The following is a 72,089-nucleotide window of genomic DNA, read 5'->3' as shown; positions in this document are numbered from 1 at the left end:
AAAGCACCTGCAGAATGAATAAATTTTAGCTTACGACCCTATGCTTGAGATCATATAGAGGAAAAAAGTTTAAAAGTTCCATCATGCTAGGTTAAAATTTAGTTCTCTTTGATTAAAATTCTTACACGAAAAAGAGTGGTGTTCTGGTATCCTGGTGGCAGGCAATTTTAAAAAAAAATAAGTTTTATAAATCTACTCTTTGTTTATGGAAATCAGCAGGCAGTCTTTGTGCTGCAGTAAGTAAACTGATGAGCTAAACACTTTTTGCTTGTCACTAATGGTGAATTTTATGCAAGTGGCTAATGTACTGATGAGCGTTCAGTTCACTTTAGCTGCTGTAAGTGACAGCAAATGAGGAGATTAGATAGTACTGAAAAGCCTGTGTTTTTTGGTTGCCTAAAAAAATCAAGCAGACCTTCCAAAAGACGGACAATTTCCTGTAAAATAGTACATGTCTGGCATACCAAGCTTGGCATTTCGCATTACATGAATCCATTGGTAGTGTGGACAGATAGTGTTAAAACTGTAAGTTGTCTATTCACTCTTAATGTATGTATATTAATTCCTTAGTGGGATTTTTTGAATTAGAGTGAAGTCTTAAAACTCTAAAAGCAGAGCTCTCTCCTAATCACAAAGCCTACAGGAAATTTATAATCCTTGAAATATATGATCTTTTTGTCCCCTGGCCTGTGAACTGGAGGCTGGGGTTTTGCCGTTACAAAGATCTGGCAGACTTCAAAAAAAAGAATGGCAGTTTGACACTGTACTGTCACAGTTAAAACGGGTCCTTCATGTGACCCAGGCTCGGACGCTGATGCTCTGTACCCAATAACAGCTGAAGCTGCATCTGCTATGTTTCATGGGCCCGCCACACCATGCTGTGTGACCAGCTGCCTCTGTTTATGCTAGATTCATTGAAGCCTTCTGGCCAGGCTGCACCAAGCCACAGCCTAATATTCCATCACTGGATTTCATATGGCTCTTTAAACGAGAGAGCGCACTTCAATATTTTTAATAGACTAGAAAATCATTAGAAACAGTTTATTAGTTTCATACAGGAAAAGAAAGCAAAATATCCTTTGCAACTGATAGCTTATTTCCAGCAGGAAATCTGCATTAAAAAATCCAGCGAAAATTATTTGACCCACCGAATGTTTTTCTAAAGGTAGTTTAACTTTATTACCCAACTTTTTGAAAACAAAGCAAAACAAAACAAAAGAATCCTAATGCTTTATGACTAGCAGTAGAGTGTTCAGCAAATCCAAATACACTGGGTGTCACTACCTACAAATGATAGTTACCCAGGCCAGTTTCTGGAAACCAGCTTGCTGGTAGCAGGCAGATGAATAGGGCACCTCTGAAATAAACAAATATGAAATAACAGTAGGCTTTACAAATAAAAAAAACACAGTGAGAGACCTAACAAAGAACCACCATGGCTTAACAGCCATGTTAAAAAGGCAGTGAGAGAGAAAAGGGCAGCTTTTAAAAAGTGGAAGTCAAATCCTAGTGAGGAAAATAGAGAGGAACACAAACACTCCCAAATTAAGTGTCATAATGTAGTAAGAAAAGCCAAAAAAGATTTTGAGGAACAGCCAGCCAAAAATTCAAAAAATGATAGTAAAATGTTTTGTAAATACATTAGAAGCAGGAAGCCCGCTAAAAAAGCACTGGGGCCCTTGGACGATAAAGATATAAAAGGAGCGATCAAGGAAGACAGTGCCATTGCGGAGCGATTAAATGATTTCTTTGCTTCAGTCTTCACGGCTGAGGATGTTACAGAGGTTCCTAAATCTGAGCCAGCCTTTTTAGGTGACAAATCTGAGGAACTCTCCCAGATTGAAGTGACATTAGAGGAGGTTTTGGAGTTAATTGATAAGCTGAATAGTAACAAGTCTCCAGGACCAGATGGTATTCACCAAAGGGTTCTGAAAGAACTCAAATGTGAAATTGCAGAGTTAACAACAGTGGTTTGTAAACTATCCTTTAAATCCGCTTCGGTACCCAATGACTGGAAGACGGCCAATATAACACCAATATTTAAAAAAGGCTCTAGAGGAGACCCTGGCAATTATAGACCGATAATCTAACATCAGTACCAGGCAAATTAGTGGAAACAATAGTAAAGAATAAAATTGCAAGGCACGTAGAAGAGCACAAATTGTTGGGCAAAAGTCAGCATGGTTTCTGCAGAGGGAAGTTGTGTCTAACTAATCTATTAGAATTCTTTGAAGGGGTTAATAAACATGCGGACAAGGGGCACCCAGTGGACATAATATACCTAGATTTCCAGAAAGCCTTTGACACGGTCCCACACCAAAGGCTTTTATGTAAATTAGGCGGTCATGGGATAGGAGGAAAGATCCTTTCATGGATCGGGAATTGGTTAAAAGACAGAAAACAAAGGGTTGGAATAAGTGGTAAATTTTCACAATGGAGGGGGGTAACTAGTGGTGTTCCCCATGGGTCAGTCCTGGGACCGATCCTGTTCAACTTGTTCATCAATGATCTAGAAAACGAGGTAAGCAGTGAGGTGGCAATGTTTGCAGATGACACCAAGTTGTTCAGGACAGTCAAAACCAAAAGGGATTGTGAAGAACTACAAAAAGCTCTCAGCAAACTGAGTGATTGGGCAGCAAAATGGCAAATGAAATTTTATGTGCGTAAGTGCAAGGTAATGCACATTGGAAAAAATAACCCAAATTACACGTACAACATGATGGGGTCAAATTTAGCTACGACAGATCAGGAAAGGGATCTTGGAGTTATAGTGGATAGTTCTCTGAATACATCCACGCAGTGTGCAGCGGCAGTTAGTAAAGCAAATAGGATGTTAGGAATTATTAAAAAAGGGATAGATAATAAGACAAAAGATATCATACTTCCCCTATATAAAACTATGGTACGCCCACATCTTGAGTACTGCATGCAGATGTGGTCTCCTCACCTCAAAAAAGATATATTGGCATTAGAAAAGGTTCAGAAAAGGGCGACTAAGATGATTAGGGGTTTGGAACGGGTCCCATATGGGGAGAGGCTAGAGAGACTGGGACTTTTCAGTCTGGAAAAGAGGCGATTGAGGGGCGATATGATAGAGGTATATAAAATCATGAATGGTGTGGAGAAAGTGAATATAGAAAAATTATTTACCTTTTCCCATAATACAAGAACTAGGGGACACCAAATGAAATTGATGGGTAGTAGGTTCAAAACTAATAAAAGGAAATTTTTCTTCACACAGCGCACAGTCAACCTGTGGAACTCCTTGCCAGAGGAGGCTGTGAAGGCCAGGACTCTATTAGGGTTTAAAAAAGAGCTCGATAAATTTTTGCAGGTTAGGTCCATAAATGGCTATTAGCCAGGGGTAAAGTATGGTGCCCTAGCCTTCAGTACAAGGGCAGGAGATGGATGGCAGGAGATAAATCACTTGATCATTGTCTTTTGTTCTCCTTCTCTGGGGCACCTGGTATTGGCTACTGTCGGCAGACGGGATACTGGGCTGGATGGACCTTTGGTCTGACCCAGTATGGCCATTCTTATGTTCTTATGTACAGCTTACATTCTAAACAGCCTCCACTTATTTGGGTCTAGGAAAGCCCAGTCCTGAAACCCTACCCATTGTCCCATTGAGCCATCCAGGTTTGCAGAATCAGACCCTCAGATTGTTACATAAAGAACAGCTGACCCCTGAGGTTTTTTTTTCTTCTAGGCGGTATGCCTGACAATAATCTGAAGACACTGTATCACTATAAATTTTTCCCAACCTCTTAGTTCCTCTGTCACAACTTCCATTTTCCTATCTTTTAAAAACTGCAACAACATGAAGACTCAAATTCAGAATCCCAGCACACTGTGCTTTCTTTCTGCTCACTTCTGCTAAATTGTGACAGGGTAAAGCGTTAACTGGGAAAGAAAGGTGGCTCCTGGCTGGGGCACGGTACATTAGGATGGGGAAACTGGATGCAAGCATGTATTCTCTTCTCCCTGTTTGGGAGAGGCCAGGGAAAGCTGGGGATTGTGACCAGCAGTTCGGTCATTTTACTTTGTCCTTTATTATAAACAATAAGTTGTCCAATGAGGAAAGGGTTTCAAACAAGATTAGTTTGCAGAGTTTGCTTCCCTTCCTAGACCGGTCAAACTGTTATAACAATTTTTCTGTTTTGTAACCTTGATAAGAATTTTTGGACCTCTGTGCTTTACATATTGAGTCTGTTCTGGTAAGATGGTGGTCTGAAGATGTGGGTCTGTCTCATGACAGCTCATCACCAAATAAATTATTTGGTTAGTCTTTAGACTGCTACAGGACCACTTTCTTGTTTTGATGTCCTCTAGCTTTTAACGAAGAACTGAGATACACTTTGAAGTGTCTTATTATAACTGGGCTGTGAAGCTGAAAGAGAATTACTGCAGATGGAAGGAGCACTTTCTGCTGCTGTGCTGACTGAGAAGAGGAAGGGTCTAGTACAGTGACAGACTGTAAAACAGACAGGAAGTTCTTGTGAAATCCCTGGAACACTACTGCACCTGAGGTCTGATCTCCAGAGGTGTTGAACACACCTCAATGCCATTTTTGATCCTGGGGCAGGAGGATGGCTTGGGGTTTAGCTCTGCTAGACTTGGCAGCTCCAGGCCTCTGTCCCAGGGGTGTCTTGGGGTTTCAGTCTCACAGAGCAACTTCAGGAGCTTGGGGTGCTACAGTTCAGGATGTGGTGTCTGCCAGGGCTTCAGCCTCTCAGGACTCAGGGATGTGGCTTCCTTTGGGCTCCAGCCCCACAAAGCACCTGGACTCAGGGCTCGGAGCGTGTCGGACCCCCTGAAATGACTCATGGCCGCTCAGTGGGCCACAGACCATCTCATTTGACAACTGCTGCCTGAGAATATGTACTAACAACTTCTGCTAAACAATCTGTTCCACCCTGCATTCAGCTGTGAGTCTCTTTCCCAGAAATGAAGAAGATCTCTGCGCGGCTCAAGAGCTTGTTTCTCTCACCCACAGGGGTTTGTGTAATAAAAGATACTGGCATGTGGGACAATCCATCCGTCCTTTGGAAAATTGAGGAGTGGTTTCTTCATGTGCAACCAAAAGGGAAAAATAGCAAGTAATGGGGCTTTCTAGGTAACCACCCTTAATTAACCAAGATGACCTAACATCCTAGGGCTGAGGCACATAGACAAGTCCTCGCTGGAATGAAGTTCAACCTCACCACAGCCAGCCAAACACAGAGCCAGGAGAATCCATAAACTCCTCACAGAGGAGAAGACACATCAAGTTTGTTGGGGTTGGTACTGCTTTGAGCAAAGGGTGGCCTAGATGACTTCTGGAGGTCTCTTCTAGCCCTGATTTTCTTTGGGTGGAAGCTGTTATTGGATCAGCTTCTGTTGGCAAGAGAGATAGGTTTTGCACTTATACAGAGCTCTTCTTCATGTTACAATACTGCATATTTCTATCTTGATTGTTAGCTATAACTAAAATCTTCCATATGCTCCCACATTCCCTTCCTCTGTTTTTAAGAGGGTTGAGAAATCCACATTTATAGGCTACAACTTTAGTTTGAAAATACTGCGTCTGTACAGTTTGCAGATGGACTATGGGCAACATGAAGCACAAAGCTTAGATTGTATACCTCATTCCACATATACATCTTAGACAGTACATGTGAGACTTCATCTCTGGCTATCTTTTGTTCTTCTCACGCAAATGCCATACCTGCATCACCTCAACTTGGACTGGTCCCGTCCACTACCTTTGTGTCTTGTGACATATGACTGAGCAGCAGCACATGGAATCTTCATGGGCAGTGGGAGACGGTTGCTCTTGGAACAGTATTTGGCTAATCAAGAATTGGGAACATGTATAGTAATAAAGGAGCTGAAGGTCATGCAAATAATCTATGACTTGGAATAAGATAGTCCAATTTGTGCAATCACTGCTTAGTTAGGTTGCACGAGGAATGGATAAGGTAGCATCAAAATTTCTGATTGTTCTCAATGAGCCTCGCGGAGGGCATTGTTAAAGTTGTTTTGGTATCTGACTGAATATTTTCATTCTTTCTTTAAAAAATCTAAACCAACCAAACATCAGAAAGTGTAACCTTAGTTTTCAAGCTAACAGTTGTTTTTGTTAAGAACAGTTTAACAAGCTCTTAAAGGCTTCTTTGGCTGAAGCAAGAGAGAGTCATTCACCCCAAAATGAAAGTTAATGAGGGGTTTTTGCCTAGCAAATTCCTTCTTTCTTTCCCCCAAGTCTATGAAGTTATCCAAAATAGCCTTCCTGTCTATTACACTCAGTTGACTACAGGTTCTCCTCCTCTGTTACATGTAAGCATCCATCAGAGCTATGGAAGGACACCCTGCATGGGAACATGTATCAAGTCATACGTGGAATGGATAGATCAATTTTCATTTATTTTAATTTGAATGAGTTCAAAATAAATTAGGAAAATGTTCAAGAAGTGAAACTATCTCCCTTCTAGGACATCTTTTATCTCACAAGCACCTTATGTCATTTGCCTTACATTTTCTAGAGCAATTTCTGACACTAGATCATGATTCTGATATGTTAGGTAGTTGTATTTCAAACTGGCAACATTAGAGTAGAGTCAAAATTGGGTGAAAGTAAAGCTTTATCTCAACCTTAAACATGAAGAAACTAGCATTGCTGCAACACAGCAAAGAGAGAATTTCAGTCCTTCGGCTTATCTTCCTCAGTATCTGTATAAAGGCAACATGAAACTCATGATCATTAATGATGCATTATACGTAACCCTCTCCTTCCATCTTTTGTTGTAATTGTCACAGTGTAATTCTTTATCTACCTATTTGCTGTGCATTATTGGCCAATGCATTTGGTAGAATCTTTAAAAGGACTGTTTACTCAGAGTCAATAATGCATTCAGCCTGGAGGCATTAATGCTCTTACACATACTAAGGGGGACAATTTCAGAGTGCTGCACAAATCTCCCAGTATTGTTCATGGGATTTGTGCACAAAATTGTGTTTACACCTCCTTGGCAATATACTCTTAATTCTATTGTGTATGGTAATGAGAATGCAGTACGCTAACACTGCCATGGTTAGTTGGCCAATAACTTTTAAGGGAATATGCATTTTTGTACTGATTAAGTTGCCAGTTGGCTCAAGCCTTGGATACAGGGAAAAGCCTATCTGCAGCTGAAGAATTTCCTTAGCAGCTGAAATGATGGAGGAGACATAATCCAGCTGGAACAACACAACGAAAACTACACTAGGACATGAGACAGCACAGTAGGGACAAAGGAACTTCCACCCTTATAGTCATGAAATGCCTCCATTCTTCCAGTTTGTACATTTCTTGTGCCATGAATTCAAAACATGTGTCCGAGTATCCAGAAAAAGAGCTCTCATGTTACAGCTGACAACCCAAAAAAACCCGTGAAGCTATTTCAACAGTTATTCCTTTCAGAATCACAGAAAAGTTAGGCTACTAGAATTTTGCACACACACGGAAGCTACAGGGGCATTTTTTGAAGTATTATTCTATAAATATTCAAAATGAAAGGCTTGAAACATAACTTTCATTTGAAAGGGGGCTGTGCTCAGGCCCAGATCTGAACTTCTCCAAAATTCAAAGGGATCTGGGATTTTGGTTGTGGCTTGTTCCTTCTGTCAATATTATAAGTCAAGCATGTAATGCAGAGACAGTTTTTGCAAAATCCTAACTATCTAAATAGGCACATTCAACTCAGACATCACGCAGAGGGTCAGAAAAGCTTTTTCACAAATAGTCTACTCCTTTCTCTCCCCAGAATAACAGAGTGGTGCTTTTTCTTCCTAAAGCCGTAACAGTTTACAGTGACCACCACATACCAATATTGTACACTCAGGCTATACCTACACTAGCCCCAGAACTTTGAAAGGAGCATGATAAGGAACCTAATTAAAAGATGCTAATGAGGTACTGCTTTCAATCGAGCACGGCTCATCTACACGGGTTCCTTTTTGAAAGGACCCTGCACACTTCGAAATCCCCTTATTCCTATTTGATTTCAAAGCGTGCGGGGGTCCTTTCAAAAAGGACCCCATGTAGACAAGCCGCATGCACTCAAAAGCGGCACTTTTGAAGTGGGGCAGCTGCCATTATGCTAATGAGGTGCTGCAGATTCATGGCAGCACCTCATTAGCATATTTCAATTAGGTTCCTTAGCATGCCTCTTCTGAAGTTCTGGGGCTAGTGTAGACACAGCCTCAGAACGGAAGAGTGTGATGCCCTGTTTCCTGAATGCAGAACTGCTCTTGTATGACAAATGAATCCAGAAGGCTAGAATCATTAGTACATTATACCTCCCTCTGCCAGCCAGCTGATTGATTGGAGACTCAACATCAGGAAGATGATGGCACTGTTACACAATGGCCACATCACACACCGTCAGCCCTTTTGCATTTTAATGATAGAGACGAGTAAGCATGAAGAGGAGCAGTCTGGGTCCCATCAGATGATCCTTGCTGCCAGACGACGATTCAGTTGCAGAATCAAGGCCTTAGGCTGTCGCTGGCTCCAAAATTAATTGGAATATTTTGGGCAAAATATAATTTATTTGAAATACATTTTCATTTAATCAAACCAACAACTTTTTACAGACTGTTTCAATGACATTGTCGTCAGGTGGGGAAGGGGAAAAGGAGAGTCTCCCACTTTCTAGTTAGGCATGTGTATCTGTATCCCACATCCCAAGCCAGAGCCTTCACCATGGGCAGAGAGAGAGAGACACACACACATATGCCTTCCTGAATTAAAAAAGAAAAACAAAACAAAACAAAACAAAAATAAAACACCTTGGCTGTGGCCACACCAGCTGTTCATTTCGAAAGCAATTTCGAAATGAGTGAGAGAGTGACTACACAGAAATTGCTCATTTCAAAATCAACTCTGAAATTAAAAGGCGTTCATTTCAAAGTCGTTGTTCCACCCCCACGCTGGAAATAATGCCTCCTTTCGATGTTGATTTCAAAATGAAACGTGTGTAGTCACTCCCCGGCCGCCATTTCTAAATGAAAAATCCTCCACAGAGCCGGCCCCTCCCCAGAGCACAGAGACACCCTGACCAGCAGCCAGCGCTCTATGGCTGTCAGCTATGGGTACCTTAAAGCTGCAGGGACACAGAAACCCCTTGCAGGAAGCTGGGAGTGTGCTGGCCGGCGTAGGAGCACAAGGTGGCCAGACAAGACTCCCACGTGTCAGGGTAGATTTAGAAAGGCTCCCGAACTCAACTAAGCCATTTAGTTAAAGGCTTTAAGTCAGACCTCAGGCTTCAGGAAACTGTGCAACAAGCAAGGCTGCAGACAGGCAGGAAACATGATAAAACGTATGTGCAACCGCAAGCTACGGAAGCCATATTCTATCAATACTTTGCCAGTTAAGCTGATGCTTTTATCCTTGCTGATGTTACAATTTTATATTTTATATCAAATAAGTGAAGCAAGTAAGCAGAGGCTAGCCAATGGGGATAAGGGTGCCTGAGCAGGTGATCGTGCCAGCCTTCAAGCCAACTGAAAACTGCCATCACGGCAAAAATTAACACACAAAGCAAGAAAGTGGAATAATAAGTTGAGTAATTAACATGCAAGACATAAAACCAGAATAACGAGTCAAAAATTAGTACAGTAAGCGAAAAAATGACATTATGTAAGGGGAAAACCCCAGAATATAATTACGAGCCACAACTATAAAAGACCTTATCAGCCAGTCACTCATTGCGAGCTTGAGGACAAAGTACCTTAAGGGCGTTAAGACTGCCATTCGGGAATGCTCGGTAGGATGGCTGAATGCTGCTGTTGCCAGTCGAAACAACAAGAGATGGGGACCGCCCACAAAGTCTGTACACCAGATTGCCTAAGTACCTCTGTGCTCCGTGAGGACTTGGCTTAGGTAAGACCTTGCCCAGCTAGGGGATCAGGCCCCAGTTGTTAGTAACAGCTGAGTCCCTTGCTTGGGCATAGCCGTGCCACAGCTCCTTCACTTTGGAACGGACCTGGTTGGGGGTTCGGACAGGGTGGCCCCTTGCAGCGAGGTTGCTGGCGAGGCAGGTGAAGGCATCTGCATTTCTCTTCTGCCCCTCCATCCTGAGCAGGATGTCCTCATCCCCCCAGTCAGCCAGCAGGTCCTGGACTTCAGCTTCCAGCCAGAGGGCCCCCCTCCTCTTTGGGGGCTGCCCAGTAGGGGGGCCGTTGAGGGTCCTGGCTGGGGTTCCTCGCCCTGCCCCTCCAGCCTGGCTGTATCCAGGGTCTCCTCGGGTGGTGCAGCCTTCCTGGGTCCCAGCAGCTGGTGGAGCTCCCTGAAGTAGGGGCAGGTGGCCGGTGCTGCCCCTGACTTCCTCCCCAGCACCCTCCTCTTCCCTGGAACCCCTTCTGCCCCAGCCCCTCTTCCTCCCCAGTCCCCTCCTCTGTCATGGCCCCCCCTTCCCCTGCCCCCACCTGCGCCCCTTCTCCCCCACTCCCTTGCAGCTCTGCTCCCAGCTGACATGTCCCTGACTGAGCAGCAGAAGCTGGCATGCTGGCTGTGGCTGGGCAAGCCCTACCTGTCTATGGCTCCCCCCGCCGGCCCCATGGCTGTGTAGCTGCTCCATTTCAAAATGATGGGGCGTCTCTTTGATGTCACAGATCACAACATCGATCTGTGTTTTGTGTGTAGTCGCTTCCTTTCGAAGTGGCTCGCTTCGAAGTGATGAATAGGGATTGCCCCTCTCAACGTCACTTCCTAGTGTGGCCACCACCCTTAAGTTTTGGTCCAAAAAAGGACATTTCAGCACAGTGCTGTTGTCACAAGAATGTACAAAAGGTTTAGTTTTCATTCCAGTCCAAGCCGCTGAAAGGCAAGTGTTTAAAACCCAGATCTGAAGCACTGGGGCTTGATTCACAATCATATCAAAAGCTACTGATGTCTCCCATGAGATCAAAGCTGAACAAGAGCCATAAGATTTATCAATGGGAAGGTCAGGGAAGGTGTTGATCAGGGCTCCTTCAGCTCAATGGCCAACTCTAAACCTAGCACAGGGATCAAGCAGATTATGATTTTGAAGATATAGTAGAATGGGGTGGTCAATAATTTTTACAGAAGGGCCACTCCATGAATTTTTGCACTGGTTGTGAGTCGGCTAGGAGCCCGCTGGAAGGGGCAGGGCTTCAGGCAGAATGGGGGCGGGGCCTGGGGACTACACAGAGAGACAAAGAGAGTGTGTGAGTGTGAAGAGAAACACTCTGTGTGTGAGACAGACTTTGTGACACCAAATCAGTGTGTGCTGCAGTGTATATGTGACAGTGACGATGTGTGTGTGGCACAGATGGGATGTGTGTGACAATGGCACACAGTGCGTATGCTGGCTGATGCTGGGTGAGTTTCTGAGAGAAGCCAACCTCTGTCTCTTTAAGGGAAGTGTGTACTGCCCCGTTGTCTTCCGCCACCTCCCCTGCTGAGCGCTCCTGAGTGATCCACTTATCCATGCTTCAGACTGGAGCAGCTCTGCTGTGTGTCTCCCTCTTCCGGATCCCTGCCCTTCCAAGTCTGTCCTAGGTAACAGAATCCGACTAGTTCGAGTAGATTAAGCCCAGAAGGAAGCAAGGGTTGAGACTGAAAGTTACATCTTTCCTCAGAAGTTAAACAAGTGCATTTTTCTCTAAATGGAAGTTACTAAGACCAGCTTAAACCACAACTGATGAGAAAAATACTTCTTTTGTGGGCCCTGGGAATTTGCGAAATTAGCAGTTAGGCTAAAAACAAAAGGAAAATAATTTAGAAATACAGGGAGGCACAGTAAAGTAAGAGAAGTTTGATTTGAGTAAGCTGTGATAAAATGTGTGCGCATAAAAAGTTACGCGGGGGTGTTGTCACGTGGTTTGGGATGCAATCCACACCAGTCAGGGGTTGTGTCATCACTGGCCATGCAAGCCCAGGTGCTTCACAATGCCTTGCCACTGTCGCTCCCAGCCTGGCATGTTCACAACCAGCCTACAAGCGTGCAGGTTGGCACCCTGAATGTGTGCTAGACAGCCTTGAATCAGCAACTCTGACATCCAGTGGCCAATGTATTCTGCCTTCCCCCAACCTTGCTTACATAAGAAAAGTGACGTGTACCTGGCCCTGAACTTCTTCTAAACCATGATGTCCAGTCCTCTGCAATATCTAGAGAAATATGACGTTTTGTTTGTTCCTTTAAAGAGACAAAAGCACATGCCAGCGTTTTAACTGGGATAACTAAACCCATCTCTGCAAACACAGCACTGAGTTGGTTATAGTGAAAATAAATCAAATGCTGGAGATAACTGGTACCAAATAAAAGGAATAAAGTTAGAAATGGTTAAAAGACATTAAGTGCAAAAATGCATCTAAAAGTAATCTAGCAAGGTCCAGGCTCTGCGGTGTTTCTCTCACCAGTCTTTCTTTTTCTCAACCATGGCTGACTTTCCCTCAGTGAAGGTCTTCCACAGAAGTACAAGACACTTACTTCCCCGGGCTCCCTACATAAAAGATTTTTGACCAAGCATGTTTCTTACCTACATCCACTTCCCAGAGACTTCATCCCTCCTTGGTTGAAAAGCCCAGCTTTCTCAGCTTGCAAGGCCTCTGCTCTCTTGTATCTGTCTAGGGACAGATGCCAAAGATGGCTTCTGTTTGCTTATATCCTCCCAACATTCAGGGACCTTGTTTCAAGAGGCAGGTTGGCCTGATGCAGTTTTTCCCTTCTTGTAGGCTTCCCATCCCTCTGTGTGTAAAGGGGGCTCCTGTTGTTTTGATTCCACCATAGGAAACAACATAGGAGACAGCAAATTACTGCCTTCTATCTTGGAAGGAATGTGTTTCTTCCTGTTTGACCACAGGCCTTAAACATAATATCATAAAATAGCCATCATCATTATCAACAACCATAGGCTCCGTGCCTGTCGGTGTCTGATGCCTCCCTCACTATTTCCTTCCATCTTTTCCTGTCTAGTGCAGAGTTGCTTAGTTTCTGTAGACTAGCTCTGCCCCAGTCTACTATATCATTTACGCCTTCTCTGAGGGGTCTGCCTCTCCTATTCAAACCGTCCACTGTGCCAAATACCAGGGTCTTGATTTTTCATTCATCATTCATTCTGCAAATATGCCCAAATAGCTGTAACTTGCATTATATATCCTTCTGCAGTAGGTTCTCTTTTTGGCTACATCTTCCCATGTAATTCCTTGTTGGTGACCTTCTGCAGTCATATAAGCTGTGTCTACACGTGCACGCTACTTCGAGGTAGCGGCACTAACTTCGAAATAGCGCCCGTCGCGGCTACACGCGTCAGGCGCTATTTCGAAGTTAACTTCGACGTTAGGCGGCGAGACGTCGAAGTCGCTAACCTCATGAGGGGATCAGAATAGCGCCCTACTTCGACGTTCAACGTCGAAGTAGGGACCGTGTAGACGATCCGCGTCCCGCAACGTCGAAATTGTGGGGTCCTCCATGGCAGCCATCAGCTGGGGGGTTGAGAGACGCTGTCTCTCCAGCCCGTGTGGGGCTCTATGGTCACCGTGTGCAGCAGCCCTTAGCCCAGGGCTTCTGGCTGCTGCTGCTGCAGCGGGGGATTCATGCTGCATGCACAGGGTCTGCAACTCGTTGTCGGCTCTGTGTATCTTGTGCTGTTTAGTGCAAATGTGTCTGGGAGGGGCCCTTTAAGGGAGCGGCTGGCTGTTGAGTCCGCCCTGTGACCCTGTCTGCAGCTGTGCCTGGCACCCTTATTTCGATGTGTGCTACTGTGGCGTGTAGACGTTCCCTCGCTGCACCTATTTCGATGTGGTGCTGCGCAACGTCGAAGTTGAACATCGACGTTGGCAGCCCTGGAGGACGTGTAGACGTTATTCATCGCAATAGCCTATTTCGATGTCGCCACATCGAAATAGGCTACTTCGATGTAGGCTTCACGTGTAGACGTAGCCATAGTATTATGTCAGGGATGAAGGTGGTGCTTGGACCTACCATGGACACAGGGGACTAGACGATGACCTCTTGAGATCTCTTTCAGTTCTAGTGTTCTAAGATTCTATGAATGCATACGTTTCACAGTTCCGTAATGTTAATCACCAGTGTGTCATAGGCTTTCTTAAATAAAAATTACTCTATACATTTCTATAAGACGGTCATATAGTATGCAACCAGCTGATGCAATTGCTTATTGCTTGAAGTTCAGCCCTCCTGTTTTTCTAGACCTGCGAACTTTTCCAGTGCAAGCTTCCTCCTCTGGCTGGGGCACAGATCCCAGGCTGTTTCCTTCCCAGTTTGCTAGTCTGATGGCTTTGTTTCCCTTAATGTTGATGAGCATACATGTTTGCACTATATGCTTATATTTTCAACTATAAAACATATTGTAAAACACAACTAAATTCCCTGAAATAAGTTTGTTGTTTAACTGATCCTTCGAGCCTGTTGTGGAGTGAGTGCCCCACTACTGCAAGGAAGAGGTTAAGGAAGGCAAGAGGGAGCCTGCGCAGCACCTCAGCCAATGAGTGAAAAGCTCCTATAGAGAGCCAATCAGATGGCACCTTGCTGGGGCAGCTCCGCTTATAAGGAACTCTCATTCCCTCATTCAGTTTGATCCTGACTGGGGAGGAGAGCTGTGTGCAGGACCAGCTCCCAGTAAGAGCAACCAGCTCAGTAGAGCTATACTGGGCACCCTAAGGGGGAACTAGTGAGTGGCTCCAGCCTGATAGCTGCCAGGCTGCTGGCCCTGATAGAGAGGCCCAGAAGGGACAAAGGGTCAAAGAAGAAGTGGCCCAGGCAGTAAGGCAGTGAAGGGGAAAGAAGAGGAGGTCAGGACAAGACTGCTGCCAGAGGGTCCCTGGGCTGGGACTCAGAGAAGTGGGAGGCCTGAGTCCCTTCCACCAAACTTAGTCACACCAACTGTGGCCAATACAGGCTGTGGCTCGCTGCTGATGTAGGCGACGAGATCGAGGCTGCAGCTGGCCATATTGGTGGGCAGCCTGAACAAGGACTGCCAGGGTCCCAGGAAGGGGGCAAGGGATTGTAGTGGGAACTGCCAGAAGGCTGTATCCTGAAAAGGGCCTGGTGACCCTGGGAGCGATGTGGGTCCTCAGCAGAGCACAGACTGGAGTGGGGAGTGGTGGCGGACAACACGCTGCCAGAAGGAGGCACCAGATGGGGCAAAACAGCTAATTCCCTCATCTACCAGCCAGAGCACCATGGTGGTGAGTCTGCCCGGTGACGGGTCCCAAGTTTTGGCACAGAAGACACTAATGTCACATGCTGTACTGGGGACGAGTGGCTGCCCACTGGCCCAGAGGCAGAGTAACCCCTCCGGGAGCCATTTTCCACCAAAGTTAACCCCTCATGGTTACCTGACCGGAAGCCAGGAAGCAGGGCTTGAACTATAAAAGCCCAGCCTGAGAGGTCTGTCTGTCTCCAACCTCCAGGGGAAGCAGAGGCCTACCCAGTGCTCCCTACCTGGGAGACTGAGGACTGGCTGGGACTGCTGGACCTGCAAGCAGCCAAGGACTGGCCAGGAACCCCTGGACACCAGCTGGTCCTGGGTCCCCTGGAACCGCTGAGAGATCAGCCTGACCAAGAGGAGAGGCCTCAATCCCAGCCTGTACCCCAAGTCCAGCTGAAACCATGAGACCTGCAAGTGGCCGTGGACTGGCCGGGATGCCCAGGGCCCCAACTGATCCCCAATCACCTGGAACCCCTGAGATACTGACCTGACACCCAGATATGCGCTGGGCGGGGGGGAGGAATGGAAGAGGCCCAGGGAATACAGAGGACTGCTAGAGGTCCTCAGGGCAGCATGTTCTGGTGTGGATCCCCGCTAAACCATGAGGCAGACCGCTCTGCCGCTGACAAGGGCCCTGGGCTGGGACGCAGCGGAGTGGGTGGGCCTGCCCCCCCGCCCGCCACCCCCCTACTGGGTGGCAGTCTCCCACCTCTCCACCAACACAGGCTAACTGCCTGTACCAGTCCTGAACAAGGAGACAGACTGTTTGCTGGGCTACCGGGTGATACCTGGAAGTGTTTGCCTCCCAGCCTGGGCTCCCTGAACTGCTAGACTAGGTTCATTTGCACTAACAGTTTCTGTCTGCTGCTGGCCCTGACTTAGTGCGAGGACCCCAGACCTGGGTTTATTTCCCCCATCGTCCACCTGAAGCAAGGCTGGGTTTAATGAGCTATTGACTAGGGCAGTGGCTCTTACCCTGGGGTGCAGGATGCCCTTTCTGGGGCAGGGGTGGGGGCGAGGCATGCCAGATTTTTTTAGAAGGTAAATAATCAAAAGCACAAATTAAGCCCAGGCACGTAAGTACAACTACTTTGTTTCATCAAACCTATGTATTTATGAATATTACACATTTTTAACAATTATGCAAACAAAAAAATGTATTTTCAAGTTTTTAAGCTAATTGGTGTGAAATTGTCTCACTACCAAATACAGTGTGCCCCCACGTTGCGGGGTATTTCTTGGCTCGTGCACAGATGATGATGTGGCAGTGCAGCGGCTTTGTTTGAATTCAGTTAGCTGATGAAGAGAATAACATGATAATCCCCTCATAAAAATACACGTTGGGATAGACAAATATTTCTTATCTGAAAAGAGAAAAATTTCAAAAGAAAAGTGATCTTTCCCCTTTCCTTTTGTCTTGATCCCGTAATCTGATATGCCTGGGTATATCCCCATTGAAGTTAATGGAGCTCTAATTGGACACAAGAGTATGCCAGTATGGAAAAAGTTGCAGGACCTAATGAGACCGTTGACGGTAGTAAAGTTAAGCATATACGTAAGCCCTTGCAGGGTCCTGGTCTTTGTCAGGCAAGGGAAAAAGGCAACAGTTACAGGATTCACGTATTGTTTATAGGATTCAGCTTATCCCATGGAAATCCATTGCAAAAACTTCCTTTGGCTTCAGTTGGAAACAGGAGTTGATCCTACATATGCTGGAGGCAGAATGAGACATAAAATGCCTGAACTTCCTTACTGCGGACAAATAAACCTGTCATACGCCTCCAAGATTTTACACAATTAACAAATTACACAGCAGAAAAAAATCGATTAGCCTTAAGAACAGAGATTTCTGACAACTTACCTCTATGAATGGATTGGATGATTACATAAATCCATTCCCCGCTTTTATAGACAATCATTTTCTTTTCTTCCTAGGGTACTGAATTATACCTAAGTTATGTGGCATTAACGGACTGATCCAAATTTATGCTCCAAAATATCTGTTAATCTATAAGGTGCCACAAGACTTCTTGTTGTTCTGTAAGGGGAAAGGTAGACAGACTTGTCAGACTGTTCACACAACAGAAAGTCTCTCCCAATTAACAGATTAAGTAGGAAAAGAAATCCTAGCCAGCCAGTGATTTAAGAAGAGAGAAACTCAGTTTTAGGAAAGTTAAAAGGTGAAATGGAAAGAAACAGAGTCACTATTTGCTGCATGTAAAAGTTAACCAGAGTGTAGAAACTCTTCTGCTTCCCCCAGCTACAGGAAGCAGGTGTCTGCTTTTGGCAGGTGAAATACTATAGAAACTGTTGGGCCTTTACATGGTAACTATACTTGCAATGTATTTGTTAAAGGTAAAGTGTAAAGACTTTAAAGAAGATTGTCAGCTTCAAAATGATATTAAAAATAAGGAAATTTCCATATTTCTAATAATAGATTACTATTGAAATGAGTTGAAAAAAAATCCAGTTTATTCTTCACATGCTGTTACATCTAGCAATGCATCCAGCTTGGAAAGCAGGTGTTCATTGCAGGATCACGGCCTAGAAGACTTCACACTTGGTTCCTATGCATCAACCTGATGTTACAAATGATTATATTGCAAGCACTGCAGGGTTGTGTGTATTTGGTTAAAAAAAATTCTGCTTTCCTTCGGAACTTTAAAAATTAATTCAAACCGTTCCATCAGAGAGAGGTTTTATACAATTTCTTTTTGAAAATCCTAAATTTTAGGCCAGACTTGACTTGCCCACATCCCATTAAGATTTATTTACGAACACGTGATCTAAGCAGAGCTGAAGTGAAAAAATGGTGGAATTGTCTACCCAAGTCAGTCTGGGGAAGGGCTCCAAGGAGCGACATCTCTCAGGGTGATAAACTACTGAGAGGGTAACACTTCTTGGCTCAGTTATTATGATTGATCTAAGTAGCTGTTTCGAGGGTTTTTGTTTTGTTTTTTTCCAAAGTTTCTTAAAGAGGCATAGTTATCTAGCGAACATAGCACTGAGCTAGGGGTCAGGGGACCTGGAGTCTAGTCCCACATCTGTCTCTGATTTGCCATGTGACATGGTTCCTCTTGAACCCTTTGCTGTCTTGTGTAGTCAGGTTGTAAGATGTATTCGGCGAGAGCTGTGTCACACTGTGCGTATGTACAGCAACTAGGATGCTGGGGCCCCAATCTCAGGTGAGGCATCTTGGTGTAATTGTAATAGAAGATATAAGAAGTTGCACTAAGTTCTTGGCTTAAGGCTGTTGCTTTTAGATTATTTTCTGTATGACACAATTGCCAGATCCTTCCTTGACCGGAATACTGCCAGTTGCTCCATGCGAGCAGACCCTGGAGCCCACAGAAAGCCCCACTGGAATCAGTGATGCTCCGTGTCTAGGCACTTGTCTACCTAATTAGAGCATCTTGATCGGTGCAGAAAACAGTTAAAGTAAATGTGGAGTCCCTTGGCTGCAATGTTTCATTTTCATCCACTATCAACCTGCGCTAAACTCCTTGTTCAACGCCAGCTCAGGGGAGCTAGTCCCAAGTGAGAGCGGGGCAGGGAATAACAATATGTACCAGGCTACCGTGGCTTTGTGCAGGGAGGTAGGGACGCTGGATAATGGGTTCCTTTTTATAGAGATGATACAGATGGGATTCTGTACTGCACATCTAAGAGGGGCAGCAAACTACTCACAGCCCCTGAGCAGGGATGGATATGTTAGTTTAAGGCAGCTTTGTGCCCTCCTGATCCCGGGCTGCTGTTGGAAGGCACCTGGCATAACACAGACAGCTCTCGGAGGCCAGGTCTACATGAAGGTCAATTAAGATATGTAGCTCCAGCTATGTTAATGTAGCTGTCGTCAACAGCCTCAATTCGAGCTTCCACTCAACCACGGTGGGCGGTTGATGGGAATGAATACTCCCATCAACTTCCCTTACTCCTAGCGAGGGGCAGGGGTACTGATGCCATTGGTGAGTTCAATTTAGCACGTCCCTACCACATGTGCTCACTCAAACTCCAGAAGATCAGTCACAGCACAGACACCCAATGGGGGATTGTATGGAAGAGGACTCCTACAGAGGGTTTTTAGCATCTCGCTTTTTCAAGTTACTGAGCACCTGTTGCTACCACTGGGACCTGAGGTAGTTCAGCACCTCTGACTGGAAACTGCTGAGTTGTCTGCGAAAAGGAAAAGGTTTTCCATTGAATCAACATGTTTGCAGCTGCAAATATAGGTCTAATCTGGCCAATGATCTATTTGAAATAATAATTCCTAGCTCTTGTATAGCATCTTTCAGCTATAGGTCTCAAAGTGCTTTACAAAGAAGGTCCTTACCACTACACCCATTTTGCAGAAGGGGAAACTGGGGCACAGAGAAGCTATGAGACTCGCCCAAGGTCATTCAGCAAGCCAGTGGCAAAGCAGAGTGTCTCAAGTCCTGGACTGGTGCTCTAGCCACTATGTCACACTGCCAGAACGGTATTATCTTCATGTAACACAAGACAGACATGCTCTGAGAAATCCTGAGTTCCAGGCTCAAATCCAGGGCTGGTTCTAAGGATGGGTAAGTAAGGTAGTTGCCCTGGACTCCTTATTCTAGGGGATGAAGCCATCTAATTTCTGCTTTTGTTCTACTCTCCTTAGCTGGTCATTTTGGTTTAGCTGATCAACCAGACTTTTTCCTTCGCACAGGCACAGCAGGGATGGCATTTCTGCACTGTCTGAAAAAATGACTAGGTTCAGTCCTGCCCAAATCTACTACGGGATCTCTTCTGCAAATTTGGAAAAGTTTGTTAACTTCTCTGCCTCAGTATCCTGGGCTGTGAAATGAGCATCATACCTTTGCGGTTCACAAAGATGTTGTGAAGAGTGGTGGTCTAATCCTGCAACCGCAGTCCTGAAGGTGGATCCAACTGCTGGATGGCACCCTCTATTTGCAAGCGTAAATGCAGATTAGAGTAAGATTTGGTCTCACCAAGACTTAAAAGCAAGGAGATTTTGATAAGACAGCACTTAAGTAAAGTTTGGTTTGTTCTTTTCTAGCTCTGGGAGTAGTAAATCTTCAGCCCTTCAGAGAGCGCTATGCCACCATTTATGTTAATCCCCTCCAAATTTTCATTCCACTGTTTATTAATGTAAAATGGGTTCTTTATGCAAACAGTTAAAATGATAGTTTTCTGATTTTATATGCAGAATCATGATGTTCCACTACAATGACATTATTATGATAATACTTTGAACTTCTATAGTGCCTTCTATGTGGCAGAACCTCATTAGCATAATGGCGGCCTCGCGCAATTCGAATGTGCCGCTTTTGAACCTCACACCACCCATGTAGACAGGGTCTTTCGAAAGGACCCCCCCAGACTACAGAAGGCCCTTCTTCCTAAAACCAAACAGGAAGACAGGGTTTTCGAAATCTGGGGGGTCCTTTCAAAAAGCCCCTGGCTACACAGGCTGTGTGCAATTAGAAAGTGGCGCTTTTGAATCACGTGCAGCTGCCATTATGCTAATGAGGCGCTGCATATTCACAGCAGCCCCTCATTAACATCTTCCCAACTCGCTCATTACCGTGCCCCTTCTGAAAGGAAGGGGCTAGTGTAGACGTAACCTATGTGGAATTTAGTGCTTTGGTTTAATTTCTACTTTTGCTTTACAAAATTAAGCTGCGGCATCAGTTAGGAAAAATGTTTCTACAAGTATTTTCAACTGCTTTTATGTAAATATACTGTATTCCACAACTGTCAACTTAACATCAATACTTTGTACTTCCAACTATTTCAAAACCTGTTGCTTTGGAATGAATGCAGACTTATATGCAAATCAACATTTAATTGTATAGCACTCCCCTGCAGCTCCCTGCATGTTGTAAGTTTACAGATCTTCCCAGTAGCTCAGTGGATTAGATAAAGAAAGACCACAATTAAGGGTTATCTTGTTAAAGGTCTAAGTGAACCTTTAATTTCTCCGAGCTTCTTAGGTGCCTTCAGTGGAGCAGAGATTTGATCTGCATCTGCCTTTTTGAGGCTATCTATTCAAAAGACAACAGGAAACTTGTTAGTTTCTTTTCAGAATTAAGAAAAACGCTTGTTCCATTTGTCCTCCAGATAATCATTTCCTGGCTGAAGAATTGCTAGTTAGTCCTGCAGCCTGTTTACAGCTGGGAGCTGTATTGCCTGAGAGGTGTCTGTTGTGGGCTGAATAGAAATACTACTCTTACTCTGCCACCAGCCCACGTGTCTTTGCACAGTGGAATGGTGGTATTCTCTTGGCAACAGCTTTCTTACAATAGAATCACCTTGTTAACTTTGTGAATTCGTAGTTTCCATTTACTTTATGGGCGGATAACAAAGCATTTAAAGTAATGTCTTCAGTTGTATGTGTGATTATATCTCTGTGATCCTGAATCTATTCGATAATCCAGAAAAAAATGAGGTAGGACACACAAAGGGAGATTTTTCAAGTGCACAAAGGGCAGTCAGGTGGCCAACTCTCATTGACTTTAAGTGGGGAGCTGGTAGCCCAGAGCCACAAAGGTGCTTAGACCCCAAAGTCCCCAGTCAGGCTCCACTGCCATCTGGAAAGTTCCTACCAAAATCCTATTGGTCTCATTCGCAACCAAAGTTTTCAGGATAAAAGTTCTTCAGTGCCTGGGTTAGCACACTGCTGCCTCCCTTAGGTAAAAAGTTGCCTATCATCACCCTAAGCTTCAGAGCAGTTCACAAAAAGGGGAAAGATGAAGTGGAAACATTCTTAAAGATTTGTTGGAATGCTGCATATGTGCCTCATTTTCCCCATGTGTTACTCGAGTACCTGAAGGGTGGAACAAGAGGGCCGGATGGTTGCAGAAGGTCCAAGAAGGCAGTCGTGACTGGCTCTTGGGGCATGAACAGTCAACACTCTGTATCTAGGCAAATGTTGGCTGTGGCCCATCCTTTACTAGAATCAGCCAGAGGTGTTGGAGAACGAAGCAAGAGGTGGAGGCCAGGTGAGCTGTATGCCTCAAAATAGGGGTGCCTGCTGAGGGGTGACACCCATGACCCCCACCCCCAGCCCGGGGAAAGGCTGTGACAACCCCTCTCTGCTCCTTGTCCTGCCCCTCTCCACCCTTGTTTCAGCCCTCACCCTGGCTTATCACCCAACCAATGTGACCCAGGGGCCTAGCAGGGTTCGTTGCTAGCAATGGGGGTCCAGCTCCCATTTCCCCTGCAGTCACTGGAAGCAGCAGAAGAAGCAAAGCAGCATGGTCCCAGTTCGCTCTGCTCCCCTGGCCATGTTGCCCTGCCGCCCACTGGTGAGTGCAGGGAGAACCCCACTCCTTCCCCTGCATGACACGCTGGGAGAGCAGAGTTGCTCCACTTCCCCTGCCATTGCTTCTGTGTGTGGGGCGCGAGCCGGACTCCTGCTCAGGGTGACAGGTCCCCCCACTCCCAGGCTCCTGGGCTGCCCACAGATTCTGCCCCTGCCCACAGCTCCTGGCTGGCCCCATGCTCCTCCTGCCCATGGCATCTGGGGGGACGTGTTCCCTCTCATGCCCCCCCAAGTGTCGCCCCTGCCTCAGAAAGAAACAAAGGAAGAAGAATGACAGCTGGTGTGACCGGGGCTGGGCTGTAAGCAGCTGGTAGGTCTCCTGGCTGGGACTTGGGGGCCCTGGATCTTCCCTCTACCCATAAAGATGGACATTGCTGTAACTCCCTGATTCCTGTGCTAGCAGGCTCTGCTCTGTGCTGTGACCCTATTGACCGGTAAGCCTTCTGTTTTCCAGTGCTGGCTGAGAGTAACTGCTGACTGGGAATTGAGGTGCATGGCTCCTTTGGGAGGTGTGTCAGGCTTCCCAGGTACCCCTTCAGGTGGAGTCACTGGGGAGAGCTCAGGGTGTGAATATGGGTGCTGAACAAGCTGAGGGCAAACCCAGGCTTACTCTGGTGTGCCCTAAGGTGGGACACACTCCACCTGAGTCCTATCTGACTTCATTCAGAGTGGTTCCAGAGCACCAAGAAAGTGACTTCAGGACAACACCAAAGTCACACGTGGGGCCCAAGCTAGTAGGTTTGCTCAGGGCCCTCTGCTCCCATCCATTCCAGCTGGAGGTGGTGATGGTACCAGGCACATTAACCACTAGTTGAAAAGCTACAGAGCATTCACCGGGGATGTAGGAGACCCAGCTTCAGTTCCCTTCTGCCTGATGGGAGAGAGAATTTGTCCAGGGCTCTTTCACCGCCTAGGTATGTTCACTAACCACTAGATTACAGAGCCTCTCTCTTGCACCCACCTCCCTGTGGAACAGTCATTGAGCCAGAGAAGAAGGTGACCACAGTGGCACAGCTCCTTTCAGGAAGGAGAGTATCGTGTGGTACAATAGAGAGGGGGTTTTCCTTCCTTTTGGGTGTTCCTGGCATCAATGACATTAGCAGCTTGGGCTCTACGTCCCCACCCAGAGGAACATTATTTATGAATTCCGTTCCCAGACAGTCACACAGTCTTATGAATCCTCTACTCCCTCAGTTCTGAACTATTTACCAGTGTGGGCTGCACATACAGCTCCCTCTGTGTTGTGTGAGCTGCCTCCATAAAATATATATACTGTATGACTCCAAGGAGGTCATATGGGTCATAGCTTTATGGTGATTGGACTGCAAGAGGCCCACAGCCTGCAGGTTGAAAACCACTGACCTTAGGTCCTTCTGATGGGTTTATCTGAGGCCTGCTATATCTACCAGAAGTTGGAAACTGACCACTGTACCGATCTGTAGAAAAAAAAGTATATGTCCAGCTGCCCTGACTTTTGTGCAAGGTTCTGCTCTCTTCTCAAACTCTAAAATAGATTCTACAGTCCCTCAAAAGGACTTAGTATGTTTTATCTATTATTTGAGAGAGTTTGTTTGTTTGTTGAAGGACTCCTCTTAAAGTATAAGAGCTAGGACCACCAAACTGGGTACACAGCTTCCTCTTTTAAATTAAAGCAAGGTTGGGGTTTAGTTGTGCCAGGAAAATGGGATGCGCCTGGAATGGGATTGTTTCTCATAAACACCTACAGAAAAGAGACTGAATCCCAGGGAGGTGAAAGGGGCTGGCTGGGGATGCCCCCCATCCTGGACTTCCCAGCCTTGAACTTCCTACACAGTCCACTTGCCTGTTGGGGGGTGAGGCTGAAGTTATCACACCCGCTTCATACAGAGACATTGCTGGCTGCTCCCCTTCAGTGGGAAATGAAGGGAAAGTGCGCAGTTTGCTGCATTCTTCACTCTGGCTGGAGAGCACAGGGAACAGATGAACATGGACCTGCCCAGCCAGAGGCCATGCACTCCTCCCCTGGCCGTGTCCACTAGAGCTGCAGCAGCCATGGAGAGGCACTTCTCACCTGGCCCTAAGCTTCTGTGGTGAGAGGGGTGGAGTAGCCCTTTCTCCCCAGAGCATCCTGCATACTGCACCCCTCCTCTCCAGCACAATTATTTCAATGAAGCACGTACATTTTCATTTTATTTAAAAAAAATTGAGTTCAGGACCAAAGCAATGCCAAGTAAATCTTCGAGTACCAAAGAAGTATTGAAAGTTAAAATAATTACCTGCAAACCAGTGCACATCTTTCTTTCATCTAATTAGGTAATCTACCCAGGTGTTTAGCACCAAGGCATGTATGTCTTAATTGGAAAAAGTCAAGGACAGAAACTAATTAGTAGCATTAATCAAAAGCAGAAGTCTAATGCTAATTAACAGTATATTCCCACCATAATCAGGTCCCTTTATTAGAAGTGGCTATGGAATAAAATAAAAATTATAGGCGCTTTATAAGATATATTTCCAAATCCTGTTTCCCAAGTAACCTGCACATTATTTTTCAAAGGCAAAGAACACCTATAGCACAAAATGCTGCTCATCTGACACAAAGACTAAACTGGACCCATAATTTTGGCATATGTATCAGATTATGAATTAGATTTTGCAATATCTCCATGCGTTTTAGTGCTGGTCACTAGTACCAGTAGACGAAGGATTTGTCAGTGTTTTAGTTACAGATGTGTGGCCAGACATTGCTGTTACCTTACCTAGGCAGAGCTCCCATTAGCAAAAATTAATAAAGACAAAAATAAGCCATTTCACTCATGCTACAAGAGTCCATATGTCCATCTAGATAAGTATCGGAGAAACCAGGTTTTACAAAACTTTTGAGAGACATTGAGAGACAGAGAAACCTCTGCAAAGTCAAGGGTTTGGATAATCTGGGGCCAGCAGGAAGCCTCCATCCTGCAGTACCCCATTGTAAAATTCTGGCCCCATGGACACCACCAAAGAGAAGCACAACTGAAATGGAACTTAACTCCTTTTGAGAGTCAGGGCTTTGTGGGATTTTTAGCTTCTGTCCTGAAGAGTATGGCTATGTGTAGATTAGAGCAGTTGGTTGACAGAAGTCTTTGTCAGAAGATATCTTCCGACAAAACTTCTGTCGGCACATCACGACCAGACCAAAGGATGGTTCAAAAGAGCAATCCTCTCTGTCAACAGGCATTGGCCAGGCTGCCCAGTCACTCTATCAGCAAAATGACCAACTGGAAGCACAGCAGACAGGGTTGCCCAGTGTCCCAGAAGCCCTTTCCGCTGACAGAGAGCCCCCACAGAATGTCCAGATGGGCTTTTTGTCAACAGAGACGTTCTTTCTTATGGCGAGTGTGGTACAGCTGTCAATAAAAGTGCTGTGTTCTGTCAATTTACTGTCAACAGAATGCCCTTGGGAATCTGTACCCTCTGCAGATTTTGCTGACAAAAACCTTCTAGTCTAGATATAGGATGTGTCTACACTAGGAACTAACTTTGAAGTTAACTTTGAAGTTAGGCACTACATTGAAGTAGCCAGCAGAGAGTCTACACACATTTTTCCCTTACTTCGAAGTTAACTTCAAACTAGAGAGCCCAACTTCGAAGTCCTTACTCCATTCCCAGGAATGGATTAGTGCCCTACTTTGAAGCAGGGTGTGTGTACATGCTCTACTTCCAAGTTGCTTACTTCGGAGTTGTACTTCAAAGTAAGCAACTTTGAAATTATTTTTGTGGTGTAGACACAGCCATAGCCTATAAAAGTTCCACAGGGCTGAAGCTTAAGGATCCTCAGGAGTGGAACTGAAACCAGAGCAATGTCAGGAAACATAACCAAACTTCAGCTAATTGGGAATTTGGATTCACAGGTGTTTAACAAAGTGGGCTTATGCTATAAGCAGGAGTTGTGCTGGGAAGTAAATTATCCTCTTACCCTTAATTCCCTTCAGTGTCCCATCTCGTATTTTCAGTATGAATGTCTACCTGAGTTGCTATTTAAATTCCATTTCCCTTTTAGCTTCACATGACAGACCTAACTGAAATATATCAGAGAGGTAGCCGTGTTAGTCTGTAGCTTTGAGAACAACAAGAAGTCTTGTGGCACCTTATAGACTAACATATTTTGGAGCATAAGCTTTCGTGGGCAAATACCTGCTTCATCAGATGCATCTAAATGAAGCGGGTCTTTGCCCACGAAAGTTGATGCTCCAAAATATTTGTTAGTCTATAAGGTGTCACAAGACTTCTTGTAGTTATCCTAACTGAAATACTTGCTCACAGTGCGCTGAAAATTATCCTTATATGTAGAATCATGGTCTCTGATCAGCTATGACCAGCTGAGCTTCAAATTACATTATTATAATATTAGCAGTAATTTTCTAGACTCTGACATACCATTAAGTGATTATTCTCAGGAAGGAAAGCAAAGCCAAAGGGAAAGCATTAGAACAGTGAGGCCGTCTTGGAGATCATGGCAATCATGTTGTCAAGATTAAGATGCTCATACAGCCATGTTTAAACTGCCCCTTTTGTCATTAGTGCTTATATCACTCAGAAGTGTGAAAAAAACCCACACGCCTTTGAGACGTAAGTTATACAGACAGAAGTGCTGGTGCTATGACAACAAGAAAGCTTCTCCTGCCAGCATAGCCACTGGCCCTCATGGAGATGGTGTTATGATGTCAACCACGCACCTTTCTCCCTCTCACCAGTATAAGTGATCTTACTACACTGCAGCTGTATCAATACAGCTGTGCCACCAGGGCCATCCCAGGGGGTGGGGAAAGGGTTGAGGCAACCTCCCCCCACTTCCCTTACTTTAGGGCTCAGGGAAACCCCCTGCCACAGGCTCTGCCCTGCCTGCACTCCTCCCCTTCCCTTACTTTAGGGCTCAGGGAAACCCTCTGCCTGGCTCCACCTCTTCCTGTCCCTGCTCCACCCCCTCCTGATGCTCCCCTCCTGAACAGGGGATTACCTGGGGGGAGGTGGCTGGCGTAGGGTGGCAGCATAGAGTTGGGCCCACCTGCTCTCACTGTGGTGGCAGAAGCTGGAGCACCACCATGGTGAAGCAGAGCGCAGCAGGCTGAGACATGGGTGGCAGGATGCAGTAGGCTGCCAGGTGTCTCTGGCTCCTGCTGCCCCAGTGAATGTGAGGGAGTCAAAACCTGCTCCCACCCCGTGCCAGGCCCCACGGTAATCCCCCAGGCTCCCCTGGGTCCCCCTGGATCCTATCCGTATTATGGTCAAGGTGACTGCCACAGGGTCCCCCAAAGTGCAGGGCCTGTGGCAACTGCCCTAAACCATCCTCTGGATGGGAGACCACTGTGTGCCCACTCTCAGCTCGCTAGTGTAGTCATGCGCCTTCACATACCCATATCCTACCATCCAGGACCCACAAAACACTTCTCACATGGGACCCTCATAGTGTACTTCCATTCCCATTCTCTCCTCCCATCTCCATGATTTCCATTTAGTTTTGTTTTATCCCCAGTATGAGGCCAGCTAGCACTCCATTTGTTCTGAGGACTTCCCCTCAGGCCAATAATGGTCTTGTGATACTTGTGTAATGAGTAATTTGTCACAAAGCTCAGACAGGAAGAATCACAAAGGTAGAGGAAAAATAAAAAAAAGACAATTAAAAGATGCATGAATTTTGCCAGTCACTGATAAATAAAAATATATTTAAACATGGTGTCAGAACCTAAACTTTTGTTACAAATTAATTAAATGGACAAATCCATTATTGGGCAATGAAAAACTTAGCACTTAAAAATATTTAAGGCACTGATCCTGAGAGCATTTGTGCACCTGCTGAATTGTTTTTCAGCTGAGTAATTTCAAGGAATTCAGTAAGACTCTTGGAACAAGTAAAATTGAAGCCTTGATGATCTGCAAGGTTCGGAATTTATTCTCCACAAAAAAAATACCATTGCTTGCATTTCCTCTCAGATACAGACCTATTGTATATGGAGCAAAGCTCCTTATGTTCTAAACATCTTCAGCCTCCAGCTGAAGGGTAAAGCATAGAAACAGAAATGTATAAATAAAACTTGTGGCAACAGCCTTAATGTGAGGCTCGAAACAATTGAGCTTGTGAGTTTTTTAATTCTCCGCTGTGAAGACAGAAGCAATGTACTTCTATATAAATAGCGCACAGCATTCCTATCTACAGGCTAAAGTAATGGACTCATTACTGGACTAAACTTCACCTGTGGCCAACAATAATTTGATGCAAAATAGCCGTAGCAGTTATGTAACCCCACTTCACTACATACAGGATTTTTTTCAGTATTTCTGTATTTCACTTTACCCAAGAAAAAGAAGGAAAACACTTGGTTCATTTGGCCTGTGTACTAAGAATAATTGCCATCAATATTGATTGGTCCCTGGGGACATAACTGAATGTAAAAACTGCAGACAGTGAAATCCCAGCTGAGGCAAGAGGCATACACCATTTTGAGTAACACGTATTGTGAGATGTTCCTATGTTTAAACTTATCTGAGAAAAGTGTGAAATTTATGATCTCAAATTGGTCTAAAATATTGGTCTCAGACTGGTCTAAAATATGAGGCTGCACAGACTCTACAAGGCTGCTTTCCTTCCTCATTCTTGTGACCTGTCTGTCACCACATAGAAACTCCCAAATGTTAATATCACCTGCACATATTTTGGAAAACTGAGTGGTTCCCAAAAGTTCAGCTGCTGTAGCAGCAGCTTATTAGTGATCCTCATCTACACTATATATTCTACAATATGCTTTTAATTTCTGATAAGTGCAAAATATCCAGGACCAAATTCTTCACTGGCTTACACTCTGTATGACTTCATTGGGGTTCTGTTAATCCATACAAAATTTAGATCAAGGTGTCATAACTATGTTATTATTTGTGCATTGTACTCCAATAAGTGAAAACAATGGGCCAGATTTCCAGCTTATTGTCAGCACAATAGAGCTGTGCCAATTTACACCAATTGAGGATCTGACAATGTATGGTACATCACTGGGACAACTGCACCTTACTATTAACACATGGGGTGTATTTTGAGTTTTACTAGCCACATTAATCAATTTTTATCAGCATCGCTTCTGTTTAATAGGAAAAAAATCCAAGGTTGGCATTTACCAAATATAATTCATGTTTGAAGCTCTATAACAATTCTCTGTCTGTCTTGCAGTGCCTGGTAGAACCATACTGTAGATTCTTGTACTAGCCCAACTCACAAAATGTGAGGATTATTTTAACTTAAAGTTGTGACAGTTTATAAAAATGAATTCAAAGTGTCGATTTGGGTTCCATTCTTGCAAGCTACTGCACATGAGCCCAGGAATCCACCTACACAGAACAGTTTTCAGGAAGGGGACGTAATTTGTGAAACCTTGTCTTACTGAAACAAAAATTGCTTTTGCCTAATATATATTTTTATTAAAAATGTAATATTTTAAGGTCTGGACTCAATCAATATACATACAGAGAATGAGTTTTCAGACACCTCAGTATCATGTGACAGGGTTGTGGCATTAGGTAGCAGGCAAAAGTAAATACTTTTGTCTCCCTACGCCCCCCCCCAATCCTGCCAACACTTATGGATATATTTATAATAAATGTTCACTACCCACCCTGCATAATGTCAAGTAGGTGCACCCTGGTGGAATCAGAGCCATAGGCTATGTCTACGCTAGAGTGATCTGTCAACAGAAGTTACTGTTGGAAGGTACCTTCCCACAAAACTTCTGTCAACAGATTGCAGCCAGCCTGCAAAGGAGATTGAAAAAGCAATCTGTCTGTTGGCAGACTGTGACCAGACTTCCCAACTGCCCTCTTGACAAAACAGCCAACCAGAAGCACAGCAGACAGGGCAGCCTGGTGTCCCGAAAGCCCTGTCTGTTGACAGAAGGCCCCCCTGGACCGTCCAGACTGGCTTTCTGCTACAGATCTCCGTTGAGAGAGGCATTCTGCCTCAGTGGGGAACGACAGAACTCTGTCGATACAAGTGCCACATTCTGTTCATTTATGGTCAACAGAACACCTTGGGAATGTGGATGCTCCATGGGTTTTGTCAACAGAACACCAGTTCTGTCAACTAAATCCTCTAGTGTAGACATAGCCTAAGTGGGCAGTGATTCTATAATAAATTCCATTTGGAGTGTCACATTATTGTGAAATGCCAAAAGGAGCTAGATTTACTGTGTTTCTAATTTTATATTTGCTGTTATTTACAGATACATTATAAATGTTTAGCCAGATTTTCAAATGAGCGCAGGGTCAGATTTTCTAGCTTTCTGCATTTACAGCAGGAGCTGGATTTTCAAAAGAACTCACATAAGGTATGTCTTCACTGAAGGATGATTTCAAACTCTGACTAAGGCTGCGTCTACATTATGAGATAAATTTGATATATAATTAATGCAAATTCTTAATCTTGATATTATGAATTCAAATAAAGTGCCCACGGAGCTTCTTGAAATTCAACCCACCTTTTCTCCGTGTTGAATCTCCACTTCCCCATTGCCCCATGTAAGTTCGACAGCATGAGTACTGCATTGTGGGTACCTATCCCACAGTGCTTTAGCCCTGGTTGCTAGTGGGTGTTTCATGATGGAATTCCAGAATTCCAAGCACTATCCCAGAATTCAGTGCATCACTAACCACACGAAAAAAGAACTGCAGCATTCCAGTGCAAGCATGGATCCATGAACACCCAGCTCCTAGCACAGATCATTTTGGCAACCACAGTTGCTGTCACGCAATTTGTCCTTCAATTCCAAAGCTCAGTGATGCTTGTCTACCCTACTGCTGCTGCTGCTGCTGGTGGTCATGACACGGATGGTGTTTTGGAACAGCAATTGTGCCAACTGCAGTCCAAGAACACAGAGCTGGTGGCTGCCCTGAATGCACTGCTGACAGTGGAGTGGTGGTTTTGGACTTGAGAGAGCAGCACACACTGGTGGGATCACATCATTCTGGAGTCCAGGGACGACCAGCAGTGGGTGCAGAACTTTCTTGTGCACAGGTCCACCTTTATGGAGCTTTGTGATGTGCTGGCGCCTGGCCTGAAGCACACCAACCCCAAAATGAGGCCGGCTTTAACGGTTCAGAAGCAAGCGGCAGTTGTACTGTGGAAGTTTGCAACCCCCAACAGTTACCAGTCAGAGGCAAATCAGTTTGGGTTGGGCAGATCTACAGTGGGGTTCGTGGTGATGGAGGTGGCCCACGCAATCTGTCGGCATCTCCTCAGGAAGACTGTGATCCTGTGAGATGTGCAGGCCATAGTGAATGGCTTTGCTGCCCAAGGCTTTCCTAACTGCAGTGGGGCAATAGATGGCAGCACATCCCCATCATGGCCCCAGGCCGCCTGACCTCAAGTATATTAATCGAAAGGGGTACTTCTCCATGGTCATGCAGAGGTTCGTAGATCACAAAGGTTGTTTTACCAACATCAGCATTGCCTGGTCAGGGAGGGTTCATGACGCAAGCGTATTCTGAAATTCAGGACTGTACCAGAAGCTCCTGGGTGCGACTTTTTTTCCCTGATCAGAAAATCAAAATTGGCAATGTGGAGATGCCCATTGCTATATTGGGCAACCCTGCTTACCCTCTGCTTCCCTGCCTGACGGAACCCTACACAGGAGCCCTGTACCCCAGCAAGGAAAACTTTAATCACAGATTGAATAAGTGCAGAATAATTGTGGAATGCGCCTTTGGACATTTGAAAGTGAGGCTCAGATGTTTATTGACCCGTTTGGATGTTTCTGAAGCTAATGTCCCCACCATTATTACAGCATGCACTATTTTGTACAACATGTGTGAATCAAGGCGGGAGACTTTCCCGTCTAGGAATTCTGAAGCGGAGGCCACAGGCGGGCTTACTCGCAGCTGTCTACACAGTCATCCACCAGTAGCCATGCTCAGGGTGCAGCCATAAGGGACACTTTAAAAAATAGCTTTATGACTGATCTGTAACACACATGGTACCTATGTATGTCTCTGCCATAATGCCAATAAATCAACCATGCCGTAATGAATGAATGCTCTTTTTTGGTGGAAGGGGATTAAGTTAATAAACAGAATGTGCTGCGCCTTCAGCGTCCCCTCCCCTGCCTGGTTCTCTCAGCTGCGCATCTGCTGCGGACAAGGGCATTTCAGTGGCCACCTGTGCCTTCAGCAGAACTTACCCTCCCACCAATCACCTCATACCCTCAGCCATGCATCCACTATGGACCAGGGAGTATCACTCGGCAGTTGTGCCTTCTAGGGTACTCACCCTCCGCCCATGCACCCGTTTTGATTTGTGTTCCCCCTCCCTACTCCTCCAGGACAAGAAATCACGCCGAGCTCAAAGGAATGATTTTATTTTGGGGGGCAGAGAGGTTTAAGTGGCTGGGAAAAGAAGCCTTCTCAAGGATGCTTGGATAGCCTCTTGCAGTGACCGTTGGGGCTGGAGCGGCAAGGTATCCTTGTCGTCCCTCCCCGCGTGTGGCAACCGCAATGATGCGGGGGGGTGTGATCTCTCTTCAGGGGACTCCGGGACTCTCTCCAGAGGACTGATGCCCTGCTGGCTTGGGAGTCCCTCTGCAACTGAAGCAGGGAGCGCAGGATCTCTGTCTGCTTAGTAACAGCCATTATGAGCTCTTCCGCGACCTCAGTTTGCTTTGCCACGGCCTCATTCATCTTGGACAATTGCTGGTGCTACAGGTCAAGCAGTCTCCCATTAAAGTTTACTTGACTCTGACACCACTCAGCTGTACTGTGATGCCACTGAGCAGAATCCTTTGTCAAGTTCTGTTCTGCCTGAGGGTCTTGCACTTTCTGCAGGATATGATCTTGTTTGCATTTCCTGCATCTCCTGGTTTTCTCTGCAACACTGGACACTGGGTCTGGAAAATGAAGGTCAATATTAAGATACAATTGACATAATGTGCTTTGAAGTGCAATGAATGGGTCTCTGTGCGTAATATCAGTGAAAGTTTACTCTTGAAGGACACACGGGTTACTAAGGATCGGACAGTAAAGCCGCATCTACACGTGCCGGCTACTTCGAAGTAGCCGCGCCAACTTCAAAATAGCGCCCATCACGGCCACACGTGGCGGGCGCTATTTCGAAGTTGACATCAACGTAAGGCGGCAAGACGTCGAAGTCGGTATCCCCATCAGCAGATGGGAATAGCACCCTACTTCGACGTTCAATGTCGACGTAGGGAACGTGTAGCCGTTGCACGTCCCGCAACATCGAAATAGCGGGGTCCTCCATGGCGGCCATCAGCTGAGGGGTTGAGAGACGCTCTCTCCAGCCCCTGAGCTCGATGGTCGCCGCATGCAGTGGCCCCTTAAAGGTCCCCACCCCCTGCCTTCCTGTGCAGGAAGCTGAGAGAGCGTGCAGGTGGCAGCCCAGCCACGCGGCCAGCCTGCACGCTCCTCTGCAGCCACACCAACCCCCCACCGCTGCGATGGCCGCCCCCCATCCCCCTAAGCGCCCCCAGGGCACCCCCCCAAGGGGAGCCAGGGCTCCCAGACCAGCAACCAGGCTGGGAAGTGTCAGCGGGGCCCCTCCTGGACGGAGGCCGAGCTTCGGGACCTGCTGGGGCTCTGGAGTGAGGAGGAGGTGCTCCAAGTAATGGGGAGCAAGAGGCGGAATGCGGATGCGTTCACTCGGCTGGCCGAGGGCCTGGCCGCCCAGGGTCACCCTGCCCGCACTCCTGACCATGTCCGGAGTAAGGTTAAGGAGCTGCGGCAGGGTTACGCCCAGGCCCGGGATGCGGCCAGCCGATCTGGGGCCGCCCCCGTCACTTGCCCCTTTTACAGGGAGCTCAGGGTCATCCTGGGCCCCCGGCACACCTCCTCCCCTCCGGCCACTCTTGATACCTCGGCTGAGGAACCCCAGCAGGCCCCGGAGGTGGAGTTCGCCCCAGAGGTAAGCCCTGCACCCCAGGGGTCCCCCCAGGAGCCCACCCCTGGGGCACCAGAGGAGGAGGAGGAGGGGGGATCCTCCTCCAGCGATGGGGGGCTCCGGATCCACATCCCGTCCCGGAGCTCCAGCAGGGCGTCCGCCCACAGGGTGTCCCCGGACCGTGGGAGCAGACCATCAGGTATGTACCCCCCCCGGTGCACACCCCCCAGGTTGAGGGGCGGGGGTAACAGGTATGACCAGGGGCCTCCACATGCCCAGATGACCATGGCCCCGAGGACAGCAGTGGCATGTCCCTCAGAAGAGTGCATCAGCCCCTGCCCCCCCAGGCAGGACAGTGCCATGCCCCATCCCTGGGGATGGGGGGAGCGGAACCTAGGGTCCCCCGGGGGGAGAGGGTGGGACACCCAGCAGCAGCAGCAGCAGCAGCAGCATCTCCCGGGGACGGGGATGGGGAAGCAGCAGCAGAGGGGTGGGGGGACAAGGGCCATGGCTCGGGACCCACACTAACGGCTGTCTCCACTCTTCTTCCCCCCGTGTTCCGCAGCTGCACCATCGGAAGGACCGGAGAGCACCGGCGAGGTGTCAGTGGTCCCGGAGAGCCCACCAGGGCCATCACTCCAGGCCAGCCCCTCGGCGGAGCACCGACCGGCCCCAGGGCGGGGATGATGGCGGAGCCAGCACCATCTGAGGACGGTGATGGACCCCCAGCCACTCGCAACCCTCCGTCGACAGCTGGAGGTCTCTGAGCAGTGCCTGCAGGTGGAGGAGCGGCGCCTCCAACTCCAGGAGTGGGCACTGGCCTGGCGCCAGGAGGCATGGGGGGCCTTTATGCGCACATTTGAGTGCATCGCAGACTACCTGGCCCCCCATGCCATGCCGGCCGCCGCTCTGCCCTCCCTGCCTGCTCCACCCGCTGCTCCACCCGCCATTGCACCACCGTCTGCCACCAAGGGCCCTTCTGCCGGCCTTATCTCCCAGTCCGCCCAGCCCCCAGCCAGCCCCGGCAGGGGCTGTGGCCGAGGCGCGGGTCGCGGCCGCCCACCCCCAGCGCTGGACATTAGGGGGTGTGGGGCCCAGGACGTGGCCCCCCCCTACCCCTTTGTATATATCCCCTTCACCTATCTTTTGTAAATAGTTTGTATTAGACCCCTGTTCTGTTCTGTTATGATGATACCTGCCCCCCCATGTAAATAGTTCTCCCTTTCCTTGTCTTCCCCTTTTTTTTCCTTTCATCTTATAATACGTATATATATAATATTTATTTTGGCTGTACATAGTTATGATATAATAATGAGTTCAACATATATATTTTGGTTTGATGAAAAACATGTCTGTGTTTATTTACAAGAAAAGTGGCGGGGGTGCTCTTGGGTGCTCTGTGGTGTGGGCGTAGGGGCAGGGAGTGTTGTGGAGGATGGGGGAGGTGCAGTGGGGGGCCTGCCAGCATTCACCCCGTGGCCTTGTCAAACTGGGCCCTCAGGGCCTCCCAGACCCAGGTCTCTTTGGGGTCCACCTGGCGACTGGGGGCAGCGGGTGGCTGCACATCGGCCCTGCCGGCCTCCACAGCCCAGCCCTGAAAGAAGGCCTCCCCCTTGCTCTCGACGAGGTTGTGGAAGGCGCTGCATGTGCCCACAATCTGGGGGATGTTGGTGGGGCCCGCATCAAGGCGGGTGAGGAGACACCTCCAGCGCCCTTTGAGGCGGCCAAATGTGCGCTCCATCACCTGGCGCGCGTGGTTCAGGCACTGGTTGAAGCGCTCCTGGCTGGCTGACAGGTGGCCTGTGTAAGGGTGCATGAGCTAGGGCCGGAGGGGGTATGCCGCATCTGCGATGACGCAGAGGGGCATGGTGGTGTCCCCCACAGGGATTTCCCGCTGGGGGATGTAGGTCCCCGCCTCCAGCCGGCGGCACAGGCCTGAGTTCCGGAATACCCGGGTGTCGTGGGTGCTGCCAGGCCAGCCCACATATATGTCCAGGAAATGGCCCCGGCTGTCCACCAAGGCCTGGAGGACCACTGAGTGGTAGCCCTTCCTGTTTAAGTAGCGTCCTCCACTGTGCTCCGGGGCGCGGATGGGGATGTGGGTCCCATCCAGAGCCCCGAAGCAATTGGGGAAGCCCAGGGTGGCAAAGCCCGGGATGGTGGCATCTGGGTCCCCAAGCCTCACGAGCCTGCGGAGGAGCAGGGCGTTGATGGCGCAGACGACCTGCAGGGGAAGCACATGGGAGAGCACCAATGAGGGGTGAGCAGGGTGTGTGGCCCTCCCCTGCCAGGGCCCCCTCCCCTCCTCTCCCCTGCCCTCCCCTGCCAGGGCTCCCCTCCCTTCAAATCCCCTGCCAGGGCACCCCTCCCATCCCAGGGCTACCTCCCCCTCCCCCCATGGGTCCCCTTACCTCCATGAGGACAGCCGTGACGGTGGCCTTGCTGACGCCAAACTGCTGGCCCACGGATCAGTAGCTGTCTGGAGTGGCCAGCTTCCAGACAGTGATGCCAACCCATTTCTCCACACTGAGGGCACGCCGCATGGCGGTGTCCTGGTGCCTCAGTGCGGGGGTGAGCCACTGGCATAGCTCCAGAAATGTCTGCCGGCTCATCCGAAAGTTCTGGAGCCAGCGGTCGTCGTCCCACTCTCCGAGCACCAGCCGCTCCCACCAGTCGGTGCTGGTGGGGTAGCTCCACAGCCAGCAGCGTGTGAGGCGGGGGGGGGGCGGGGTGCTGCAGGGTTGAGGGTTGCTTCCGCCTCCCCTGCGGGAAGCTCCTCCTCTGTGGCTAGGATGTGCTCAGCTGCCTCCTGCATGACATGGAGCAGGGCGAGCACTGCTCCTACAGGGGCGGTTGGGTGGACCTCTGGCTGCTGCTGCGGCTGCTGCTGCTGCTGCTGCTGGGGGTCCATGACTGTGTCGCTCAAGGTGTGCGTGCCTGTGGCTCTGCAGACCGCATGCTGTGCAGGCTGTGTGTCTGGGAGGGGCCCTTTAAGGGAGCAGCTAGCTGTTGCCCCGGAAGCACTAGTCCGCCCTGTGACCCTGTCTGCAGCTGTTCCTGGCACCCTTATTTCGATGTGTGCTACTTAGGCGTGTAGATGTTCCCTCACAGCACCTACTTCAATGTGGTGCTGCCCAACGTCGACATTGAACGTCAACGGCACCAGCCCTGGAGGACGTGTAGACGTTATTCATCGAAATAGGCTATTTTGATGTTGCTACATCGAAATAGGCTATTTTGATGTAGCATTCATGTGTAGATGTAGCCTAAGTGTGCACTTCACAATAGCTCACTTGCCATCACTTCTCCAGCACATTGCTTTGTGGACATGTTAAATTGTACGGAATTGTCCTCTTTTGGTGGGAATGGAAAGGTCTGCAAAGCATCAGTACCATCGGTGTCCCATGGCAGTGACAAATGGACAGCTGCATGTGGGTGGGGCTTCAATGCCCAATAAAAATAATGTAAAGAAAAAAAATATCCAGAGAAAGGCTGGATATAAAGGGACATGGGAGAGGAATACCCTGCATGGTGCATGGGGATGGTGCTTGGTAAGAGACATGGTAGGGGAAACGCCCAGCAGAGCCCAGCAGCCGCATGGTATCCAGAAGTCCTGCAAAATCAAAAGAGATGTTGTGGGAAGGGAGATTGGGAGGGGAAACGCCCAGCAGCAGTGTGGCATGGGAGGGTGGAGGGAGGCTGGGCATGAAAAATTAGAAGAAATGCTGGTTGGAAACCACATTGTGGGTTGGGGAACAGAGTGTTCACCGGCTGCCACAGGCCAATGTAAAGGGGCAGAAAGCATGTTTTTTAAAAAAAACAAAGAGTTGTGAATTGCCGTGCTTCAGCAGGTTGCCAAAGAAGACATCACCCCCCTAAAACTAACAGATACGGAGAAAGAACAGCTACTCCTGCTGCGTGACCAAAAGTCTGGAAAATTTGCTGAAGTGCTGTGTGGTGCCATGACACCAGATCACTATCTGGTTACCTGGCGTGGCAAAGTGTGTTACCATGGAAGCCGCAACAAGTCAGGTCTGATCAAGAATCTCATGAAAAAAATACAGGAGTGCCTGGCTGAGGCCTTCAAGGAAATCTCCAAAAAGGAGAAGTGCTCCTCCCAAGAAACATTAACACGCTGTTCTGAGGAGCACAGAACCACAACTAGCAAACCCGTATCCATACACAACTCTATAGCTGTACCCATCCACAACCTGCTTCTAGCATGCAGAATAAATACTCACTGGAACCACTTGCTCCAGGGGAATCGGGAACCAGCATGGAGGTGACCGGCAGGGAGGGGACTTCCAAAGAGTGTCCCAGCATGGAGGGAAACGGTTCCAGGTTGATGGTGAAGAGCTCCAGGCTATCTAGAACAACTTCCTCTGTCCCCTGCTCATTGCTCCTTTCCTCCTCTCCATTGCCCTCTTCCTCCGGGCTTACGCCAAACTCCATACCATGGCCTCCACAAGTGTCATAATTCAATTCAGGCTCCATGGTGGGGTCACTCCCCATAAGCTTGTGGAACTGTTGATAATAGCAGCAGGTCAATGGAGCTGCCCCTGACCACTGGTTGGCTTCCTGGACTTTTTGATAGGCCTGCCAGAGTTCTTTAAACTTCACCCAACACTGCATAGAATCCCAGGAGTAACCTCAGGCTGCCATCTCACACGCCATCCGATCATAGATGAACACGTTTCTCTGGGCTGCAGGAAGTCTCTTTGCCACCAGTTGGTCTCCCCAGATGGCAATGAGATCCAGAATCTCCTGGTGAGTCCAAGCTGGGGCTCTCTTGCGAGCCTGAGAAGTGCTAGTCAGACTACTACCCTGATTGCTCATGACTGCAGTACGGGGCTACTGATAATTGCTACCTCTGCAGTGCGATGGCTACCGATGCGGTGTCATGCAATGGGCAAAGGGATTTTTTTCATAATGGATGCACTTTTTATTTGCAGGGCTGGGCTGCTAAATTCCAATTCAAATTTTAATTCAAATTCAAATTCAATCCAAACTTCACGGACTTACTTTGACTTTCTTCCTGCACACTTGACAGCAGTGCACAATGAAGTGGCCATACTTGGAGGGTCACCGTGTAGCTTTATGGGATACAGAGGGGACACTTCTGGAGGCTAATGTATTTGAATTAAGGACATGGTGCTTCCACACCAGCCTTGATTCAAGAATTGAAATTCGAGACAGACACTATATCCGTTTGGAGGAAAATTCTGAAATTTTAAGTGCATGTCGATTTGAACCAAAATGTAAATGTTACAATGAAACCTGAAAGCAGCCAAGTTTCAGATATTACAGTCACTCCTACAATCTAGCCTTTACCTGTCTTCTAGGTGCTGCCTGGTGTGGTTTTTAAACCACAAGATATCAGACAAAGACATCGACTGAGGCTTTTCACAGAAATCTCATATATATAACCCCACGTTTCTTCCATGAAAATATTTGAAAAGCATATGAATATTGTGCTCCCATGTGACCAGATCATGTAAAAATGTTGCCTGAATAAATTAAAGAGAGATTGATAATGTCTTTCCAAACAATAAGCAAGAAGCTTTAATATTTGAACCTTGATAAGAAAATTCTAAAGTCCCCCATAATGATACTTGATTAGAGATAAACTATGTCCAATAGTGTAAATCACTTTGTGTTACATTTATAGCCCAAGTAGTTTTTGTGATTTTCCAAAGCACAAATATTTCTTCTTTGATACCATTTTTCCTAGAGCAACAGCATCACCTTCAGGCTATAAAAATATTTTTATTACACTCTGATGTCCCTAATTGGGAGGGATTTAGAAATTCCATCCCAAAATATTGCATATTGTTTTTCCTCTCTGACCAAACCATGAAATAGAAAATGTTTCTAAACTGCATACATTGTTTGATTTTACATAACTGAACAAGAAATAGATCTGATCCATTGGCCCTTACGTATACTAATGATTCCCATGAGTCTGAGCTATAGAACTGTGCTCACAAGAGAATGTAAACAGAAAAACATAAATAAAAAATGAAATATACATTAATATAGGTAGACATATGTAGAGCCAACAAGCTGGTGTATACATTCATGTTGTTATAACTTTTCTTGCTGTATTTTTCACTCACAGGTGCATATCCAGAGTATTGTAGCAGAAAAACACTGGAATTACATGGATGTTTATACATACATAAATATAATAACATAGTATAGAAATGGCATACCTTCTCCCACCATACATTTTAAGTATTTCTCTGTATCATTTGGAATCGACAAAGGCAAACAAATGCTGTCTGAGAACAAGTAAATGACCAGTGAAAAGGGGAAAGTTGAAAAAAGAAGTGAAGGACTATTAGAGATCAAACAGAACAGTAGTTTTCTTATCACAAACAAAGATGCAACATCACTAGCTACGTCAAGCTGGCTTTTATGCACTGAGATTACTGTCCAACTAAGTATTTATACTATGGTTCTGAGAAATTGGACACATCAATACTCAGTGGAAGATCAACACACTGGTGGTTGATCTGGGGCTCAGTGGAATGTGAGTAGTAGGGCCAAGCTAAATCAAACGATCAGGGTATGGCCATTGAATCTCGTACTCGTTACAGTCGGAGGAGTAAGGGGAGTCGAAAGGAGAGTTTCTCTTCTTGACCTCCTGCTGTGGGGATGGTGGCATAAGCTGATTTAAGGGTTGTCAGCACAGGCTCCACAATTCTCATAGCTGGATTTGCATATCTTCAATTGATTTTTCCCCCAGTGCAGAACTGGCCTCAGACTTGATAGTGAAGTTGAGTGTCTAACTAAAGGGGAGCAGAGAGAAGAGTGCAGAAGTGTGTGGGATTCAAGATGGAGGTGCTGAGCGTGGTGGGGTGTGTAGTGTGAAGCGGGTGTAGTGGTGGAGGATGTGTCCAGGGCCAGGGGGTGCTTCTGGCTGTGGGGCAAGCGTTTGGGGAAGATGAGAAGATCAGGAGTTTGACAGGGTTCAAAAAAGAACTAGATAATTCCGTGGAGGTTAGGTCCATTAATGGCAATTAGCCAGGGTGGGAAGGGATGGTGTCCCTAACCTCTGTCCGAGGCCAGAAATGGATGACTGGAGAGGGATCACTCCATGATTACATGCTCTGTTCACTCCCCCGGGGCATCTGGTATTGGCCACTGTCAGAAGACAGGGTACTGGGCTAGATGGACCTTTGGTCCTACCCAGTCTGGCCTTTCTTATGAGAGTTACAGGGGCATTGAAGGGCTGGTGTGGATATGGTGGGGTGCATATGGTGATATTTATTGGGCAAGTTGTGGTCTGTGGTCAGGGGATTGTTGGGGGCACTGAGGGCAGTTTGTGGTTGGGGCAGGAGGGATCTGTTGGGACGGTTTCATGGCCGGGGGGCTGTGGGTGTCTATGGGGGTTACATTGTGTTGTAGGGGTGCTGCTGGGGGGTTGGGGTGAGGTCAGAGGGGCCCTACAGGCCAGGTGGGGGGTTCTCGGTGGCAGTACTCGCAGGAGGCCGTGGCCAGGGGGTAGGGGTGTGTGGCATGCGCAGGGCTCCTCCCACCCGGTCACTGTCCTCGCTCCTCGCGGGGAAGCGGGCGACTCTGCCGCAGCGTCTGCTGGGCCCAGCGAGACAAAGGCAGCGCAGCCCGCGGAGACTCGCCCCTGGCGGCCGGGCCCGGGGATGCGCCGCGCCCCGCCCCGCGCTGCACCGCCCCGCGCAGCCCGCTCGGGCGCTTTCGCTTTCGGGTCGCCATGAGCAGCCGCCGAGCAGGGCCCCGGCTCCGCTGCCAGGTACCGGGGCGCCAGGGGGCGGGAGCCGGTGTGGGGCGAGCGGATTTCCCGGCACGGGCTGGCGCCGGGCTCCCGATCCCGCCCCGCGCGTGTGCTGGCGGCGCCCCCTGGCGCGGCTGGGCGGCAGGGAGGGTACGGCGGGGGAGGGGAGCCTCCTCCCAGCCGGAGCCGCGGGCCAGGGGCTGCCGGGACTGGGCCCCCAGCCGGATAAGGGCGGTGCGGGGGAGGGAGGAATAGCGGGGGTGGCCACTGCTCTGCTGCCGCTCTTCTGGGGAGGGGGGTGGAAGAGGGATAACTGGGTTTGTGCATTGGCCTGCTAAACCCAGGGCTGCGAGCTCAATCCCTGAGGAGGCTGTTTAGGGGTTGGGGCAAATAGATGCCAGGGAGGGTGCTTGGTCCTGCCAAGAGGGCAGGGGAGTGGACTAGGGATACATTTTGTTCGGTGCACCAAGGGATGTGCATCTCCGCTGCTAACAGAGGCTGCCCGCTGTGGGTGGCTGCGGGCTCTGCTAATCTGCTGGGCCCCACCTGAATCTCTCCAGGGCTGCTGCCCCGGCGCTCTGCTCACGGGAGCTGCATGCAGAGGCAGCTCTCCCGTCACATGAGCACTTAAGTGGTGTAAGTTATGTCACTTGGGGGGTTGGGTCAGTCACACTCCTGAGTGACCTAATTTATGCAGACGTAGGCTGGGTTTACACTACAGCCTAAGTTTTAGGGGAGTCAGAGGCAAGAGGTAAGGGAAGGTTCCCTCTCTGGAACCCCTTCATGGGAACTAAGGAGCGAGGCACGGTGCCCTGATGGAAAGTGACAAGGGTTCAAGAGTCTCCTTTTGGAAGAAGAGCAGCAGAATGTGAACAGAGACTTTTCCTCTGATTCTGCTGATTCTCCAACCATCTTAGGAGGCCACACTGCCTTGTGGGTTATCCTGGGAAGGAGCAAAGCTAAGGGAGTAAACACTAACAGAAAATCGGGGGTGGGGGGGGAGTCCTAAGGCGGTTCTGTGCCAACTTCTGGCATTGACCCAGCAACTCCTACAGCTGAGCTGGTACCAGACATAGAGGTTATCCTCTCCTTTGGACTATATCAGTAAAGCCGAGAGGGGGACACTGGTGTCTGGGCAGCCCAGGGTCCCAGAAACAAAAATTGCCCAGGGTCGCGCCTGGAGAGGTACTCCAGCGTCGCTTAGTGATCCCAAATGGAACTACGAAGGGTGCGATCCATAGTCTACATAGACTGAAGGATGCCTACTTCTTACTAGGCCAGGGGTTGGCAACCAGAATAGCAAGAAGAGCCATTTTTTTCTTTTAATTTAGTAAAAACTCAGTAATTCAAGAGCCACAACGCATGTGAATACAAGACAGTCCTTAATAAACAAAGTCAAACTAGACTTTTTGTAACCCCTGTTTGAAGAACAGCTCAGACACAATGATTTGTAATGTGATACCTGTTTTACTGCAGGATATTCACAGATATTTTATGTACTTTATTTCCTCACTTTACGTGTGTGTTTGTACCACGATCTTCTTGTCTTTCACTCCTGAGCCCACTTTAATTATGCCAATTTTACTTTATGTTTAATTTCACTTTTCTTTCTTAAAATGCCTGTTGGCAAGTTTCCTTTTCGTTTTCAAAATCAAGACTATTAGCAACATGATCAAAACACAGATACAATATCATATCCCACAGTACACTGCACATATAAAGGAGTTATCCAATGTTTTGAGATCACATTGTTTGCTATTTAGATATGAGTTGTTCATAGTTGGGTTTTTAGACGTTCACCATTTACTGAAAATCAGAGGGTTTTTTTTGTTTTTTTTTTAACTTTGCAATTATACCATTAGGAGCCACAAAGAAATCCTTAAACAGCCACATGCAGACCCCTGTACTAGGCATATTCAGGTTGCAAAAGTGGGATTTAGTTCACTGTTTGGAATTTAAGGCTTCTTCCTGAATGTATTATTTTGCCAATATTAAGATGGTAGAATAATTAAATCTAATGCCAACAGCAATATCATAGACTTCAGAATGTTGTGCATCTTGAATTTCCCCTTATGTTCCACATCTTTCCAGAAACATTCATTGCAATATCCACATATTTTAATAGCATTTCATGTGCAGTCAAATAATTTTTAATTTTCATCTTTTTATGTTGGGTAAAGTGGCATAGTTCTCCCTGCCACCATCTGTCACAATTCAGAACATCTGAACCAGTATTTCTCCTCAATGTCCCAACAAGGGTAGCCAATCTAGGCTCCCAGTTGCCCTGCAGATCCCCCCGTCCTTGGATGGAGGGAGACATGTGTTAGTCTCCCATATAACTAAGGTATTTTCAGACTGCATAGTTTCCTGCCTACACTGCGTAATCCTCAGCAGAGGCAGGCTATCCATACAGAACCTGCATGCTTTCTCTTCAGAAACAATAAGAGATTCAGCCTCCCTAGTCCAGCACCCTCAGGACCTGAGCAGTCCCAGACCAGGGATTTTGCTGTACCAGGGGTTGTCTATTCTGCTCCTTGACTGACCTCCAGCCCCTGCTCCTGGGCACCCCTCCCCACTGTCACCTGTGGCTCCCCGCCTCCCCATAGGCTCCCTGGCCACCAGCTTCTGGCCCCGGTCATGGCATTCAGCCTGGCCCTGGCTATGGCTTACCAGGGCCGCGGCTTCCTGCATGGCCCCTGCTGCAGCTTACCAGGGCTCCTGGCCCTGGGCGACAGTCTTTTGCTGCAGCTGCAAGGCCCCAGGCTCCCTGGCTGCTCCTGGCCCCACCCCTTTGCTGCCGGACCAGCTCTGGCTGCCCTGCCACTGGTCTGGTTGGTCCATCTTCCTCCCAGCCCCAGGACTCTCTTATCCTGCGAGATCCATGATCCTGCCAGATGATGGATGTTGCCAGATGGGAGAATGCCAGATTTGGGAGTTTCAACCTGTATAATAGGATGATTGCTACAGCCTGCTTTGTTTTTAAGGTAAAAAAATTACAAAGAAAACATTAAAAACAATAAAAGAACATGCATGCATGCTAACTAACAAACCATGGCCAAAGGGAGCTGAAAGTGGCTGTACCTGCAGATGCGCAGGTAAATAAAGCACCAGGCTGCATGCCAGGGGTAAACCTGGCCAGCTGCAGGCAGCTGAGGGGCCATTTATTGCCCACCTCTGCCTTAGTAGGTAGTCTGAAAACAATGGATTGCCAAGTGAGTCATTTGCATTTCCCTGGTACTTCTAGGATATCTAGTTCACAGTACTGTTCCAAAAAGTCCCCTAAAGTTTGTAAAAGTTCCAGAGATTGGCCTGTCTCCAGGAGAAGATACATAAATATAGGGTTCCTAGCTGTTGCTGCAGTGGCTGGGAGCCCTGGTCCTTTTAAAATTGCCAAGCCCTGGGGTAACTGCCCCTTTTGCTCCCACTGTCAGTGGCCCTGCTGAGAGGATCTGGCAGCACTTCTGCAGCCGTGCTTTAACATTGCTGTCCTTTTCGCACCATGCAAAAGAGGCAGCGAAGCGTCTGTCACGGCAAAAAGTCAGCCGTATGCAAGCCAGTACCACAGTTAGTTCTTATCAGTGCATTGCACCATTCCACTTTGACCTCTGTGTGGACACAGTTGGGCTTGTCTACACTACCACCTTCCTTCAGAGGAAGGATGGTAATTCGGTTGTTAGGAGTTTACTAATGAAGTGCTGCTGTGCATAGGCGGCACTTCATTAAACAAAGTCCCCCCCACCCCCCGCGGCAACTCTGAAATTTTGAGGGGTAAGGGGACTTCGAAGATGTCCCGGCACTTTGAAGTACCGGCGGGTGCACCGTGGCTAGATGCGTGCCGATACTTCGAAGTTTAAAACTTTGAAGTTGCCGTGGGGAGGGGGGAATTTGCTTAATGAAGTGCTGCTTATGCACGGCAGCACTTCATTAGTAAACTCCCAACACCCTAATTACTATCCTTCCTTCAAAGGAAGGTGGTAATGTAGACAGAGCCAGTTGTGTTTTTAATGCAGTGGACCCTGAAGATGTTAAACATAATGTAATAAAGTTCATTCATACTATTGCAGGATACTGTCAGTCTGTTCCACCATTTCCATGTAGGCTACGTCTACATGAGCCCCAAACTTCGAAATGGCCACGCAAATGGCCCCTTGGACTTCGAAGTAGGCGGGGTCCTTTTGAAAAGGAGCCCTGTCAGGACGAGACGCACGGCGCCGTCAATTTCAGAGTGCCGCGGCCGCCCGTGTGCTAATGAAGTGCTGAGTATGCATTTCAGCGCTTCATTAGTAAACTTCTAAATGGCCATTTGTGTGGCCATTTCGAAGTTTGGGGCTCGTGTAGACACGGCCGTAAACTTGTAGTGATTACACAAATTCTTCAAAAATATTTGCCTGCATTTAGTTGAAATGCTGCAATCTTTTTTCTAGTTTCATAGGATTTTTCCTTTATTACAGAAGTACCTTTTAAACCCAAAAGTTCTCACACAATATTAAAGGTCTGATATTAGCCCTGTTGTGCTTTTACATCAATCATCCAGTAATTTAATTTGCTGACATTGATTTTGCTTGATATCATTGCAGATCCAGAACTAAAATGGGTATTTCACAATCAGGATGTTCTTTTAAATCATTATGGCAGAATTGATTGGATCACGGTGTTTTTATCAACTTGGTAAGTTACTTAATTGCTTATATAATACAGTAAAAAGAAATAGAAGTGATGCTCATTCATTGAGTAACACACTTCCTTCTGAGTAATTACTGAACTAATGCACCAACATACTATTATTGGAACCATGCCATTAGAAGTGTTGTCTTTTGAATAAGACATAAAATCAGTCCAGGAAGTTAGTGGTCAGTAAAAATTTCATGTTCCTTTTTTTTTTTTTTTATAATAGTGGTACTCTGGGACAACTTTTTGCATTCTGTATCCCTAAATTCCCATGTTGTTCCAGATGGATAGAAGATTTTTCATTTCTTGTCCTAAATTGGTATGTTATTGCTCTATGATTTTAAATCAATGGAATATGCAGGGGTCCAGCAGTTAATACCCTAGCATACACCATGAAAAAATCTGGCTCATTTGCCATTTTAACAGAAAACTGCTTTGGCAGATCCATTTAACTCCAAGTCAAAAACAACACAATTAGCAGTGAAGATTCCACATTAAACTCATAGATCCTATCCCTTTGTATTTCCATTCCTCCTCTCTAGCCTGAATCAAGATCTAGCCTCTTCCAGTTTGTTTCTTCTCTTGCTGTCTGAATGAGGCCAGAACTACACAAAAATTGTGGCTGAAAGCTGACTGTTGTACAAGCGTAGTTTGTAAAGGGTTTGTGTGTATGTGTGCATTTGCACATGTGCTTTTAAAAAAAGGTCAGAAATGACTCAAAACTTAAGATTTGGTCAGCAGCAGTAATGACTAAGCCAGGTGATAGCCTGAACAGAAAGAATGCCCATCCTTGCTGGTAGCTGTTTTGATCACTTCACACTAACTCAACAGGTGTTCTAAGCTTCTGAGTGACAATCTGATGTAATTTAACGTTCTGCCGGAGTTGTCATCTCTGGGAAGGAGTTATGCTGCCATATTGGTAATGATTTGTGTATGTAGTAAATAAGGGGTGCATGCTGCAGGGCAGGAGCCTGTGTATTTTGCATATTATGCATCCTTGTTGTGTGGGTGATCGTGCTGGATTGGCATCTGCGGGGCTGTGCTGGGAGAGTTGTATTGACTTGTGGGGGGTGGCAGTTGGTGCGCACAGTTATAGCAGGTGGTCCAACTCATCCACCAGTGGTGCAGTTTTCCTCACACAACTAATGAAATTGCTGCATGAAAATTAGCTATAGAATCCAGGTCCCCTGCGCAGGTGTATTTACTGTGTCTGCATAACTCAGGTATAGTTTGTAAAGTCAGAAGATCTGAGAACTTATGTAGTAGGATGGTAACAGACTGCAAAACCCAGTGAGGATAAACCTGGTGATATTCTGAACAAAAATAGTCGTCAGTTGGCTCAGCAAACGTATTACATTTTGATAGTGACACACATACTGACATTCCTGGAAACGCGTTATGTGGCTGACAGATAGGATGGAATGTCAAGGCTTGCCAGGTTTCTGTTGCCATAAGGAAACTCAGTACTTGAGCTTTGGAACAGAAATTTCACCCACTTTGCTTGCCGAAGTTGCACTTTTAAAAAAAAAAAACTATCCAGGACAAGAGACTAAACAGTGTACAAAACTGATACATTTTATGTCTGTATTTTTTGTTACTAGTTTGTAAATGAAAGATAACTTGTATTCACAATACTGTGTATCTTCTTACTGAAGTAGGAGAGCCTGATCCAATTCCCACTGCAATTACTTGAAAACATCATATTTATTTCATTGACAGGTGGATCAGTGTCACAATCAAGGCAGTAATAATACCTTCTTTGTGTAGTAGAAGCACCTAAAATATACTGGCTGCTGTACACATGCATGTGAACTTATAGTTCCTGCCCCAAAGTTTAAAATAATAACTTTATGTTATTCTACATATTATGAAAGTTATAACAAATATTTGTAAAGCAATGTTTTGTTGTTCATCCCATTTGACAGAACTTTTCTAAAATGGCTGATAATCTGATGCAGGAAGTAAATTGTTTTAGTTCCCTTGATTTTCTTTTTTTTTTACACTTTTTAACCACAGATTTGTCATGAATACATGTTGTGCAATCACAGGGCAAAGAAATGGGTAAGGGCGAGAAGGATGTCTCATGGTTAAGTCACAGACTGAAACTCTAAAGAAAATATTTTGTCAGGCACCACCATAGATTTACTGTGTGATCTTGATCAAATTATTTAATCTGTGTGGTTTAGTTTCCCAGGATAGTGGGAGGATAAATTTATTATGTATGAGGCATTTAGTTACGATGGTGAAGAACATCAGTGTCCATAAATTCTGCATTTGTCTGCAGTGTTAAGGAAGCTATGCTGGTATCTTACTGTTTAATTTGAGTAATTGGGACACTTCATTTATGCTTTAATAAGAGGAATTTGGGATATTTCCAAGAAATAATTCTTGTATCAGTTTTTTAATATCAGATTGAAAGTCTTTCCTCATGTACAGTCAAATGTTATGAATTACTAAAATGGACAATTCTGCGGACAATTCGACAATTACTAAAATGGACAATTACAATGCTAAGTGTGTGTCTATTCAACTGTAACAAGTAATTTGCTATTTCAGAAAATGTTTTTAGACCTCTGGGAACATTTCCCTTTATTTTGTGTCTCCTTTGTCTGAATTGTAATCATGCAGTTTTTTTCACTACTAAGTCAGAAAAATTATTTCTCTCATAGACTGTTCACATAGCTGGTTTTGTCTTAGAGGTGCCTTTCATCTTTTCAGAATCTTCCCTGTTCTGACTTTTGTTAAAAGCTTTAAAAGGTTATTTATTGCAGGGCACAGAAGCCTTAGCAATGGACCTAGTTGCTAAGTCCTGAATAAACAAAGTAAAAAGGTTGTACAAGCCCTGTTTACAGACTAGGTCTAAGACAGGAGATATAACAGATGGATATCAACAGGCAGGAGCATCCAAAAATGAACCAGTGTTGGTCAAATGATAGGAGTGATATTAGTACAGCAGCAGCCAACTCGCTGTTGATTTTTTTGGAGGCATCATGGTAAATGAGAGTTTTAAGGAGAGAGCTGGAGAAGGTCAACAGGGTAACTTTGTAGATGTTTATGGGGAGCTATTCCCAAGTGTGAGGGGAGAGATAGGAGAAGGCGCAAAGGTGTTTATCTGAAAATTTAACAAGTGGGGTTTGGAGGTTGGCTTTATTGGCCAGATGGAGGTGGGGGTTGACATCTCAGTAGTAAATAAGAGATGGTGGGAGGGATGGGGATATACTGGGAAGGGCTCTGAAAGAGGCAGCCAGAGAAGGGATGCGAAGAGAGGGGTGACATGGGCAAAGCAGCAGTATGGGGGAATGATATTTGAAGCAGCATTCCGAGTGGATGTGAGCAGGACGAGATTGCTTTTGTCAAGGCCAGAGTAAAGGACGTTGCAGCATTTGAGACTAGGGAGGTAAAATCCCATTGAATTAGTTAAGCAGTTGAATGTTAAGTTTAACCGGTTAAATGATAAAATGGGGGGAGCGGCCGGGGGGGCAGGGCTGGAGTGCCCTCCGCCTTTAGTGCTCCCGGGTCTGCTTCAGAGAAGGGTCGCCCCGGCTGCACTGGTGTGCCGCTGCCCACAGTGCACCCCATGGACATGGAGTAGCTCCCTGCCAGCAGAGGGCGGGGAGGCTGCCCCAGCCTCTGCTGGTTAACTGTAACCAGAGAGCCAAATGGATGAGGCTCCCCTGTTGACCTCTCTGGCCGAGACACTGAATGATGAGAGTTCAGATGGGGGTTTCGATGGTGTGGGTGAAAGGAAAGGCCGTATTTTACAGCTGTGATGGAGTAAGGTCTGCGAGACTTAGGCATAGCCTGGACAGGGTACCTAGGGAGAAATTCAGATAGAAGAGGATGCCCAGGTGACATGCCTGACCAAAAGGTAATGCCAAAGCGATTGAGAGAGGGAGAAATACAGATGGCTCTTGCAGAAAAGTTCAGAGCTCTGTTTGAGCCATGCTGAATTTGAGCTACCAGCTCAACACCCACAAGGAGTTATCAGAGAAAGCGTTGAGATTTTAGTTTGGAAAGGAGGAGGTAGAAATTAAGGTAAATTAAAGTTGTGAATTACATACTCACAAGTGTCAATATTTCCAGATTCCTAACATGTAGTCACCAAGGCACAAATCACAACAATATTTCTCAGGTACTGCTGGTTCTGCATCCTTTTCTGGATTGAATTTTTAAGGCCTGGGCATTGAGTAGCAAGGTACTTATTTGGTTGGGCTCTGAACTACCTCAGAAAACATCCTCAGGCAATCTCAGCCCTCTGTGACAGTACTCTAAAAGAAATTCTCAGCTAGGCTGACTCAAGGTAAGATTGTTGTATCTAAGGAACAGACTATTTTCAGCAGCAGGAACCTGGCTATATAGTACCTTACTAGGGGAGATCAGAGTGAACCTCAGTGACAGTGTACTTGGATCTGAATGACCCAGGAAAATATGCTATTCCACATTCTGGAAGATTGGACGAAAGAAGGAAGAAGGCAAGAAAGGGAAGATGGCAAGGGGGCGGGGGGCGTGAAGAGTAAGAAAAAAAAGGACCCACATATACGTACTGGAAACAAGGAAGGCTGTGAGAACATTTCCTCTTACTGGGCCTTCCTTTAATTATTAGTCAGTGCTTAGATTAGTGGTTCCCAACTTTTTCACTAACACAGCACACTTCAGTGAGACAAACAATTCCATGGCATGCCCACTTTTTAGTCGAGCAAGTATTTAAACCATGCTCTGGCTCCAACAGGCTCCCTCCCCACTTGCCACAGCAGGACGGGGGCGGGCTCCCCACCAGCTCATGTGGGCTAGGATGCGGCATTTCAGCTGCCTCCTGGCATGAACAGGCTCCGGTGCGGTCAGCATTTCCCCTCGCAGTGGCTCTGCGAAGTGTCACTGCGGAGGGAAGTTGACAAACCCTGCTCTAGCTGGGACTCAAGCCCCAGCTGGTGTGGGGTTGTCAGCCCCTTCCCATCCCTCAGTGGCTCTGCAAAAAGCAGTGGTGATGAGAAATAGATGAAATTTCATTGCACACCTGGACAGTTGTCACGGCACACCAGTGCATCATGACACACTGGTTGAAAACCACTGGCTTAGGTATCAGTGATATGCACTTTAGAAACACTTGGTTCATCACTGATCACCTTCGTAAGGATAGTAATAGAGAAGCATACAATATAGAAAGGAAGTAACTCAGGTGCAGGGTTATCAAGAAAAAATAGTAGAATTTGAAAGGAAAATAATTATAGAAATAGAGAACAAGATTAGTATAAGTAAGTGTAAATGAATAAGATCTCCAATTTATCATTGACAAATACTGTAGAACCCACATGTACCATTTCTCTAATGAATAACCACGTATATATGTACATATTTTCATTTCCAGTATACCTCAGCATTTTGACCACTTTTTCACATGGCTTGCCAGGTAAGACTTTTTATTGTATTTTAAGCAAAATCCCCCCAAATAGCTTAAAGAAGTGCATACTTCCATCTGGCATTTTTGACTTCACTATGCATTTCCATGTAAGAATAAAAAAGCTATATGGATAATATCTGGCAGGAAATCCCATGCATTTGTGCTGCCAGTGCAATGAATATGCAAGTTAAAACAACTTAATCTTCAGTCTTGTCTTTTTTTATCTTTGATATTTAACTGTTTGATAAGTCGAATTACCGTATAATGATGTTGCATTTCCTTTCCTTTTTGAATGCGTGTTAACCTTAGCAACTTTTTCTTTCAATTTAGAAATATCTTCTATAAAGCCACCTAAGAATTTAAAAATGAACTCTCAGAATTTCGAGCACATTTTATCATGGGAAGCAGGGAGTAATACATCTATGCCAACATACTATTATGTGAATTACATAGCTTTCAGGTTTGTTTCCTTTCATACTTTACATGAATTTGTACTTTTTCTTACTCAGTAATCATCCTATTCTATTGACTATTTTGTTTTCCAAACAGATTTTCTGAAATTTATCATTCATTAGATACATACAGGGGAATGAGTTATGTTTTAGGGTATGAGTAACTATTTGAACAATTTTGAACAAGCACACGTTAATTCCTAGAGCAAAATTCTACGTGGAAAAAACGTAGAATTCCTTGTTTATCAAAGGAATAATAACTTCAGATTTGGTTGATAATTCTTGTTACTTTCTGTTCTTCTTTCATCAGTGCAAAGTACTCTACCTTAACTGAGAGACTGGGCCATAATTCCTCTGGGTGTGTGACGGACCAGCTTACTGGTGCTGGGCACTATTATATGTGATGGTGCATGTATGCAGATCACATTGGGCTTTAAACCAAACCTTTTGCAAACTAGTGATAACATATATGCTGAGAGTCCCACATAAGCTGGTACAGTGGGCTTATAACAACACCAAACGAGGGTTACAAAACTCCAAATAGGGCACTGCCAAATTCACGGTCCATTTTGGTCAACTTCCTGGTTATAGGATTTTTAAAATTGTGAATTTCGTTATTTCAGCTATTTAAATCCAAAATTTCATGATGTTGTAATTATAGGGTCCTGATCATTAAAGGACTTGTGGAGGTGGGTCACAAAGTTATTATATCCTTACTTCTGCATTGCTGGTGGCAGTGGCTCTGCCTTCAGAGGGGGGCAGCTGGAGAGTGGTGTCTGCTGGCCTGGAGCCCAGATCTCAATTCAGAGCCACTGCAAGCAACAATGCAGAAGGATGGCAAGGTACGGTATTTCCACCCTTACTTCTGTGCTGCTGCCTACAGTGCTGGGCCCTGAGTCTGCAGCCACCACTCTCCAGCTGCCCAGATCTGAAGACAGCACCACAGAAGTAAGGCTGGAAGGTATGGTATAACCACCCTTCTGTGCTGCTAGCAGGGCACTGGCTTCAGAGCTGGGAATCTGGCCAGCAGCCTCCACTCTCTGAGCACTCAGCTCCGAAGGCACTGCAGACGTAAGGGTGGCAATACCATGACGTTCTCCCTCACCACCTAAAACAAAAATCTTATGACCAATGTTCCCTGTAAGTTTGTGCATTTGCTCAGGAGAAATTCAGTTTCTGCACAGCTGATTAGTAGTGTGCCCATAGTTAGGTTTTTCAGTGTCTATTGGTGGTGCAATTCACACATGCCTCAGTGCACATAAAAATTTATTCTGTCCATGGATGGAAAAGATTAGAGAGAATATTATTCGAGATCCATCCCAATACAACGTCCATTTGGGCAGGACCCCTAAAGTGAGAACCGATGGTATCCCCCTATGAAATCTATGAAGTATAGGCCATGAGCACACAAAAAACAGATTTCATGGGTAGATTTGGGCTGGGGGGGACACCAGATTTTCATGGCCATGAGTATGGTATGGTCCTAGACATGGGCGGAGGAATTTGACTGGATTCCATCTGGGTGCTCAGTGTTATATGCCAGACGCTGTTATATCTCAGGCTGTCTGGAGATATGCAAACAACTTTCAAAGAAAAACTGTTTTTTAAAATAATCCTTTGCAGGTCATCTTTAAGTAAAGAAAGGGTTCTCCTCACTTCTGTTTATTAATTGTAATACAGTAGCACGTATGGGACCATCTCAGGTTGGAGCACTATTATGAAACACAGTGTAAAAACACATAATAATGGAGCCTTTGTCCCAGTGAATTTACATGTTAAACAGAAAAGGTGAAGAATTTACAAGAAGTAGAGTGTAACACAGGCTACATCTACACTGCATTCCTCTTCCGAAAGAGGAGTGCAAATGAAGGAAATCGAAAATGCAAATGAAGCACTAATTTACAAATCTTGTGCGTCATTTGCATAATCTCATGTGATTGCTTTTTCGGAAGAGATTTTTTCAGAAAAAGCAGTGTAGACAGGGTTCTTTCAGAAAAAAAACTTTTTTGAAAGAACCCTGTAAACCTCATTTTGTTTTAGAAAAATCTCTCCCAAAAAAGCAATCACACGAGGTTATGCAAATGAAGCATGAGATTTGTAAGTCAGTGCTTCATTTGCATTTTCAATTCCCTCATTTGCTTTCCTCTTTCAAAAGAGGAATGTAGTGTAGACATAGCAGTACGAGCTGAGCGAAAAATGAGAGGGGCTGCAAACATCAAGCTGGTTTCAGGATTTTGTTATGGTGGTGTTTTGATTTTGGGTGGAGTTTTGTTGAGAAGTGTGTGTGTGTGCATGCACGCGCACATAAAGTACATGGACAAGGAAGGGAGCCCACATGACCATAAAGAGATTGTTCAGGACAGTCAAAAGCAAAAGGGATTGTGAAGAACTACAAAAAGATCTCAGCAAACTGAGTGATTGGGCAGCAAAATGGCAAATGAAATTTAATGTGGGTAAGTGTAAGGTAATGCATGTTGGAAAAAATAACCCAAATTACACGTACTACATGATGGGGTCAAATTTAGCTACGACAGATCAGGAAAGGGATCTTGGAGTTATAGTGGATAGTTCTCTGAAGACATCCACGCAGTGTGCAGCGGCAGTTAGTAAGGCAAATAGGATGTTAGGAATTATTAAAAAAGGGATCGATAATAAGACAAAAGATATCATACTTCCCCTATATAAAACTATGGTACGCCCACATCTCGAGTACTGTGTGCAGATGTGGTCTCCTCACCTCAAAAAAGATATATTGGCATTAGAAAAGGTTCAGAAAAGGGCGACTAAGATGATTAGGGGCTTGGAAAGGGTCCCATATGGGGAGAGGCTAGAGAGACTGGGACTTTTCAGTTTGGAAAAGAGGCGATTGAGGGGCGATATGATAGAGGTATATAAAATCATGAATGGTGTGGAGAAAGTGAATATAGAAAAATTATTTACCTTTTCCCATAATACAAGAACTAGGGGACACCAAATGAAATTGATGGGTAGTAGGTTCAAAACTAATAAAAGGAAATTTTTCTTCACACAGCGCACAGTCAACCTGTGGAACTCCTTGCCCGAGGAGGCTGTGAAGGCCAGGACTCTATTAGGGTTTAAAAAAGAGCTTGATAAATTTTTGCAGGTCAGGTCCATAAATGGCTATTAGCCAGGGATAAAGTATGGTGCCCTAGCCTTCATAACAAGGGCAGGAGATGGATGGCAGGAGATAAATCACTTGATCATTGTCTTCTGTTCTCCTTCTCTGGGGCACCTGGCATTGGCCACCGTCGGCAGATGGGATGCTGGGCTTGATGGACCTTTGGTCTGACCCAGTATGGCCATTCTTATGTTCTTATGTTCTTATGTAACCTTAGTAGAGTGAGTGGATTAACGTAGCCCTTTGAGAAGAAGAGCGAGTAGGGTCCCACTTCAGGAAGTTTATTTTATGTTGCTGAGATGAATGGGAGAACTGGTGCAAACCTTGTGATGTATGTAGTTTTTTGTTTTCGTCCCTTAGTCATTCTGGTTTGTTTGTGGTTTAACATTTTTTGGGGGGGTTCAGTTTTCTTTGTCAAAAAGTTGCCTCTCTTCCACTTCTCATGCGGGTATGTGATAAATAAACATTCAGAGTTTACTGGTCTATGCAGTTATGATTGTTTTTGACACTCTTTAAGGTGAGAACAGAGATCACTTCATTCCATGCATCTGTGTGCTTTCATGTTACTTTCCAGAGCTACTGTCACAAATCAGATGATCCTTTCAAACAACACTTGATATTTTTTTTCTTTCAACTGCAAGTAGTTCGAAAGAGGGATGGAAAATTGCTAAAGAATGTTCAAACATCACACGCCTGTTCTGTAACCTGACAAAGGAGTATGAAGGCTATAATGAGAACTACATGGCAATGGTACAGAGCTTCACAGAACATGGACTGTTTAATTCATCTATATTAGATTTCAGACCATATATGTCCAGTAAGTTTTCTCTTACTCATCTATATTACTTGTGTTCATTTCCTTGTTTTTATTTTCAGCTGTACATAACCAGTGTTTTATTAATGGTACTGCAGGTAACTCCAGAGTAATTTAGTTGGTGATATATTAACATGAGCAGCGCGTACAAGAGGCAAAGGGTGGCAGCGGCTCCCCTGAGTCCTAGCGCTCAACTTCTCCCCTCTTTCTGTGCCCATTCTGACAGTTCCTGAAGACGCCCACAGCAGGTTGTTGAAACTTGCAGACTGGTGACTTTTTCCCCCAAGTGGATCTGTTAATTTAAAACTTAAAAGCCTTCCAGCTTGCCCGACCTATCAGCATAACACTGACCCTGTGAAAGATTCATTTTAGTAGTAATGAAACCATTTGACTTGCATGTGCCTACCCTATTTATTGACAAAAATAGTTGTGCATTGCTATGTGTACAGAACCTTAATTTAACATGTGCTTTTAAATATTTCATTAGTTTGTGGCTGAAGATAATAAAATCACATCTCTTAAAAAATCCATGCATGCATATTTAGATGCACAATCTGAGGATTCAGCTTTAGCTTTAAATGCTTGGATCTGCAGACATTTTGTTTTGAAACAAATTCTTCAAAAGACCACTCTGATCTAAAATACACATTTTCATTTTAATTACTATAGTACAAAACCGTGGTTACAAAGTCTTCCTGTCTTTTCTATCCATCCCTACTGTCCTTTCACCCGCTTAAAGGGACAGCATTCCTTTTCTAACAGCTAGCTGGACAACTGAGCTTCCCCTTCTGACTATTTGATGAACTAGTTTTAAGAGAATCCTCCACCAAAATAAGTAGCTTACTAAGACACAGTCTTTTGATGTGCCTGAAATCTTTGCAAACATATTTTAATCTAAACATAGAATTAAATTTTATAATCATGTCTTGTTAGGAAAATCATACAAAATGAGTGTCCTCTTTTTCAAAAAAACGATGAACTTTCTCATCAACACACTAAACTGCTCTGACTGGTTAATTTAAAATAATGTCTTTGTTTCAGTGAGTTTAAATATGTAGTAATCTGGAATGATTACGCTATGAAGGCTTAACAAAAAATATGAAATCAGGTTAGAAATCCACAGGACACCTTACTTGCTCTACTACAAAGTTTTTACAAATAAATCTCTGACAACCTTTAGGGTCTATCAAAAAACCCATGACAGATATTTTTATTCCCAGATTTAGTGCTTTTAATTAGGTACCTTCTGCATGTCTAGTCTTTACAACCTGGCACTCAGGGGAAAACATGCTCCATTGTCTCCAGAAAGAAATTTTAGGAGTGCTTTTTCCAAATGTTATTTGTTACAATTGGGTTCAGGGATTTGGCTTGAACGGGTGAGCAGGCAGAAAATGAAGACAGTGGAGAGGATGTGGGGTAGTTGGGAGGGGGTGACCTGGGCAGAGCAGGGGTGGAGCATGTCTGGGTCCATGGGCTGGGAAACTTGCCTCTCCAAGCTGCAGCTTCACCCACCACCCATGTGTACTAGTTTATGTAAGCTGTTGTAAGCTAACATATCATCTAGTGTATATTTAATATTTTACAACCAGCAGAAAGCAATCTATACAAAATACATTGCTCAAGTAGTTCTTATGAACAGAAGGAAGTGGCAGTCTTGAAGGAAAAACAAGTGTTAGAATAGGTTTCCTTCATATATAAGACTCAGTTTCTTCTGTGTGAATTTATTACAGACTTTTATAAAGGGGGTAGCATCCTTTTGGCAGTTGAGAGTAGGATTTTCTTAAGAATAACTATATTTATACATTGCATAATCTATTTTTAGGTGATAGTTAATTTGTTAACCACTGACAGGTAAAAACGAAAGGTGAGGGATGGAGGAATATCTTCTTCCATTCTTGTTGTCACCTGGATTCCCCCCCTCCTCTTTTTGGCGTGCCTCACGAAAAAACCAGTTGTTCATTAGCAATGCTGGTCTAATATTGCTAGAAGCTGCTTCTCCCTACAGTTCTATTCACAAGGTCTCCACATTAATTTCCTTTTTTCTTCTCCTGAAATAAGGACCATTTATATTGGGGAGCCAGAGGTTAAACTGAACACAGAGTCTACTGTGTCTACTGTTTGGTACAGGGTTACAGAAATAGTGTCAACTGGGCTCAAATACTCTGACATAATGTAATTGTAATGCTAAGAAACAATGGTAATGTTTTCATGAGTGGGAAGTTTCTCCATTAATTTTAAATGTAGTGCTTGTGCTGTTTCGTATCATAAATGTGCAGACCTTCAGGAAATAGTGCAGCCCTTCTTGCAATTTGTATAGCTTCCGACACATACCACATCCTTGTTCCTGTCCTCTTCTGTCCAAATATTAGTACCCATTTTTTGATGAAATAGAGAGCCCTAAACTTAAAAATAATTAATCACTTTTCCTCAGATGACTGATGGCATAGTGCCTTACAATGAGATTGTGTAAAAAAAAAAAACTGGAAGTGGAAAATTGTACCTTGTATTCAGACTATATTATTCCCAAAACCTATTTTTCTTAGATAGGTATCAGAAAAATTAAAACTTTATTCTGTTACAATGTTCTCCAGCTGCTTCCTTATTTATGAGTACATTCATGCGGTTGAGGGTGCACTAATATCTTTCCCATACAACATCTACATTCACTGTTTTGTAAAGTTGCAGGAAAGTATTAGCGGTTTTGTGAAGAGCCAGAGTAAATGTTTTAGGAAGGGCAACTGCTTTTCTTTTCTTTTTTCTTTTTCTGGTATGCGTTTAAATTAAGATGACCCTGAGTAGACATGCAGGGCTATTCTGATCCATTATTCTAAAATATCTCATTTACGCTTGCTCCTAAGATATGAAGGGTTGAAGCCTTCCTCCTTGGCAGAGGGATTTGAGGCAGAGATATCTCTTACATTCAAAATCCTTGGGAACAGTCAAATTCAGGTGGAAACTTAGGCTAAAGTTTATTGTTGTTTTTGTATAAATTAAACAGCAGGCAAACCACAGGAAAGGACAGGAAGCAGCACTTGGATAGTATCGTGTACACATGCTCCTGTTTGGAGGAAGATCAGAACTCCATCTCTCAAATGTTTAATTATTTTAGCAATGCTATTGTAATAATGAACAACACAAGTTGTTACGACTTATGTAGCATATTTCAGATCTTTTCAAAGCATTGTGCAGTCAGGGACTAACACACAGCTCTTGCAGAAGGATCAAAGTGAAGTGAAAAACCTTTGATGTTCAGGCTTTGGAGATTCTGCTGTGTTGTGGAGTGAAGAAAATGACCACGTAGTTTTGAAAATCAGGGCATTGACTCTCCAAATTAATGGATGTCCTGAGGTTTTTCTGGCATTATTTTGAGGGCAAAAGTACAGGTTGAACCTCTCTAATCTGACACTCTCTTGTCCAGCAACATCCATAATCCAGCATGATTTCAGTTAGGCAGATGACAACCACTTATCATGTGTGTGGCCAAGTTTCCCATGGTCCCATAAAGTTTGTTTACAGCCACCAGTCCTGGTGCCCAATATTCTGTGCTGTTATTTAGCTGTAGTTTACCTTTAAATGTCTTCTAAGAGTCCAGTATGCAGTGTAAGTGTTGGTAATGTACTACAAAATACTGACCTCCTATAGTCCAGCAAATTCTCTCATCTGGCACCAATTAGGTCCAGAGGATGCTGGATGAGAGAGGTTCCACCTGTATTCACACAGAAGCCCAGGCTCAGTATGCTGTTCCTCAGATCCTACCTCTGAGTTAGCTGCAAGAGTGCATCTCCCTTTTGGCTTTCTGCTGCTAGTGGTTCCCAGCCAAGAGCTAATCCATTTGTCTATTATCCAAGAGGTATTCCCATGTGGAGTATGGGTATTTCAAGTGTTTAACTAGAAGATGCTGCCACAGAAAACAATGTTCACTCCGTCCCTGTTAGCCCATGCTCCTGTCCCACCCAAACCAAAAGAGTCCCAGTTGCACAGAATTCATACACGAGGGCTTCTGAGGGGCTGGAGAAACAAAGGATGCTGCTATTTTGGCTCAACTCCCCCTTCTTTGAACCTCCCCCATTTCCTAGTTTTTGGGTCATTTTAGGGTTTTTTCTAATTTTATTCCCTTTGAAACAAAAAAATTTGGATCTTGGATTTCCACTGAATCTTTGATAATTTCAGGCTCTGATAGGCAACTAATTAGCCAATCACCAGAGACAGAGGAATGTAGTTGCTTTTTATGGATAGTTTGACTGATGTCAAATATAATTATAAATTGGGGTTTTGTTTTTCTTTAAACAGCATACTTGGGTCCACCACTGGTTAATCTTACTGCTTGTCCCGCCTGCATAAATGTGACAGTAAAACTTCCAGCCACGTATATAAAAGAAAAGTCTTTAATTGATGTGTATCAGAACCTTTATTATACAATAAGAGTGGAATCATTTGATAGACAGGAAAAGGTAAGTAATTTGTAGTTTAAAGATTTTTAAAATATGTACAAAGTATAAAATATAAATTGGCCTGCACAGTAAGGAAGCTTGGTGAAGATTAGTTCTGTTGTGTCTTCTGCTGGATATTTGTATGGATAAGACTATCAACAGTGGTTTTATATTACCTAGGATAAATGGGAGCCTTCTTCAGTTATGAGCTTATCATTAAGGAGAAGTGTAGAGTCCTGCACCTGGGGCAGAAGAATCCCAAGCATTGTTACAGGCTGGGGACCGACTACATCTACACATAAAAGTGCCTCTAAAGAGCAATCCAGTCTGTCTACAGAGAGCAGCCACCCTGTCCTGCCCTCTCTCAACAGAACAGCTGACCGTAGGCTCTGCAAACAGGGCTGCCTGGGGAACTGGAATCCCTGTCTGTCAACAGAACTGTCTACCTGGGTGCTCTGTTGACAAAACACTGTCGACAGAGGTGCTATACCTGATGGGGAGAGGTATAATGCTGTGAGCTGAACAGTTGGGTTTTGTCAACAAACCCCGAAAAGAGCATTTTAACCATGTAGACGCTCCATGGGTTTTGTTGACAAAAGCCCTGTTTTGTTGACAGACACTGCTCATGTAGATGTAGCCATGATGTGGAAGACCTAAGTTCAAGGTCCTGTTTGACATATTTTCTAAAAAACACCCTGGGTCTGAAAATTCCCAAGTTTAGCATAATTTATTTATGGACCCTACTTTAAGCTTATCTATTTAGTCTTCTTTAACTTCACTATTTGGTCAGGGAAGACATTTTTAAGTGCTGGGAGGGTTTGTTTCAAATGTTTTAATTTGCTGTTAATTACTGTCTTAAAGCTGGTGCCAGTTAGCAAGACTTTACTTCTCTGGTAAAGTTTCCCTACTCTGTGGGGCTTGTAGGGATGAGACAGTTAATGGCCTCATGCTGTTCTTGGAGCCGGGGAGGGAGAAAATTGAAGCAGTGCACAAGCTCCCGAGTCAACAATGTGATGGTGCCAATTTACTTCACAGAATGGAGACTACAGAACATCTGAGAGGAAAGTGGAGGCTGTGGAACATTCAGGGGCAAGGAGGACGGTGTCTCTATGAAGTAGATGTTGGGTAGATGAGGTAGATTTGAGAGGGAGTAGACTGAGCCAAAATACCTGCCTATGCCCTTCAAAGGGATACATTCAAGAGTAGGCACCTACTATCATTATTTATATGACTGTACACCTAGAAGGTCTAGTCTAGCATCCTGTTGTGCAAAGCACTGTAGAAACACAGGACCAACATAATGCACATAGTTTAGTCACAAAGAACTCAATCCTGCCACAATGCAGATGATTTACTAGATTATGGCACTTCAGAGTAGGTTTACAGGCCACATGATTATAACCAGCTGTACCAGTAGTTGACAGGTGGTCGTGGAGGAACTACCTGAATTACAAACAGGGTGGTTTTGGTGCTCTGGAATAAGGACAACAGCTGTCTCTCTGACAAAAAGAGAGAGAGAGAGTACAATGACTGGGGACTCAGGATGATTAATGAGACGGAGGTAATGCAGCTCAGTGTGCTGCAAAGCCTGGAAAGAGGAAGGCTACCTGCCAGTAAAGAGAAAGTGCTGGACTGGCTAGTGCCAAGGTTTGGGCAGGAGAAGAACCAAAGACACAATGCAACTGAGCCACACATAGCCAGTGGTTGTGTGAGAATCCTGCAATCTGTGCCACCCATTGCAGTCTGTCACTTGGAATCACACCAGGCACTGTGACCACTCCCAGATTAGAGATGTGTACACAGCAATATCAGCTGGAAGACTGAAACCCAAGCATGTAAGCTCTGGACATGCAAATATCTTTAGTTCTGCTATTAGAATCCAGTGCTTTAGTTAAACCATAATTCCCGTGTTATACACTGAGAAAAACGAACCTGTTCTGATCACAGTCTGAACATATAACTGTCCCCAGGGAGTAATTTCTTTTATACTCAACATCTGTGGGAAAGACTGCTTCCCATGCTGGCTGCATGCCTGCCACACGAAACACAGAGGAAATTGGCCATGCAGTTCTGCCGGGAGGTCAAGGCTTAAGGATGCCCTCTAACCTTTCACTTCTTGAACTTGTGGGGCTTGGTACAGTGTCAGGATGACTCACTGCTTCCCTTGCAAGGCTGTTGCCTTGTCCTGTGTGTGTCTGCTCAAGCAGCTTATTATTGGATGGTGTATCATCAGAGCTTTGAAGAAGCTGTTTTGATGGCCAAGGAGAGAGAATAAAAACATCCCTTCTTTCTTCTTCCCCTGCAAAAGCAGCAGTGAGATACACGTGTTCTAAAACACTTCAAAATTAAAACAAACAAACAATACCAAACCTGAGCTGGTCGAATATCAGAATCAAGTGTCTGTATAAATTAGCAATTCAATAATGTATAATCAGTTGCAGAATTGGTTGATAATTGAAAAAAAAGAACTGTAAAATTATTTGTCCAATTATGTATTTTGCATTATTAGCTGAATACGTATTATCTACTAACATACTCTACAAACAAAAGTTAAACAATTAAGGACAGATTTCTTTTGTGGATGCTCTAACTAGGAAGGACATTCAGCTCTGAACAGGTTTAAAGTAGTTACTTCAAGACACATTTTTGCCCTCTCTGGAATTCTCCTGGTATTTGCTCGACAGAATGTGACATGACATGCCAGAAGTAACGTTACCCTACACTGTTTAATGTGAGAGAACAATGCATACTTGGGTACCGTAAGTGAACCGCTAACAGAGAGGTAGCTGTGTTAGTCTGTACTCAAACAAAACAAAACAAAACAGCAGAAATGTAACACTGTAAAGACTAATGAAATGATTTATTCGGTGATGAGCTTTCGTGAAGTGGGTCTGTCCCAGGAAAGCTCATCACCGAATAAATCATCTTGTTAGTCTTTAGAGTGCTATATTTCTGCTGTTTTGTTTTGTTTAAGTGAACCAGGAAGTTCATGGAGAATTTCACAGAGATTTTTAAAAAAATGTATAATAATTAGTTGCAACTTCGGGCTGTGAAATCACCAACATAGCAATGAAGAAGTAATGTTGTATCTGGTTTTAGTAACAGAAAATATAGTCTAATTGTAAAACTTTGAATTATTTTTCCCTGCCTGTGGAACCCCTGTGAGTTGTTCACAGAATATCAGTTTTCTACAGAACATAGTTCAAGAAACACTGCTTTAAAGCTTCTGACATTGGCTACTGCTAGAGACAGCATAGCTGATGAGGTAGACCATTTGGTTTGTTCTGGTATATCAGTTCTTGTGGTATCACATACTTCTGATAAGAAAAGTAAAATGTGCTAGAATATATGAAAAGTGCCTTTTTAAAAGTGCCCTCTAGTAGCTCCCCATCCCAATGTTAAATGAGCCTTTCCTTGAACTCACTGGAAGAGTAAATAACACATTTACGCTGTCACTTGCATCACTAGAGTGAAGTGTGTACGGGGATGACTTCTCCCATTGATTTTTGACTGTTTATGACATTCTGGCTGTGTCCACACTAACCCAAAACTTCGAAATGGCCATGCATTAGTTTACTAATGAAGTGCTGAAATACATATTCAGTGCCTCATTAACATGCCGGCAGCCACGGCACTTGGAAATTGACACGGCTCGTCCAGACGGGGCTCCCTTTCTGAAGGACCCCGGCAGCTTCGACATCCCCTTATTCCAATTTCAGCTTATGCTTATAACTTTACATACAGTGTTGCTACTCACATTTCACGTTCATTTTATTGACCAATTGTTAGTTTTCAAATGATACCCTACAAGGACTATTTCATACAGGTTGTTACAATGGCATGTCAGGTTCTGAACACGGGTGCATTCAGCCACACAGTTGTTCAATATTACATGACAACAGATTGGGACAGATAATGAACAATAAGAATTGTCTCCAGATGAAAATGTGGGCTGGATTCGTTACTGACTCACAGAGAGAAGTGGAAGACTGCCCACAAGTAGTATTTCCACAGTGGTATCTAATTACCAAAATATGAGTGATTGAGTTACACCGTTTTCTGCAGTGTCTAGGTTCCCCCAGCTAAGAACTGGTCCAGCCCGGTTCAGCTAGGCTGTGATAACAGCTGTAATTAACAGTATTCAAAACCATTGAAGAGGACATGTCTAAAAATCTTTAATAATCAATGGCGAAGACAGCTGCATTTGAAGAAGGAGAAGAGGAATGTAGAAACAAGACTGCTGGCTTTTCTGTTGAATGGAGGAAGTGCTATTTTATGGTATATCAACTTCTTGTTAGCTTAGAACTTGTCAGATTGAGTTGCCTGTAGTAATACCCATTTACTGAAGTGAATCCGGTGGACAGAAGTGTGAGGTCAGTCCTTGAACTCTAGTTACTACTTACCTTCTCTTGAACACAGAAAAAGCTTCCTCTTTGTTATACTGCCCCCCCACCCCGCTTTACAACTCTGTTATACTTGCCACTGCATAATGGGATTGTAAGATAATGGGACTGTACGTGTCATAATGGGATTGTAAAATAGGTATTAAATGCAAAGTTTTGGTTTTTTTAGTCAGTGTTTGACAACTTTTGTTAAACAAACAGGTTTCACTATCACATTGTGTTTTATGGCAGATTCCTATTCAGAACGAAACCTCTGAAGAAAGCTTTAGCTATGTGGTCCGAAACTTGCTTTCAAATACAAATTACTGTGTGTCTGTTGCTGTGGCTGCATCCTTAAACTATCATTCCATCTCTTCAGCCTTGAAATGCGTAACCACTAAGTCCACCCCTCAACCAGGTATCATATTTTAAAGCTTGGCGGGAAGGAGGTCAAGTTGTCAGTGTGGTTGTTTTCTAGTTGTTAATATATTTTCAGAAAAGAGGATCTGGCAGGACATCCCAGTAAGAGACAGAGTATCTTTTGATAGACATTTGATTGGGTCTATAAATAATATGGGAGGTCCCTTATCTTTAGCTAATGCTTCTGGCTGTACAAATAGCTCTTCAGTTGTTTTCAGTGAACAGAATCATCCTTTTTAATCTCAAGTAAGTGTGTAATGTAAAATAAGTTGGAAATCTCTCCTGCCTCTACTGGGTTTTACTGTGTATGTTTTTTTCCCCCCATTTGCAGATTATAGTATAATTCCAGTCCTAACTGGTGGACTTGTTTCATTGGTATTAAGCATTCTCCTAAGAGTACTGTATAAAAGTGGTTTTATTGGCTTGAGAAACAAACCGTGGCCAAAAGTCTTGGTATGTCTTTTTTCATATTTAATTTATCTGGTGTGTGAGAGAGAGGTGTTTAATATTTAAACAGCAAGCAGTAAGATGTATTGTTGATCAGATAAAAGTTAAGCAAAAAATATTTTTGTTGAAGAGTTCCCTTAAAAGTGAATTGCAAAGCAATAGACATTCCATCCATTTTAGATATAGGCTGCTACTGCCTTCCAAGTGATATAGGTGGGCTGTAAGGGTATGTCTATGCAGCACTGTTATTTCAAAATAAGCTATTCCAGAAGAGATTTTCCATAATGGCTACATCTACACTAGCCCCAAACTTCGAAATGGCCATGCAAATGGCCATTTCGAAGTTTACTAATGAAGCGCTGAAATGCATATTCAGCACCTCATTAGCATGCGGGCGGCCGCGGCACTTCGAAATTGATGCAGCTTGCCGCCGCACGGCTCCTTTTCAAAAGGACCCTGGCTACTTCGAAGTCCCCTTATTCCCATCTGCTCATAGGAATAAGGGGACTTCGAAGTAGCCAGGGTCCTTTCAAAAAGGAGCCCCGTCTGGATGAGCCATGCGGCAGCGAGCCGTGTCAATTTCGAAGTGCTGCGGCTGCCCGCATGCTAATGAGGTGCTGAATATGCATTTCAGCGCTTCATTAGTAAACTTCGAAATGGCCATTTGCATGGCAATTTCGAAATTTTTGGCTAGTGTAGACACGGCCTATGTTAAGTTTCTAAACGTGTGGACACTTATCACTCACTTAAAAACTCTACTGCTATGAAGTTGACTTTAATACATTAAACTTTATTTCCTAGTGTAGACACAGCCTAAATGTACTTTAAATGTCTGTCTAAACTGTTCTTGCTAGCTCTGCAATAACATAGGTCAGGGCTTGGAGCAGTCAATAGGCCAACCAGGGCCAAATCCAGATTGCCAGACTCTTTTGAATGGACCTGTTTATTTACTTATTATTACAATTGTTGCTTTTATTAGTGGTTTTTGCTGGAATCTGGACCTTGACTATACCTTGACTCAGAAATTTGGATCTTGAAAAAGAAAATTACTACCCTTTAGGTGACTTGAAACTAACTTGGGTAGGTGTTTGATAAAGGTATGGATTAAAATCAAGGTCTTCTGCTCATTTGTGACTTTTGTGCAGTTGCAGAGCAAAAGATCACTTGTAACTTACTGGTGTGATTACTAGATATTGCTACTACCCCAGCCAACATTTGTTTAACATCCATAGCTGCTTGTAAGCTATTATTTCATATATAATTACTGCCATGTTTGCCTGGAAAGTCAGGGCTTTTCCAATAAATTGTTGATTTACACAGAATTTTGGAGTATCTAGAATATGAAATATAGGTTCAGGAACATCAGTAGAATGTATATGTTTATGTCATGTGGTGATCTGTGATGGTTAACAGAGGACAGTTTTTGAAGCTATGAAAAGTAATAATTAAAATTTTTTTTCCAACAAAACTGTTTTTTGTAGAAAAATCGAGATTTCACAAACCATTTTTTTCAGGAAATAACTATCTGCTTTCCACTGAAAAACTTTAACAAAAAATCAATATCCCAAACTCAAAAAAATGAAATATTTTTATATAGATATCCTGCCATGGTGCCTCATGGAAGTTATGGTGTCATTTCCCCGTGTCTCCATTTTCTAGGAGCTGATCTGGGCTCCCTGCCCAGGTGATAACATACTTGATCATCTCACTCTATCTCACTATGGCCGTGCACTCCCAGGATGTAAGCCCTGTGTGGCTATTCAGTCTAACCAGGGGGTCCTTCCCTCAGGCACTCCCTCATCATCGCAGAATAATTCAACATGGCTGTCAGCTGATCCCCACTCTGACACTCCAGTCTTATAAGAAAAATAAAACCATTCATAGGCCATTGGTTTGAGTACTGAGCCAGGAAGCTCCTAAACTATCACTAAGGGCCTTTATTACCACATTTAGAGTTTAAAACAAATTCACACTTCATATTTCTAACTTCATATGGAAGAGTGATACATGCATAAAAATGGGATATACAGATTCAGTAGATTGTAACTTTAAAAATTATATGTTGCGTGTCCTGTTTTGCACAAAGCATCTTCGAGTTCTGCATCCTGAAAAGTCAATTTTCATAAAGGGTGAGAGTTTTGGGGAGAGGGACTATGACAGCCATTCACAGAAAGAGATTTATCACTGTTTCTGAGAAAATGAAACAAAATGTCCCTGGCAACTACCTGTCCTGCAAAGTCAGATTGGAAATGCCTTTTCACTTTTACTTCCTTCAAGGATATGATTTTGATGGACATTGCCAGGCAAAAACAAGCACCTATATAGGCAAGCCTGAACTCTTGATGAGATTCAGAAATGCAAAGATTATGGAAATTGAAGTGGAGGTAGCTTCACTGGCAAATAACATAGATGTTGTCTCAGGTGGAGGGGCTGAGAGAGAGAGAGAAAAAAACCCTGTTAACAGAGGCAGAGAGCATCCCGAGAAAAGAAAAGCTGCCCTGAGAGTGTCTCTGTTTTCTACTGATTTGGCTATAGGTTTTGTGATACGGTGTTACAATTTCAAAATCTGTAAACACCTTGAAGAGCTTGCCCTCTAAATATGCAAGGTTTACAAAGATGTGCAGGAACGGAGGGGTAAAAAAAAAAAAAAAAAGAAAATAGGTTTTCTAAAGCCCAGTCTGATGGCATACCCATTAGAGAATGGTGCTTCTCTGATAGCGTATGGATATACCCTAAAATTGGCATATCAACTTAAAATGGCCTGCCAGCCTTCAAAGTTCAGCAGTCAGGAAAGTCATGTGCCAATTATGCCAGAAATCTCCTTCGCTTGTCATTCTGGAGGGCCAGAGAGCCAACACCAACATGAGAAAAATTCTGAGAGCTGTACTTAGTATTTTTCATCGGCCACAAGATGGCAGGAGACCAAGAGGCGCTAAAAATTCAGCACCTTCAGAACAAAAACAAAACTCTGGATTAAATGTGGAAAAGAGATCTTACTATAGATCTACCACACAGTGAATAAGAACCTCACATAGTATTTGTGTAATTATATCCAAGGTGTGAAGGAGACAAGTCATGAAGGGCTTTTGTGGGCAGATGGGTAAGATGTTCTGAGGGGCATACAAGTCTTCAGGACATAACATTCCTGAGGAAACCTAAACTTCTTCTACAACGTCAACAGCCATCTTCCAAGCAAAGAACATCTTTACTGAAATGCATATACATAAAAGAGAGGTGGTGGATTCTCCATCCCTAGAGGTTTTTAAGTCTCAGCTTGACAAGGTCCTGGCTGGGATGACTTAGATGGGGTTGATCCTGTTTGAAGCAGGGGGCTGGACTAGATGACCTCCTGAGGTCCCTTCCAGCCCTAGGATTCTGTGATTCTGAAAGAAGTCTGGCCTTCAGTTTCCTTGTATGCCAGATGTTATAAACTGGATTTACAATCACCCACAGACGCCTGCTTTGTCAGGAGTGTGCTCTAACTAGTAGCTCCAACACCATGTGACAAGCTTCAGCAGTGCTCTCTTATCATAGTCTTTCTTCCATCATTAACCAGTGTATTCTTATGTCAGTGAGCTGTAACAGAGCTCATGCGCAGGTTTCTCAACCTTTGGCCTCTTTTGTGCCCACAAACCAGCTGGAGACCTCTCTTTAGAATTATTCCAGTGATCGGCCAGGTAGACAGGGCCATCATCCCCTGTCAGGACATTACAGTAACTGCCTCTAATGATCGTACAGATGAAGGCAAAATTTATGATTGACGATTAATGGTGAGACTAGTAGAAAAGAGGAAAATTAATTGGTAAAATACATTGTACCCTTCCTCACACACTTTAACTAAAATAATTTCTCAGGTTTGTTTTGAGAGAATATGTTTTAGGGAATTTATACAGCTAGGAATTTATACATAGGTCCAGGATTTTGCACAGGTGGCAAATATCAAAAGGGCTTTAGAAGTTGATCCTTGACGTCCAGGAAGGAATTAGAAAGCTTTAGTTAAGCAGGATATTGAAGAGTTTCAGAACAACCCTCTGACCCCATGTTTTTAGAGGTTTTAGCCCTGGAAATTTATCTCTGCAAAGATAGTTAGAAACCTTTCCCCCCATCCCCAAAATGTATTTAGTACTGTTCAACAGAGAAAATCTCACAAAAATATATTAGAAAACACAATGCTTTCTCCTGTGGGGTTTTCATTGGTGAAAAGCATAAGGTCATTTGTTTTCTGATCTTATTTGGAACCAATATGCAATTCTGTGAGACTACCCAGTTCTCTATGTTGGACTGTGTCTAGACTGAAGAGATCTGTCTGCAAAAGATACATAAATTGTGCAAAGCATTTGCATTATCTCCTGCCGATAGTTCTGTCAGGAGAGGCTTTCCCAACATTTGGCCCATCTATGCAGGGCCAAATATTGGGAAAATCACCTCTGCCAACACCTCCCTTTTACCTCGTAGAACGAGGATTAGCAGGATGTCAGAAGAGGACTCCCAGAATGATTGACTTCTATCAGGAGACCTCCAGGCTCCCAACAGAAGCCTGCAATCTAGATATAACCTTGGTGTTTAATGTCATTCTTGTTTGAGTGCAGGAGAACAAAGACTTCTGGATTCTCAGAGCTTTGGAGATATTGCCAAAATATTTATACTGGGGTATCTATTGACTTCTGAACATTTTTGATTATGTACTAGTATAAGTGCAAAGTGGCAAAGCAGTTGTTGAAGTAGATAAGAGGATTACTTTCTATCAGTGTATGATTCTTCTGTGTGCTTTTTTGTTTCTCATTTTTTTAGGAAATCATGAATAAGTTTCACTACTCAGTGTATGAACCTGTTCATGAGAAAGTGTGCTCTGTACAAGTCATCTATAAGGAGATTAAAAAAAAGGAGTGGGAATACAGTTATGACGATGATAGCGGAAGTGATAATGAAAATTCTGGTGAGTATACCAGACGTGTGATCTCACGTAGAGTTCCAAGTTCCCATGCCAAATCAAATACCTTCACACAGCAGTCTACAGACTACTCATCTGCAGAGAATAGCAGTCAAGCAGCTGAACTTCTGGGTTCAGACACGGAAAACCCTGAAGAGAATCAGTCAGTCGTTACAGAAGATGAAAGCACAAGAAGAGTGCTCTTTCCGCCTTCATCTGAAGTAAACAATTCCTTAACTTCTGGGTCAAGTAATAGTGCTTGCTTTAACATAAACTTATATTCTGTGAAGCTGGGAGACCCTGACAAGACCTGGGACGATTCTGCAACATTAATCTCCCACCAGGATGAAGCAACTGACTTGCAAGATTCTTCTGCTGCTGGTGCACTTGCATCAAAAAGTTTTACTGACCCAGTGTATGTTAAGAAGCCAGACTGTCATAATATCCCACATGAGTGGCAAACACCTGGTATCTCAGATGAAAGTGATACCTCAGATTCTGAATATATAAGGAGATAAATTGGTGGAAGAACCGCTTTATAAAACATGAATAAACACTTAGCCTTGCTTCAGAGTACAGTAATCCCTTGAAATGTGCAACTCAGAATGCTCCCCCCCTCCAGGTTGCGCACAGCTCCAGTACAAACACCCCTGCAGCCCCGGTACAGACCCCCCACACCTTGGTTCAAATGGCTCTGGCTCATCCCTCTGACCCCTGTGCTTGGCTCCAGCTCACCCCCACCATGTGGTTTCTGCTCAGCCCCCTGCAGGGCCATGTGGCCCTGGCTGAACTCCATCCCCCCACCGCAGCCTTAACTCACCCCAGGCTTAACCCCCTGCCTACC

At 45.0% G+C, this 72,089-nt stretch overlaps 1 protein-coding gene across 3 annotated transcripts; it reads left to right on the top strand.

Moving 5' to 3' along the window:
* The first annotated feature begins 42,046 nt into the window (after nt 1-42,046).
* IFNAR2 (interferon alpha and beta receptor subunit 2) lies at nt 42,047-71,811 on the top strand. Of its 3 annotated transcripts, none has more exons than XM_074996839.1 (9): nt 42,047-42,183; nt 46,743-46,833; nt 52,199-52,240; nt 52,562-52,691; nt 56,467-56,639; nt 60,927-61,087; nt 65,701-65,866; nt 66,200-66,321; nt 71,107-71,811. In XM_074996839.1, the coding sequence occupies exons 2-9, from the start codon at nt 46,794-46,796 to the stop codon at nt 71,761-71,763; spliced, it is 1,491 nt and encodes a 496-aa protein (XP_074852940.1). In that variant the 5' UTR covers nt 42,047-42,183; nt 46,743-46,793; the 3' UTR covers nt 71,764-71,811. The 3 variants fall into 3 exon arrangements, with proteins under 3 accessions (XP_074852940.1, XP_074852931.1, XP_074852949.1); XM_074996830.1 differs by having other exon boundaries at nt 56,464-56,639; XM_074996848.1 differs by lacking the exon at nt 52,199-52,240 and having other exon boundaries at nt 56,464-56,639.
* The last annotated feature ends 278 nt before the right edge of the window (nt 71,812-72,089 follow it).

The sequence above is a fragment of the Carettochelys insculpta genome, chromosome 1 (assembly GCF_033958435.1).
Source record: "Carettochelys insculpta isolate YL-2023 chromosome 1, ASM3395843v1, whole genome shotgun sequence".
Classification (NCBI taxonomy): Eukaryota; Metazoa; Chordata; order Testudines; family Carettochelyidae; genus Carettochelys; species Carettochelys insculpta.
Note: the sequence above shows the minus strand (reverse complement) of the source record. Positions and strands in the feature narration are given on the sequence as shown.

Coding starts and splice junctions, on each gene's coding strand:
- IFNAR2 (XM_074996830.1), top strand. CDS start 46,794: ATGGCAGAATTGATTGGATCACGGTGTTTTTATCAACTTG. Junction 46,834..52,198: donor ACGGTGTTTTTATCAACTTG/GTAAGTTACTTA, acceptor TTTCATTTCCAG/TATACCTCAGCATTTTGACC. Junction 52,692..56,463: donor GTGAATTACATAGCTTTCAG/GTTTGTTTCCTT, acceptor TTCAACTGCAAG/TAGTTCGAAAGAGGGATGGA.